The sequence below is a fragment of the Ambystoma mexicanum genome, chromosome 2q, assembly GCF_040938575.1.
Source record: "Ambystoma mexicanum isolate Mex_15411 chromosome 2q, UKY_AmexF1_1, whole genome shotgun sequence".
NCBI classification, from domain to species: Eukaryota; Metazoa; Chordata; class Amphibia; order Caudata; family Ambystomatidae; genus Ambystoma; species Ambystoma mexicanum.
In genome coordinates, this window is record NC_090924.1 from 1,256,619,540 (window position 1) to 1,256,691,628 (window position 72,089).

Sequence of the window (72,089 nt, forward strand, 5' to 3'; positions counted from 1 at the left end):
TCCGCATCCCCAAAGGCGGTTTGGCAGAGGGGGAAGACAAGTGGGTACATATAAATCAGCTAAAGTGTTGCCATCCCAGGCACACTCTGCAACAACTGGAGGAATCCACTGGAATCCCAGAGGGGGCCGCTCCAGAGTAATTCAGTTCCAACCCTAAAATATTCCACATATAGCATATAAAATTCTGTGATCCTTGTGTGTATATATATGTTCTTGTCTCCTAATTTAAAAAAGAAAATGTATATGTTCATATCTTCTGATTCATAAAATGTATATGTTCGCCACACCATTAATAGTGGTGAAGAAATGTCTGCGAATAGGTATTGCCGCTTTGCTTTATCATCCTAGGAGAGATGAAACCATGGAGATTGACCAAGGAGGACGACTGGGGACCGGGAGCAGAGACCCGAGGGGCCCGGGGTACCGCCCAATCCTCCCATCAGGACCAGCAAGGAGAACTGATTGATAGACTGGAGGGAGGAAAAGATGCTGAACTGTGCCATCTAAGGAATTGGAAGAAGAGGAGGAGAACATCCCAGATCTTGCGAGTTCCATCAGTGATAGGACAGAATGGCCATCGCAAGAGGTGGTCATCTACTATTTCTCGAAAGTCTGCCCACCTCTACCCCCTCCTCAGGTCTCCAATTTGAGCTACACCTTTGGCCTCCCAGTGCACTCGGTACATCGCCAGCATGTTCGTGTTCCCCCCTAGGAGGCCCGCCAATGGGATCTGTGTCGAGCACGGGTCCTTCGTACCCTGGAGTTTCCATGCCCTTTTCCATAGCCCCAGTGCGATCTTAAGCATGTTCGGCAGGTTATATTCTTTTTCAAACTTGTGCAACTACAGGTCTCTGTCAGCCGCAGCCTTTCTCAATTCTTGCAGACCGCTCTCCTTTCAGCGGGCATCTCTTGAACTGGACTAGGGAAACTCAGAAGTCACAAAAGTCGAGTTTTCTTTCAAGGTTTTTTTTTTTGCCAAGGTGAAGACAAAAAGCACATGCCTTGCCCTACCTGGTAATTTGAAGTCTTGTTTCTCAGGAACTCAGCTAGTGCTTCACGATCAGGAGGGTCTTGCAACGTTGATGGTTCTGGCAGGGATTTCTCTCATTCAGGTATCAGGTCAGCATTTCCTTACGCTATCAAATGTTATAAGCGGTTAAGTCCCAAAAATTAAAGTGGGGGGGGGGGGCTCAACAAACTCAATGGGATGTGACATCGCCAGAAATTAGCATATCAAGCTGAAATATGCACATTTCAGTAAATTGGCTTTGCTTAACCACCCGAATTGCACAGGAAAATGGCATTTGCCTTTCATAAATGAACACGCACACAGAACCAAGAGAGGATATTGTTTTCTAATAGTGTTTTTGGAAACATTAAAAGGTGTGCATGTTTTAAACTCCAATAACCAATACAAATGTTTTCCCATGGAAATTGCAGTACCGAAATGGGACATTTTACCTTTAGTTGTTTGTTATTTTTCATTAAGTTATTTAGTGCAGTGGTGAAGTGTCCGGCCTGCAAAGCTGACAGCTGCAGTTCGTTGGCTTTAATTCATAAATTCATAGAGGACTTTCAATGTTTCTAATTTTAGTTAATGATAATGATGATAATGATGTGTTATTTATATAGCGCCTTAATCCAAAGCGCTTTACAGAGCACATATTTACATACACTATCACCCAACCGAAATTGGTACTCATTTATCGACGCTCGGAAGGAAGAAAGGCTGAGTTATCCTTGCCGGGCTTCAAACCTGCGATCACGCTCAGATCGCAGCAGCGAGCGCTCAACCCACTGAGCTATTTTACCGGCTATCTTATCTAGTTGGAGGGGGGCTGGCTCCACCCTCTGAAAAAAGTGGGTGGACTCTGTCCACCCACGTGTACTCTCGACTTGGGACCTGAATGTTATGCAAATAAAGCTAGGAGGCCCTGAACACGTTTGGAGAAATGGGTGAGGGCCCAAAACCGGAATCACATGGTTAAAATTTTTCAAACATTATGACTGCCAAACAATCAACGAGGGTCACCGCATTCATGCTTTGTAAAGTCCTTCCTGGGAAAATCTCAATATGGGTATTTAATAATAAATAAAATTAATACAATCTACTTACTGGGTGTGTACTTAATAACAGGGCAACTCGAGCGTGGCAGATAGGCCACGCCTTTGTTCTTTAATTACAAAGCCAAGCCCCTATTAAACGTTCCTTATTTATTTACACTTCTTATGTTGCACCAGTCACTTCTCAGGCATCCGCCCCAAACATTGTCTCGTGAGTTTATAAGGCAACCAAACTCGTTTTGAATGTGCTTACCCGGCCACACCACACTTATCGAGAAGTGTGGTACTCATGGCGCAGCATAGCTACTAAGAAGTGAGGGTACTGTGCATTAAAAGTCTAGCAGGGCGGCTGCAGAGGGCCAAGGTTGCATTTTGCTGAATGTTCTCTAGATTTAAGCAAGAGCATAGACTTTTTTCATTTTTTTATTATTGCATTGTACAGTTAGCATGGACTTGTTCAGCTACGCCTGGAACAGAAAGTAATTATTTATTATTTCGGAGTCTGACGTCAGTGAGAGTTTTACAGAGAAAAATATCTGGCAATATGTAGAAGGGCCATGCACACTGAATTCCAGGACATTAGGGGTAGGAAGGGTAGCTCAGGGGAAACGCGTTAGTCTTGGAAGCAAGATAACGCAGAAAAGGACCCCTTAGCACATTTGGACGTGGATGTCCAACGCGTAGATCTTCCAAAACGATCTGGGAAACCTGGCATCCCTTGAGGGGTGAGTGTACTGTCAATTAAAAATATAGTAGTTCTGTTAAGGAGCCAGACTTGCCCATCACAAGTAGGGAAGCCTTTCTAAAAAAGTGTCAGTACTATGGCATTAAAAACACAGCATCCCTGCTGAGAAGGGCCAATACTGTAAATTGATAGGATAGCAACAGAGCTATAAAGTGCAGCAAGTACTGCTGCATAGAAAGTGCAGTGGTCCTACAGTGAAGGGATAACTGTCCTATTAAAAGAAGAGACAAGTGCCAGCATTAATGCAGTGAGCATCATGATGCTTCCTAATGTAACTGGACGATTCCACATTACCACAACATCCTTTACATTCTAGGCCAGAGGTCTTCCAACTGTGGGGTGCGCATTCCAGGGGGGCGCAAGAGCCCAGCATGAAATGCAAATAAAACGTTTTTTATTTTTTTTATAAATTTTTTTCGATTGGAGGAAATGGGCAAGGGCCGCTCACATGGTCGGATTGGACCATCAAACTGTCTCAGGCACCAATGAAAAAGTGGGCCGCAGTTTCAAATGGATATTCATTCCTTTAGTCAAAAAGTTTGAAGAGTACCCAAGGGCGGGGGGAGGGGTTGTTGAAATGTAAGCAAATTGTGATATTTAAAGAATATTTATTCTGCAACAATGGTCAAAAATACTAGCTGCATAGAAAAGTGACGAAGTAACTCATCAAACTGGCCCACGCTGGCCAAAAAATGTGGGCCATTTTTACTGGCCTACACTAGCATTTTGCATTTTTGTTACGGGCATCGCCCCATTGCCCTATAGGCCAGTCCGAGCCTGGTGGTTCATCTATAATGGGTGTCCACCCAGTGGCCCCCTCACCCATCTTGGAGGAGCAGAGGAGCCAGCCCAGTGAAACACTGAGCACTCCCTCAGCTGCTTTTTACAGCTAAGGGAGTGCTCCTGGGCTGGCTGAACTGTCAAAAGGAAAACACTGCAGCTGCACATGCTCACTGAGCCATGCAACGCTGGGGGCGTTTTGCTTCGCCGGCCTTGCATAGCTCATTGGAAAAGCTGGCCGGGGCACTGCATGTCTGTATGTGTGAGGGGGAGCTCCTGCGTCTCCTCGCACATATGGACAGAGCAACCTGGAGCAGGGCGTTTCAGCACCCATGCGCATGCCCCTGCAGAAGGTACGTTTATGTTCATTTCTTTTTTATTTAAATATGTGTATGGATGCGTGTATGCTTGTGTTATGAGTGAGTGTATGTTGATGGGTGCTCGTATGAATGATAGTGATTGCTGTGTGAATGTGTTTGTTTGTTTTGGTCTGTTGAGCTGATTTTGGCGAGTGGGGGTAGAGGGGAGAAGGAGGGATGTTCAACAAAGGCATTTTTAAAATGCCTTTGTTGCACAATCCCCTTACCCACCTGCCAAAATCAGCTCTCCTTCTGAGGCGCTGTGGAGCCCAGGGGACAGGGATGGTATTTTTTTTACTAGATATCTATCATAGATGTCCAGGCAAAAATACCATGCTTTCCCATTTGCCCCCCAGCACCAATTGCAAACTGTTCAGCTTTTTACTTATTTTTTTAAAGTATGCTCTATAACGCAACATTTTAACCCATTATTTAAAACAATTTCACGGGTGGAAAACCCCCCACAACCCCCCATTGATTGGTTTGGACTCCCTCGCTGTACTCGGTATCTATGGTATTTCTGTGGTAAATATTTATGCCCCTCCATTTAAAGAATTCAGCAGCTCCCACTGGCCCTCGGACTGTGTTGGGAACGGGGTGGGGAGAGCCCAGGGACTGTGGTGGAAGCAGGATGGGCCGGAGCACTGGGATAATGGTGGGAGTACGGTGGGGAGAGCCCAGGGTCTGTGATGGGGTGGGGAGAGCCCAGGGACTGAGTAGGAGTGGGTAAGGGAGCCCAGCAACTGTGATGTGAGCAGGTGGGGGAGCCCAGACTATACTGGGAGTAGGGTGCGGTGACGGCACGCAATAGTTCATAGCCATTTGTACCTACTGTACATTTGGCAATTTTTGGGGGGGCCGTCATGCCCAAAATTTGCTCAGGGGGGGCCAGGCCAAAAGGTTTGAAGCCCACTGTTCTAGTCCTTTGTTTTTACAAATCATTGGTGTGTGGATTCTGGTGCATTGGGCCAATTGGGGTTAGCCGAGGCTATAACCCCCAAAGTGAAAGTGTTTGGGAAACTAAAGTATAGGACTGAAAAAAGTGTCCTGGACATATATTCATCAGGCCACCCTATGGGCTGCAAACATCTCAACCAGCTGACTCTCCAAGTAAGGTTTAGGCAGATGTATTTGGAAGGTGATCCTATTGAAGTCAATGGGCATGACCATTTTTTGAAACGGTCTTGTGGATTTACTTGTGGTATATGGGTGCCAACATGATCCATACCAAACTATAGGTGATTATCCAGTCCTGGTTTTTCCATTGTGTTAGGGAGAATTCTCAGAATTGTCGTAATTCCCTTCTACCTTACAGACCCCCAGCTCTTTTGCTGGACTTTTCATTTTTATCCTGGATATAGTGAGACCTTTTTCTCACTCTCTCATGTATTTTATTTTGATTTAAACACTGTGTTTCATTTGGTTTTGGAGTCTGACAAATTCCATATGTATCATCTTTTTACATTGTGACAAACAGCACCCTCAGTGCAGTGTCACAGAGAAGTCCTTTGGATTTATGCTAAGGTTTAAATACCTTCTCTTGGATAACTACTGTTTCCAAAATTAATAAAGTGAAATTGACTTTACTTACATTTTGCTCTTTATAGACCCAGCACACACTATCTTACAATAGGGTGCTGGAGGGGTTATTTAGTATCCCCTTTGTAAAAGTATATTTTGCATGAATACCGACTGATAGTAAACAATTGGCCTAAGCACATTCGCATCACACTAGAAATTGCATTGAATGAACCTGAAACAGGCTGACTACGCCGCCATTTTGAGTTATCCGCCATTTTGATAGCCTCTTGCTTTCACATGTTTAGAATGGTGTTTTTGGCTCCAGTAGAGCAAAATTAACTTTGCACTGTTTCCATGATGTCAACATAGATAAGAATGTTGAAGCTGCTAAAGTGAATTGTTTGTTCTACACTGAGAAACCTTGGAGTTAAACAAAAGCCGTACTAATCAGTAATTTAGATACCATCTCTTCCAATAGTGCCTTCTCCGTTCAAACAGCAAAGTAGAATGATGAATAGTTGAACATGCTCTTCTTGAAGAAATCTTTGTTTTCGCACCTTGAAACTAAGCTGACTAAACTCAAGAACAAATTATAGACAAATAGAAGCGAGCAAAATAAGTAATGTTACACTTGTGTCTTATATTTGGAAAACATGTGAAATGTTTAAAGGAAAACAACAAACTATTTAAAGATGTTTAAGCATGACTTAGTTATGCGGATAGGACATGAACCCTAGGTAAATGTATTACACGAAGAGGGGCTGGACAATATGTCCGGGATTGTGGAAACCTTGTATAAATACTTGTGTTTTTGAAATGTTCATGACTCTCTTCTCTCACAGTGTCTGCTTGCACACATTGCGGGGCGTTGAGAGCCAGCCAGCTTCCTGTTAATAAATGTACATTATACTTTGACCTCGTGACTGGCGTACTTCTATTATATGGTATTAAGCCTCAATATTCTTTAATCTTTCAGATGGCAACCGAATAGGGACCCTCAAGAGTGATGTCACATCGCTAGATGAAGACAAGGCTACCAGACCGGGATCAGAGAGTGATGGGTGCCCCTGCAAAGTGAGACGCGATTCCTCTGCAGTTGTCACAGTACTTGCCCCCAGACATCAGGAGCAGACCAGCAGGCAAGTACCGGCACCTATGAGGACCTTTAAGGCCCCAAAAGGTTGCCTAAAGACTTCCTGGACTCTGTCCTGGCGCCGTTGGCGCCAGGCTCATAATGCTCTTTCAGGTAAGGCAGGTTGCAGGGGAAGAGGAATCACATTCATCCCAGTTGAGGCATGCTGGAGGGACTACTTTATCTGGGACTACTTGTGTAGGGTGTGGTTGGAGGGACCACTTCACTTGGGACTACTTGTATGAGGCTATATAAACCACACCCTAAGAACAGAACACGCTTCGTCTTATTCTGCACTCCTGCAGCATAACGCTCACCGTGTCTGCTAGCTTCAGTCAACCCGGTCTTCAGCCACGCCCATCCTGGTCTTCACAAAACATTGCCTGTGGAGAAAGAAAGGAAGAGAGAGAGAGAACCACAAGAGCAAGACAGCAGTTAAGTTCTTACCTGACGCTCCATCTTCAGTTGCTCTGGAGCCGCCACATCTGCCGAACAATAAAGAAAACATCAGATTAGCCGCGCAGAGCAAAAGACCACGTTAAAGACATGTCAACACTACCCAGCGATAATACTCACCTGAAGGCTGCTCACTCTTGAGATCCATCGAGACACTGTCACGCGATCGCCGCTCCGGAGCTACCGCACCTGCCGAACAGAAAAGAAACATTAGGTTAGCTGCGCAGAGGAAAAAGGCCTCATTAAAGACATTTCAACATAACGCAGCGCTAATACTCACCCGAAGGCTACACACTCTTGCGGTCCCTCGAGACACCATCACGCGATCGCCGCTCCAGAGTCACTTCACCTGCAGAACAGAAAAGGAACAGCAGGTTAGTTGCACAGAGGGACAATACCGTATTTTAGACAATGTCACATTGCGCTAGAAACTCACCTCTGGAATTCTGCTCATCATTTGTGGAGAGGAGACACTCTTCATCGGGTCCATCGAAAAATGCATCTGCAAAGAAACAAGCACACTAGTGAGCATTTTGGCAACTTGAACTCTAAGCAAACCATACCAAGAATTATTGGCATAAAGACTTACCTACAGAGTCACAGTTGTTCACGACTCTACAGTAACCCGCAGGATCAGTGAAGTAACTAGATCCTTGAACAGCAACGCACCCCTGCATACAGTCGTAGGATGGAGAGTCTGCCATTCATAACTCTAAGGTGAGACATAGTAGAGGGGTCCACAAAGAGGTCACGGGAGGTGGGAGCCGGTCCTCCTCCTTATGGCTAGTTAATATTTCGTTTCAACATTTTAGGCAAGTCTTCATTGTGACGGAAGGGTAAAACAGAGAGGGCACGTCCAGCCATTCACCACTCCTCTTCTTGTGACGCTGGTGGAGACAGTCGCCGCCCAGCTTCGTTCAGCGCCCCTGTGGGTGGAGACCAGGTGAGCGTATCAGCAGTACTGCACGCCCGATCCCTGGACGGTGAGCAGCGTTTAGTAGGACATCACAACGAGGGCCCCCATATCGAGGCCTGTTTGTCGAAAACGCCAGCCACAACGATTTGATGTCCGATCAGACCCTTTGATTGATTGTAATCAGGTCGTACCCCGATTCCTAAAAATCCTGATATTTGTTACAAGTGTTGTCTCTGCAGAAACAAACTTAGCCAGGTAAGATCACGATTTAACTATGCCTGGGAAATTGTCATCCTGTTTCAGGGTATTATTCCACAGGGAAAGACAATCTTTGAAACAAGGCCAACCGGCGCCACCCGAAGGGTCGCCGGCATATTTAATGTATTGCAAGTATGGCCCGGGAGCGGGAGCTATCGTATTTAATGAAATTTGGCACAGACAGACCAGACATGTTTCCGAACTTCAGTGGCCAGTTTATGGTATTTTTGAAATTGCCCGCCTAGAGCATTTAGAATCTGTATTGTCGCGAAAAAAGGCTAGGCCTTCAGCATTTGATGCAGTTAAAGATTGGAGAAAGGAAGCTATGCAGCAACTCAAAAGTAGAGAAAAGCATGCACGTAGACACATGACGAATGCTGAGAAAGCATTATTGCATGATCAGCAGAAACAGTCAGAATCCATTAGAGGTATGGATCGGGCTTTCCAACTAGATGTGCCAAAGATATATCCCTCTCAGGATTTTCGTACATCAGACGAGTTAATAAATTACTGAATGAACGTAGAACTGTTTCAACTGCACCACCTTCTCATGTGCCTCCCCCCTTTGTTGTTCCTCCACCTCCCGTTGTTGTTCCTCTTCTTCCCGTTGTTGTACCTCCTCCTGCACCTCCCCCCGTGCCAACAGTTGCCATCCCCATAATTCCATCTGCGCCGCCAGCGGTATTGCTTCCGCTACCTATTGTACAAGATTTGTATGAACTCTCTTTGCCAGGTGGTTCTGATCCACCTGTAGTGGTTGAAGGGGTGGGAGCTGATCCAAGAATAGTGACTCGTGGCACAGTATCTAAAGACAGAAAGAGAGAATTATATATGTGGGCTAAAAAGTACATGTATCTGCTTTTTTAGTTGCAATTTCTGATCAAGTGTCATGGGTAACTGGCCGTGGCGCGTGCAGGCTAAGTATCGTTTCCCTAGACTGCAATCTGCATTCTAGTGGTTTTGTTTACACTCTGTGGCGTATTTAAGCCCTGTCCACTTTTGGGCCGGTGCATTGCAACTGTGCAGTTTCCTCGCTGCGGCTTTGGTTGCGTTTCGCTAAGTTTTCTCTTGGCTTTTGGCTAACGCCTTTCTATCTTTCTCTGGGTCTCGCTGCTGGTGGAAGACCGGCCTCTGTTCCCTCTTCCCCCCTTGCTTCTTGACTCTTGGCAGCAAGCGACTCTTCCGCTCTCCCATTTTTCCGGTCCCGCGGCCGGTTTAGTTTCCCTGGCTTACCTTGTTTCTGCCCTTCTTCTTTCCCTGCTACGCCTTCTCGGCATGCCCTATCTTGAAATAGACTCAGTTCCGCTCCATTGGAGCCTGCACTTCACTCTGGTACGCTTTCTGACGATCTTCACTCTGGAGACTCCATTCTCAAGTGGGGTTTTTTTCAGCCAATATCGGCTTTTTCCCCTTGTAGTCTCCCGCCGGAGAGGGTTCACAGGTAAGCCGAGTCTGAGGCTTCACTGTGGACCCCTTCCGGAAGAGACCTTCTCTTCGCAAGAAGTAGACAGACTACAGCTCCCGGCGACCCGGATTACAGACACCAGAAAATTCAGATGAGGAGAAGGGAGAACTGGAATCTGGGGAAAGTAAGGAAACAGAACTTAACAGATTGCAACGCCAAAACATGGCAACAAGAGCAGCTACAAGAGCTAGTAGCAGCTGTACAGAATATGACTGTAGAAATGCAGAAGATGTCAGTAGAAATGCAAATGTTGAAAACTGAAAACTATGTCTTACGGCAGATGATGACCACGAAAGAAGTTCGCCCTTCCGAGCTCCCGCCCATAGCATTGTCTACTGACAAGTTTGATGGCTCTCCCAAGTGCTTAAAGGAATTTCTGGATGCTTGTCATATCCATTTTGCACTCCGGACCAATACATATTCCACAGATCATACCAAGGTGGGATATCTCATTTCTAATTTCACGGGTAATGCTCTGGCATGGGCTACCCCATTAGTTACCAATTCAGATCCGGTTTTACAGGACTTTTCTGCTTTTACTTGTCAGTTAAAGCAAGCATTTGAGAGACCGGAAATTACCTATAAGGGATGTGAAGACCTGTTGGATGCGAGACAGGGTCAAATGGATGTTCTTTCATACATTACAAATTTCAAAAGACTAGCCACAGGATTACACCGCAAAGAACACAAGGAAGATCAAAAGGTGGAAGGAGTGAATGGCACGCCACTCAGCTCGGGACTCATACCTCAAACCACTGATGACCTACTTATCACCATATTTCAACATCAGGAGATTATCTGTTTTGACATCATCAGAGCAGCTCACTTTCCCATAATTTTGGGAATCACTTGGCTGCGTAAACATAATCCACAGATAAATTGGACCACAAATCAACTAGTGTTCGATTCTCAGTATTGCCAGGAACACTGTTTGCCAGAACCGACGCCTCAACGTACTCCCACTCAAGCTGCAATTACCTCTCCCACTGTGAGGGTTCATTCACTTCCAGGTGATCTCATGGAGTATACAGAAGTTTTCGCAAAAGAGGCAGCCCTCCAGCTGCCGCCCCACAGACCAGAGGACTGTGCCATTGATCTGACACCCAATGCATTGGTTCTGTTTGGACGCATGTTCTCCTTGTCTTTATTTGAAAGACAAACCCTTCAGTCATATTTGGATGACAATCTCAAGCATGGACTTATCAGGCCATCCAAGTCCCCCGCAGGGGCACCTTTGTTTTTCATACCAAAGAAAGACACACAGGAATTATGTCCTTTTACTGACTTCAGAGGCCTCAATAAGGTCACCACCAGAGACCGTTATCCCATGCCCCTCATTACCGACACTCTGGCAGCAGTCCAAGGGGCACAAATATTCTCAAAATTGGATCTTCGAAGCGCCTATCATCTCCTTCAGATAAAGGCCGGCGAGGAATGGAAAACAGCTTTCCGTACACCATTTGGGATATTTGAATACTGTGTGATGCCATTTGGGCTTGTGAACGCCCCTGCAGTTTTTCAAAGGTTCATGGATCAAATTGTCTCGGATCTGATGTTCATGTCAGTCATCGTCTACTTAGACGACATCCTTGTCTTCTCCAGGGATCCCCAGAAGCATGACGATCATCTCAAGGAAGTTTTGAACCGACTGCAAACTCACCATTTGTTCACCAAAAAAGAGAAGTGTCTGTTCGTGGTTAACTCAGTGCCTTACCTCGGTTTTATCCTATCTCAAGGAGGTATTCTCATGGAAGACAAGAAGGTAGAAGCAATTCTAAAATGGGAGTCCCCTACATCTGTCAAAGAAGTACAGAGATTTCTGGGACTGGCCAATTTCTATCGATGGTTCATTCCCAATTTTTCAGAAACAGTTCTGCCAATAACCCAACTACTGAAAAAATGTCTTTACCTTTTCATTGGAGTTCTGAGGCCGAAGAAGGCTTTAAGAAACTTAAGGAGCTATTCTGTACAGCTCCCATTCTGAGACATCGCAACCAACAGATACCTTTTGTAGTGGAGACTGATGCCTCAGCCTTTGCTATCGGAGCAGTGTTACTTCAAGAATTCAAGAACCAGGAACATCCCATAGCCTACCTTTCTCGCACCCTTACAGATAGGCAAAAGAACTACTCAGTGCTGGAAAAAGAACTCTTGGCTATGAAATTAGCGTGTGAAGAAGGAGACATTTATTGCAAGGTGGTTTGCATCCTTTCACCATCCGCACTGATCATAAAAATCTACAGGTATTACAGTCCATGAAATGCGTCAACTCCCGCCAGGCCAGGTGGGCTCATTTTTCCGCACAATACGATTTCAATATCACTTACATTCCAGGATCTCAAAATACAGTAGCAGATGCCCTGTCACGCAAGACATTGGAGAAGATGGACACAGCATTTCAGACAGAACGTTTCTTCCAGAAGGATCTCATTATAGCACAGTCCCGCAGAGTCCTTTGTGTCCTGGCCATGCTGCCCGTAGTGTTTCTTCTGTTGCTCTGAGCCCGTGAGTTGGGGGGGAAGAGTCACCCACTTCAAAGGGATCGCTGCAAGCGGAGCGAGTGGAGTTCTGCAGAGTCCTTTGTGCTCCGTGTGCTCAGCGTGTGGCAGGGACAATCTGCTACAATCCGTTTCAAGGCAGCACCATCAGGTGCCCACAATACGAAGCACCATCGTGGTGACAAGGGCATCGCTGTCTGCTGTTTCCCGCTGTGTTAATCAAGGCACCAGTTGTGAGCTGCAAACTGAAGAAATTGACTTTCCACCTACCTGAATACATCCCGCTCCGATTCGCATAAGCCTGTGTCTCCTGCACAGCGGTTTGAAGCGAGCGCGGTGTTTGCTGAATTTTTCTCTTTTTCGTCGCGAGGTCACGTGATCTGAGTCACGTGAGCGGACTGAAGCACGCCGCCAGGAAGCGGGCTTAAAAGAAACCCCCAGCCGCCCTTGCGGCGTTAAGCCCGTCGCGGTGACAAGGGCGTCGTTGTCTGCTGTTTCCCGCTGTTTACGCTGATACGCAGTAACTAAGTGAGAGCCAGCACCCTCTATGTCCCTACACATTCAAAAGGAAAAAAACAGATATGGAGAACACCAAACCCAGAACACACCTCCAAGAGAAATTAGAAGAAACTGTTCCTAACTTTTCAAAACATACTTCAACACTGAACTCACAACCCACTGCACCTAAAGGATCCAGCAACACCACAAGCAAAACAAAGCCTCTCACCCTTATTCCGCCTCAAATCCTCAACAACAACAAAGACAAACCAGTATCTCTCAGTCCTACGAACCAAGAACCGTCACTTACCCCTACCACTGAGCTACCAAACAATTCACCATGCTCTTCCAATGAAGAACTGAAACACCAAAAACCCTCAACTGCAGCCAAAACACTGAAGAACGACAAAAGTCAGAAAGCTATTAACAATCAAACACCAGAAACGACTTCCAAATCATCCCCACTAGTTTGTGGAAAAAGAGGCTTCCCACCTGCACTCCAATCTGATCTCCAGTTCCATACTCCTGTAACCAAAAAATCGAAAGATCCAACGCTGAACCTACACTGCGACAAAGAGCACTTATAGCAAAGCAACAGTGGCAGTCAACTTACCACTTTATAGACTCCCCCCAAGACAACTTCTCCAAACCTTCAAGCCGGGCGTCTCGACCTTCAATCGACAATACAGAAATAGATGCCATCATGGACTTCCAAGAACAGAAGAAAACAAAAGCCCTAACAGACAAACACAAGGGAAACACAAATGTGATATCTAGTACATCGACACCACTTCCCACCAGAGCTAACTTGTTCGTCCCTGAAACATTCCCAGAAGAGTACCAATTGAATGCAACGACGGCTGCACTAAACCAACAAGAGTCAAATTACCCTCCACAAAATGCTGAAAAAACACCCAATACTCCAGAATCCAGTAAAAGAATTCCAACGACCATGCTGGATCTCCAAAATACGCTAGTGGCTGTCCTATCAGTAGCAATGCTCCCCTTCTTAAAGATCCAAGAAGCAACAGTTGATGCCACCAAAGACCAAGCCACTCTACTTGCAATGATCCTAACAAAACAAACAAACATAGACTGCTTCATAACCTCAATACAAGACCGACTAAATCATGAAGCAGATTGTACAAGAACATGGCAGAATCGTCTAGCCGAAATAGCAAGAACTGATCAACTAGACAAGCAAACTCTCATAGAAACACTGACAACATTTACCACCAAAATAATGGACGGCAAAGCCAAAGGACACGTCCAACCGTTCAGGCCCCAAGATCAAGGTACAAGGCACCCTCATACAGAAGAACATTCCTCACCAAAAGGCGACTCTAAAAAAGACCAAACAACCCAATATGAATTTCAAATGCACAACCTACCAACTCATCTCCATATCGCCAGTACAGAACCTCCAGTATGCACCCAGTTTGACATTTTTGACCTAACCAAACGCAATCAGCTGGGTAAAGCAACAACTACAAAAGAAACAACCAAAGAAAAACGTCAAACAGGATCACAAGCCTTTCTGCGAAAACTGCAACTCAACCAAGAGCACAAGTCGAAACCCCACCCCTCAACAACAAAGAATCCTATCAACAACAAAAATGAAACGAGCACTAATCCATTGATCAAAGAAACGACAAAGACTAATACAAATAATTAAAAAAAAGGACACCCCAACCACAAGGAGAATTGATCTCAATCGAAGAACAAGAACCATTAGACGCATTACTGGATGCCATCGACAACGACACTGAGCCTAAAACACCAACAGCAGTAGACACACAAAACACAACGTTGATTACGTCTTCACTTCAAACTAGCAACAGAGAACATGACTTTCAAGAAGACTCAATGATCATAATAGATGAATACTGTGAGATCTCTTGAACCTCAATCTACACGAACAGCGACAAATCAACGACAAACATGTCACTTGTGTATTCATCAATATCTACTGAAGAATCCTGGTTTTCAACGGAACCTGACGTCCCTTCTGATACCACGGGAAATAAACTGATTGACATGAATACATCTCTAATTAGACCAACATTTAGAGATCCGCGTCAGGAACCAAGCATATTCAGACTTTCGCTAACTGCTGCAAATCTGAGAGCGGATGAAAAACTAATCTTGAACAGAGTAAACATCCTTCGCCTACTGAACGCTATCCCGACATTGTCGAAGGTCGCTACACAAGACAACAACGTCATACATTTTCGAATAAGAAAAAGATGGAAACAGTCCAGATTGATTTTTATCACAACCGAACAATCCAACTAGTTATGTCTGCCAAGAAACAACTTGCCAAATGGGACTTCATCATCGAACCAATCCAAGTAACAAGATTTATGGCTCTCAAAGAAATAAAATTGGATACCAACTTCAGGCCTCAAGTTGCCCCGATTCATCGCAAATAGGACCAACAACAATCTTTAAGTAGACCATGAACAACTGAAGAACCATACCTAACAAGAAATGACAACCAGTCCAGGCAAACAAATTCACACCAGATAACCAGCATCCCGGAAGTACAAGGGAGATGATCACCCATAAATATCCGACCAGAAATCCATCACCCAGAAACACTTTCCAAAGTATACAAAGGAAAACCTTTTTATAACAACCAACCTCAAACAGAAATTCAACAACAGAAACAACATTATCTTCATGGAATACGAGAGGGTTCAAACATCTCCTCTCAGAGGGTCCTATAAAACAAAAAGAAACAGCTATAATATGCCTCCAAGAGACTTGGATATCCACAGAAGTGGTCTGCGATGGGTTTTCCACTTTCATGAACCCGGCAATCAAATCACAACAAGGCAGACCATCATCTGGCATGGTAATCTTGACTAAGATAGACCCCAACTGGTCAATTGTCAAAAAGAAAAATATCCATCCACGGGCCCAATACATTGTCATCTGTATTTTGATCCCGCCATCCAAACCAGAGCAACCTCCGAATAAAACATACTTAACAATCTTCAACATCTATTGGAACGCAATGTCAATGACTGATAATAAATTCATAGATTCCATCTATGACGAGTACGATAAAATAGCAAACTCTTTCGCACAAACTGAGTTTGTAGTCGCCGGCGATTTAAACATCCACCTCTACAACTCTGAAGGAATTTGTCTAGACACCAGAAAATATCTCCAAGAGCAAGAAAATGGACCAAAGAGATCGAGATCCGCAATTTAACCCTAACAGAACAACCGTAAAACACACAAGGTCAAATGCCCCCAAAATGGTCCAGTGGTAACTCCAAATCGATTATTGACTATATTTACATCTCTGAAGAAATAAAGAACAACTTAATTACCACTGAAAACTCCACACAATCTAACAGCGATCACTGTCAAATCTCAATAACATGGCAAGCGGAACAAATCAAGAACTAGATCCTGGACCTCCCAGAACTTGAAATAAACAACAGATTAACGAAACTAAGAATAAAACAGCATCAAACGATCGACTTAGTATCCAAATTTGAAAGATCTTCAATGCCTGACCATGTAAAACTCAACTATGAATGGTTACTCAGAGACTACCAATCCTTCCAAAGTACCAATCCCATTGTTACACATAAACATGCATTCAATATGGAAATTAAAGAAAAGAAATAAATGCTTCGGAAAGAAATATGTCAACTGAAAAAACTGAATACAACAGCAGCAAATATCGCCATAAAAAAAAGAAAAACAGATTTATTCTAACTCGCTTAAATCAGTCAAGGATCATTGCAACAAGCTGACGCTGAAGCTATTCAGGCGTCAATCAAAGGGAAAAATACGAGGCAATTATGGTCACTTCTAAACAGAAACAACAGAACAACAAACATGATCCAAGAAGTTTATCCAGAAGCGTGGACTGCACATTTCAACACCTTATATAACAGTGCACATGCAGAGGCTATACAACAAGAATACACCTGCCCCAAATGGAATCTGAAATGGGAAACAGAGGACATCATTCAAACCATTAGAACTCTAAATCCATCAAGAGCGCCAGGTCCAGACGGATGATCAAACGCAATCCTGAAGGCGGCACCGGAAAATTGGGCAAGCCTCCTCTCCCACCTGCTCCTTATCATTGAAAAAAAACAACGAATCCCACATAGCTGGACACTAGCCATCTTGATTCCTATCTACAAAACTGGTGACCGAAAGAACCCACATAACTACAGACCCATAGCCTTACTCGACCCGTTAGGAACACTTTTTGCGAACTTCCTACTGAAAAAACTCACTGATTGGGCAAACAACGGGAAAGTTGAAAACAGGCAAACAGGATTCGTAGGAAAAATCGGAACCAACATCAACTTGATAATACTGTGCCTCCTCAAATACGAGGCGGCATTAAGAAATCAACAGGTTTATGCGGTTTTCATTGACCTAAAAACGGCATTCGATTCAGTAAACAGAACCAAACTATGGACCAAACTGACAACATGGGGCTGTCCACCAGCAATTCTTCACCCAATCAAGCAACTATGCACTAACACCTCAGTCCGAGTCAGGCTAACAAAACAGGGTAAAGTTGCACAACCGATCAATACCTCCAATGGTCTCAAGCAAGGATGTCCCTTGGCCGCCTGCCTCTACAATCTATACACCTACGACTTTGTCAACTCAATCAAAGATCCACTCTCAAATCCTCTGAAACTAAATAATGAATCAATTTTATCATTAATATATGCTGATGACATCACAGTCATGGACAAAACCCCATCGGGTCTACAAAAAACTCTGGACAAAGTAGCAACCTACATGACAGCCAATGAACTTCAGATCAACATAAACAAAACCAAAGTAATGAACTTAGCAACCCAAAAAACAAAGAAGAACCAAAAAATCCCAAAGTTCTATCTTGAAAGCAAAGGAAATTGAAACAACAAAATCCATCAAATATCTAGGGGTAATGGTTAATGCGTCATCCACGGAACAACAGTGGAAAATGCACATCGAAGACAAAGCCAGATCCCTAGCCAGACTAGGTTGATTCTATCACTGCAAATTCGGGACATATTCCTTTAAATCAACAATCATCTTCTACAAACAAAAAGTTGTTCCCATATTGACCTACGCTGGCGAAACCCTGGTAAACAACCAAGGACTGAAATGGCACCTCTACGAAGCAATATTCTGGAGGAAAACACTAGCACTACCAAAAAACTTCCCCATGACAAGGATCCGTTTCGAACTGGCGTTGGAATCATTACAATCCATAATATCATGGAAACAGATAGACCTCTAAAGGAAAATAATAAGCCATGAAAAAATCCCAGCCATAGAAATATTGAAAAGCAAAAAAAAAACGCTACAAACGCGACGATTTTCCAACAATGGACCAACAAGGTCAAGACTCAAATGCAAGCTGAAGGCATCACCGAAGAAACGTTAATGAACAGGCCACGACACGCAAAGCTAACACTACAAAGGAGCGACTGGATAAAAACTCTCGAAGATCAGACTAAATATAAACGCCATCAAGTGTGCGAAATAGACATAAGAGCCCTTCATGAACTTCCACCATACTTGACCTGTTTTCCAGATCAACATACCCGAGATCTCTTCTTAAGGTTCTGATTGAACATCTTACCAACCCAAGACTATCTGAGTATCACCCAACAGACAGAAATCAAATCCTCAGACTGTCGCTTCTGCCAGAGCAACGGAACCAAAGAGACATTGTTCCATAACATCATGATTTGTCCAGCCCTACAAGAAAAAAGAAATCTATTCAAGGATTTCTTTAGAATATCAGAAAAACAGATGACTACAAAAGAACGCTGGAACCATCTGCTAAAAGGCAATGACAAACATCTAATCCTAATGGCCATTAAATTTTGGATCGAGACAGAAAAGACCACGAAAAAAAAAATTATAAGTAAATCTTTCTTTATCAATTATCTTAACGATTCTTCGAAAGACAAATATAATGAAAAGTTTGGATTACCAAACATACCATTAAAAAAATAAAAAAAAATAAAAAAATTATAGCACATGCTTCGTCTTTCCTTCAAGAATGCAGGGAAGCGCTGATTTCTGATTCTTCCATCGAAAACAGTCCTAAACTTATCTACCGTGAGGGGTTGCTGTTCCTGGGCAGTAGATTATACCTTCCCACCTCCTCCCTTCGTCAACAAGCACTTGAATGGTGTCATGATTCCAAAATTGCAGGTCACTGTGGTAGGTCTGGTACTACGGAATTGCTTGGAAGGTCGTTCTTTTGGCATTCGCTGCCGTCAGATGTTGAGAAGTATGTTCAATCATGTACAACTTGTGCCCGAAACAAATATGATACCTGAAGGGCATGTGGTTTACTTCAACAGGATCAATTACCCTTGCGTCCTTGGGGTCATATCACCACTGACTTCATTGTGGACCTGCCTCTTTCACAGTCTTGTACTTGCATTATGGTCACAGTGGATACTTTAACCAAATTGGACTATTTCTCTCCTCTCCCTGGTCTACCAACGGCAGCTGGCATGGCCAAAGTCCTTCTCAAGGATATATTTCATCTTCACGGCATGCCCAAGAAGATTACATCTGACCGAGGGAGTCAGTACGCCTCAAGATTTTGGAAATCTTTGTGTGACAACATAGGGATTGAACGGGCTCCGTCATCGGGATTTCATCCCCAAACTAATGGGCAGACCGAGCGACTGAATGGTACTCTCAAACAATATCTATGATGTTAGGTCAACAGGGAACAAGACAATTGGATGTCTCTTCTGCCCACTGCAGAGTTTGCTTATAATAACACCCAACATTCAGCGACAGGTATAACTCCATTCTATTGCACTTTCGGCCAACATCCTCTTGCTGCACTACCAAATTTCTAAGTGCACACTCAACTACCAGCAGTGGAAGATGCTACACACAGCATTTCGGAGGCTCACAAGACAGCCTTACTCAGCCTGCAGGATAGTAGAATGAGAAGCAAGAACCAAGCGGATAAACATTATAGAGAGAATACGGAGTGGAAGGTGGGCTCTAAGGTTTGGCTATCCACTAAATACCTACCTAGATGGGTACGACCATCTTCTCTTTCCCCCAAGTATATCAGACCCTATCCCATTATAGAAAGGATCAAACCTGTTGCCTTTCGTCTCCAGTTACCTACCAACTTGAGACGTGTACATCCGGTGTTTCATCGGGTTCTAGGGTGTGTTTCGATCCAGTACAAACCAGCAATCCCCCTTCACAAGAGTATGAAGTAGAGCAAATGTGTGATTCCAGGTACAGACGAGGGCAGCTGGAATACCTGGTGCACTGGAAAGGATATCCGCATTCGGAAGACTCTTGGGAGCCCATGTCTCATATCTCTGCCCCAGTCCTCCTCTGCAAATTCCATTTCACCCATCCAGGGAAGCCGGGGGTAATTCGGATGAGGAGAGGGCATACTATCATGGGTAACTGGCCGTGGCGCTTGTGGGGTAAGTATCGCTTCCCTAGACTGCGATCCGCATTCTAGTGGTTTTGTTTACGCTCTGTGGCGTATTTAAGCCCCGCCCACTTTTGGGCCGGTGCGTGGCAACTGTGCAGTTTCCTCGCTGCGGCTTTGGTTGCGTTTCGCTAAGTTTTCTCTTGGCTTTTGGCTAACTCCTTTCTATCTTTCTCTGGGTCACCCTGCTTGGGGAAGACCGGCCTCTGTTCCCTCTTCCCTCCTTGCTTTTTGACTCTTGGCAATGAGCGACTCTTCCGCTCTCCTATTTTTCCAGTCCCGCGGCTGGTTTCGTTTCCCTGGCTTACCTTGTTTCTGCCCTTCTTCTTTCCCTGCTATGCCTTCTCAGCGTGCCCTGTCTTGAAATAGACTTGGTTCCGCTCCTTTGGAGCCTGCACTTCACTCTGGTATGCTATGCTTTCTGACAATCTTCACTCCAGAGACTCCATTCTCAAGTGGGGTTTTTTTCAGCCAGTATCGGCTTTTTCCCCTTGTAGTCTCCCGCCGGAGAGGGTTCACAGGTAAACCGAGTCTGAGGCTTCACTGTGGATCCCTTCCTGGAGAAACCTTCTCCTCGCAAGAAGAAGACAGACTACAGCGCTCGGCGACCCGGATTACAGACACCAGAAAATTCAGGTGAGGAGGAGGAGGGAGAACTGGAATCTGGGGAAAATAAGGAAACAGAATTTAACATCAAGGGGGTATTCTTGAACAGAATATTTTGATAGAACGGATGGGAACATATTTAGTTGATATATGGAGTGATTTGATGGACATGAATGTCCCACAGGGGTTGAGGGATTTGAATGTCCTTGCCCGCTCAAAGGACACTGCAGATAAAGTATATGAGCATGTAGAGAAAGCGTTTAAGTTTAAAAGGGGGCTAGATCGGTTACAGAAAGATGAGATGGATGGTAATGAACAGCAAGCTTCATATGTGCAGAAGCAATTTCATCCTCGATTGAAACCAATGAGTGAAGAAATGCGTATTTGCACAAGAGACGCTCTTAGATGGATTTCGGATGTTTAAATTTCTCCAGCTGAAGTTCGTGGCACTTTTAGTCAGTATGCTCCGGCAATGCAAAGGAAATTGTTACAGGCGATGGTTGAATATTTACAAGATGCATTTATGAAGAGAAAGGAATGTTGTCCCGCAGATTTGATGGTTATTTATAAAAGAGCATTTTCACCCGATACTGCATTCACTTCTTTGTCACTTGATTTAGCTTTGTTGCTAATTAGACGTTCAGATTTGCATACTTTACAATTGCCTATGAGGGAGGTTCCTCCGACATTTGTTCCGAAAGTAGAGATTCCAGCTAATGCTGCAGCAGGAACACCTGCCACTACTATTGAAGCACATTACGTTTCACAGTTTCTTCATGTTCCGTTTTCTAGACAGGAAGTGTATACCACTAGGCAATCAATTCTAGATATTAGGAAGAATCCAACAAGATTTTATAAAGAAATTGAATCTGTCTTGCATTCGTCAGTTTTCACGCTGGGTGATTTAGATCTGTTGTTTCCCGTGTTCCTTCCTGCTGATTTGTGGAAGCAGATTAGAACAGTAGATGATCAGGCAGGGAAGGGTGATACATGGGATGCCTTAGTACGAGCAGATGGGGAAAGGACTGCTGATGAAAAACCGCCAGAGGTGATATGCCAGACAGAATAGTGACTAAATTAAAAACTCTAGTTCCTGAAAAAAGAATTATATGGGATAAGCTTACGGCTTGCATGCAAGGGAAGTCAGAAGGTGCGACAGAGTATTTTAACGGATTTGAGCAAGTATTTTCAGATTTTTTTGGTCAGGATTTAAGAACAGAGCCAGGAAAGAGGCTATTTGTTGATAGGTTTGTGCGTGGATTGTTGCCTGAAATCCAATCACAGATCATGACTTCTGAGAGTGTGTGGCAAGTGAAATCACAATCTGAAGTGTTAAACATGGCTCAGTATTATGAAAATAGGGTTAATACAGAGAAGGAGAAGGTGGAAAAGATGAAAGGATACCTGAAGACTAGAGTGTTATTGCAGCAGATAGCTAGAGGAGCCAGAGGTGGGAAAACGCAGTTCACAGGCCAATTTACACCACAGGGTGGCGCACAACTGGGTCCCGTACACATAAACCAGTGTGCATATTGTAAACAGGAGGGTCATTGGCGATCACAATGCCCGATCCTACAGCAGAGATCAAATAGTATGTATGGTGCCATGGGTAGACAATCCAGATGCCGTCCTGGGATAGGGGATCCTGGTAGAAATCAGTTTGGACAGAACCAACAGACACCATCACAAGATAATCAGCAACAGAGTGTTAGTAGTGGGAATATTTTTGATAATCCTTCGAATGTCTATTTTTCTGAGGATCTTGCGTCTGACGATATACTGTTCCATTAAGACAGCCCAAAGTAGGGTCTGGAACCGATACCTGTTCTCGTCGATCAGAAAGGGCCCTACGTTGAAATGAAGGTGGGGAATAGGAAGCATCTCTTCTTGATAGATACAGGAGCACAGAAGTGTTCTATTGATCATTCACAGGTTCCAGATATTCCACTGTCAGGGCAGAAGAACATTTCTGTAGGGTTCTCTGGTATGCCAGTGGTTAGTCCAGTCTCTCAGCCGGTACCAATTTCACTGGGACCATTTACTGATTCTTGTCCATTTCTATTGATGACAAATAATGGCAAAAATGTGTTGGGATTGAATTTATTAAAGAAATTGAATGTTGTGATTTACTGTTCTCCAGATGGAGTGTACTTAACGATTTCACCCCAACAAACGTCCGTCCCACAATGTTTGTCTATGCCTTTACCAACTGAATTGAATAAGGTTCCCACATGTTTATGGGCGGTTAATGACAATGATGTTGGAATTTTACAGGTTGAGCCTGGTAAAATTGTGTTGAAACAGGTGTTAAATTGTTGCGTATCCCGCAATATAAAATTTCAGTTGAAGGTGAACAGGCTTTGAAGAGTATTATTTCTGATCTCGTACACCAAGGTGTAATTGAGGAAATTGCGGGGAGCATGTGCAATAGTCCGATTTTACCAGTTTACAAAAAAGAGAATAATGCGATTCCTTTTTGTTTTAATTTGCGTGCCATTAATAAGGTTGTTGTTCCACAATTTCTGATTTTATCCGATATCACCACTATGATTTCAGCCACGGCTACACATTTTAGTGTCGTGATTTTGAAAAACGCTTTCTTTAGTATCCCTGTGCATGTTTATAGCAGATATTTTTTCGCGTTCACCCTAGAGGGAAGCTCGTTCACATTCACATGTGTGCCACAAGGGTACACTGAGAGTCCAAGTATCTATAGTAGAGTGTTGAAGGAACAGTTTGATATGCTTGAGTTGCCTTCCACTTGCCCGTTGTTGCAATATGTTGATGATCTACTTATAGCTGCTGATTCTGAAGATGCTTGCAAAGGGGGCACTGTGTTGCTGCTCATTCATTTAGCAGAGCATGGGCATAAGGCTTCATTAAAGGAGGTCGCCTATTTGGGCTATCTCCTGTCAAAGGAGGGAAGAAGACTGACACCTCAACGGATACAAAGCATCTCTGATATGTCTGTTCCAAATACACAGAAAGAGGTGAGCTTTAACCCTTTAAGTGCCATGGGTATTTCCCCCCCAGTGCCAAGGCCTTTTTTGGTGATTTCGGTATGTGGTCATTCAATGCCCTGTAACATTTTTGTTACATGAGATATCCTGGCCATATTTGGCCCCTTTTTGTCCCACATGTAGGCGGGTTTAACACCACCCAGGAATCCTAGGTCGCTGTAGGGGGGTGGGAGAAAATAACCAAAAAGAGCAAAAATACTTTTTTTCAAAAAATACAAATAAAATGATGTACAAAGAAGCCTGTGGTGTTTTCCTTGTAAGAGCTAGGAACAAATGGTTTGCTGTGCTGAATTCCCCAATTGGCTAGCTCTCGAGAACAGGTTGAGTGGAAACGAAGAAACATTATTTTGATGTGGTTATCAACTGTTTTGTGAGAGGTAGGCGATTTTGGCCATTTTTGCCAATTGGACATTCATGGACGGAATGGAAGAAAAGGGTAGGAAAGCCGGATTGGAGGACGGAAAGGCATACATTTCTGAAAAGTAGACACAATTCCAAGTTTAGGAAGGGGTGATTTGCGCAAGTCGGGCAACAACTAGGTAGGGGAAAATGCCCTAGATTGGGGAAAAAGCAGGAGAATGACAGAAACAAAGGTATGTGGTGGACATGGTTGGCTTGGTACGGCAATGGCTTCTATGAATTTTGAGAAAAGCAATGCTCCACTACATTCCCCCGACTCTTGCAGTTAGGAAAGCACACATTTTTTGTAGTGTTGCACAAAACAAGCAATACCACAAGCCAAACACTGAGCCATGGTACAAAGAAGTGTTATGCTTACGGCCTGAACAGACGTACTTAGCATGTGTAAATCAGGAAAAACCAATGTGGTGAGGAACGGCAAGCATACATTTTTTGAAAGAGCACAGGTAGACCTTTTCAAGGGTAGGTTACTTGTGCAGGTTACAAAAGTGTATGGTGCCTAAACCACTAAATGTAGGGCACATTTGGGAAATGAAAGGGCTGTGTGACAAAAGGCACCAGCAAATGGGTCAAAACATTATGAAAACCACACAAACACAACAAATGTCATACCTTCCCGCGTTCCCACATGTGTCACAGTGAAAAGGGTACCTCACATGTGTGGGTTTACCTACCTGGGTGCCAAGGGGAAAGCCGAACACACCCCTAACCCAAAGTCTTTTCCAACATCTGAATTTCACGATTTATCCAGACAGGCACACCATACAGATATGGGCCTCGGATGTCCAAGCAAGCAAGGAAAACAGGGAACCCCATGCATTTCAGAAAAGAGCACACCCGTGGGAATCCGCAAAGGTCTGACTTGCGCAAATCGGCCCAGAGCATCAGTCATGGGTACAAGAAGGAGGACGTCAGGAGGTTCCTGCACTGCCCAGGGATGAGGCCAAAAGCTTAGCAAGACGTTGTTTAAGATGAGTACCTTAAAGTCCATGAGCTGGTTTCCTTCCCTCTGGCTATCTGGTTTTCAACAGCACTCTGATGAAAATTCGACCAGATGGGGACGGTATCCAGGTGGATTACAAGTTGGTTGTTCCCACCAAACTCAAGGGAAGAAGTTAACCTTGAAGGGCTTCTCTGTCGATTGGAGTTTCAGGCAATTCGGACCTGCAGCAGGGCTTCACCGGTCCTCCAGGAGTTGCAGCAGTCCTCTTCCTTCAGTTCGTCTTCGGTTCTTTCGTTCCAGTGGTCGACTCTGCTTTCCAAGTCCCAGAGACCTGCTTTTGAACAGTGTTCCCCCATTCATTCCAGCCTGACTGTCACTCAAACAGCAGGGTGGCTGTCCTTGCCAGACATCCAGCCGGCCAATCACACCAGAGTGCATTCGTGGTCTCCTAGGAGACTAAGCACAGGGAGTTTCGGGCACCTCCCTCACATCCTGTCCATCCCAGACACTCAGGTGCCGGAGCAGGGCTTCAGCACTGAAGCCCGGCAAAGGCCAACGAACAAAGGGACCAAACCTGGTTTGGCACACAGAGACAAACACAAGAAGGACCTTTGCTAAAAGAAATGGCGAAAAAAGATGACCGGAGTCTGTTTTTACAGATAGGTCTGGGGCACCATATTGAAAAACATGGCTGACCCGATTTTTAGCTACTGTTGTTAGCGGTCGGGAAAAATCACGGTAGTTGATCTAAACCACTGCCACCAGCGATTTAAAGTAGGAAAGGGTAACATTTTACTGTTCCATGAGTATTTTGACTCAGGGGAAGCTAGGCAACCCCTCCAGCACTCTACGGGAGGATAGTGTGTGCTGGGTCAGTAAATTTAAAAAGACTAGTAAAGCAAATTTAACTTTACAGGCTCTGGAAGACGATAGTCAGTCCCAGAGAAGGTATTTAAACCTTGGGGAGTCTGAAAGACAACCCTGTGCCACTGCACTGAAGGTGCTGTGTGACACAGAGAAAAAGATGATGCCTATGGAATTGTTTTAAAACTCCATAACCAAAGAACACAAAAGTAAAACACACACAAAATACATGGAAGAGTGGGAAAAAAGGCTCACACTCTTCCCAGGTAAAAAAATCAAATCCTAGAAATCCCGAAAAGTTGCTGGGGGCCTCAAAAGGTAAAGGAAATTAGCACATTTTAAGAATTCTCCCTAACAGTGAAGCCTGCCTCTGGCTGCAGCGTGTCAGACAGGAAGTGAGGGAGGTTCCCGAAACTCCCTGTGCTAAATCCTCTTGGTTACAGGAATGCACCCAAAAGTGATTGGAACAGTCACCCTGCTGTGTGAGTGACAGCTCAGCTGCAAATGAATGGGAGAAACTTGTATAAAAAAGGGCGAGGTCTTTTGCAAGGAAGGCAGAGTTAACCACTGGATGGAGGAATCTGAAGAAGAACTTGGAAGGATGGGTTACCCATTGCCAAGAGGACAAGGCTGGTGTAGTCTCCCACAGGGTTATTACATACAATCTTGCCTAACACATTGCATTCTGGGACCTGTAGTCTGAATTGTATAATGGGAAAGTAGAATTACATCATGTTGGCAACCAGGGGTGTTGCTAGGTCTGACAAAGATCTGGGGCTACACTAATGTTGGGGGCGTTGGGACTGAGGCTAGCTAGCCTTTTGATTGTAGCCCCTGAGATTCTATCTGGGGCTACAACTTAAAGACCCAGGGCTATAGCGCCATCAGCCCCCGCCCGCCCCCTCTGTTGGCAACTGTGGGGTAATCCCGCTGAACTCTAAGGGAATGGTGACAATTATTTCAAGACGAGTGACACTGTCCAAGTGAGGTGAGGTTGGGAGCTATGGTCAATGAAGCACTTTTCACTAAAGTAGCCTTGTAGCTACCCATAACAATACGCAGAGGCAATGCTAGGGGGGGCTTAGGGGGATAAAGTCCCGGATAGAAGTGCATGGGGTACAACCGAAAACATAGCTCTCAACCATTTGTGTTCCAAAGGCGGGTGAAATCACCCGATTTTGTTTTTGGCGGGTGAGACGCCCATTGGAATGAATGGGCGTGCAGGAGGCTTGGCGGGTGAGTCAGCCCTTTACAAGGCGGGTGACACCCGCCAAAAGCGTGTGAGTTGAGAGCTATGCAAAAAGGCTAGCTAGACCTCAGTCCCGACAGTCCCAAAATTAGCGTAGACCCAGATCTTTTCCAGACCTAGCAACACCCCTGACCAGACGCTCTGCAACTCCTTCCTTCCCCTGCCCCAAAGATGTGCGCCCAGTCGAATAGTTTCCATTTAGAACGTTGGCTGCAGTGTGTTATGCGTGCAAGTGAACTCTCCAAATGTTTAAGGGAGAGCACTGAAGTATTTCCTTAAAAATTTGTAAACGTGTTTTACTACGCCCAAAATATCCGTCTTTCCAAAGCCAGTCAACGGAAGAAATAAAAAGCAATTTTTTTCTTCTGTTAAAATTTCCGCTAGAATGTTTCCAAATGTTGTCTTGAGTCGTTACGCGCCTACGCCCACGCCCCCGCGCAGCCGAGGACGCACGCTTGCGCGCCTACGGTGTTTGGCTCTGAGAAGGAGCTTATGAAAGGCCGCCGCCCTGCTTGCTGGGAAGGCTGTTTAGCGTGTTACTGTTTCCAGGCATCGTCTCTTGGTGCGTTTGGATCAAAGATGTGGCGGCAGAGTAAAGGTGGTCGCCGAGATGACAAGCAGAACCAGGGTGGAGAAGAGGAGCAGCAGGAGGACGAAGGCGACGAAGAGAATCGCAGTGGGCGGGGTGGGGGGCGCAGGAGGTCCAAAGTGGCTAAGCCCTCGAGCAAGGTCAACGGCAAACAGATGGACGACTATGACGGGTAACTGCATAATATGGTCCCAACTCTCATAGGGTGCACAATAAAGTGCGTCACGCGATAGTAACCATCGTTGAAATGGTGGCGGGGGCGCACAAGTTCCAGATCTAGTAACGTTTGCCCATCTAAGGAGCAGGGAGCTAATTGGCAGGGCAGCTTGGTGGGAGCCGCGTTTGCACCCATTCTCGTACTGCATTTATTGTGACCGGGTGTTTGCAAACCCCTTGTATTGCTTTATGCTGTAACGTAGACGGGAAAAAATGAAGTATGCCGACTAGTATAGGACAAAAGCAAGAAGCCTGCATATTGCAATGTTTTTTCAATTGCTGTTAAGCGCACTATGTTTGCATTGTTTAGCCTGTACTTTGTGTATGCTATGCTAAACTCAAACCTATACATACCAGAGCTTAAAGCTACGGGAACACCTGGAATGGTTGTATTGCTCAGGTGGCATTGGAACAACTGTGAGGGCCGGCATGTACAGTTCATGGTGGTGTCTTTAGAAATGTTAGTGATACCCTCAGAAGACCCGATTTTGCCCTGTCATGTAACATAAGGATGCATGGTTCTCTGTGCTATTCACTAGTGACCTATGACTCTTAAGACGTTTGAAAACTTGAGTCTCCTGCATTTCCTCTTTGGGTGGAACAGCTCTGTTCATGTGGTGAATTATCCATTGTACACTTGATTCACAAATCGCCCCCAAATTTTGGCAGGCTTAAAGTTCAGCTGGCCAAGCACTGTTTTAGCAGGGACACCAGGTTTAGCAGTAGAATGTAACCTTTTAAACTATTGGCATGTTTCAATAATACACACATCTTGCACATGTAAATGATCTACCTGCAAAGAGAATTCATCCATTCCGTATCCTGGCAAGGATTCCTGCACCACCCGCCACCAATATGTTTTACTAAAACTGATGCAAGATTCTTAGTGGCAGTACAATTTAAAGTTGCCACATAATCCAGGTTTGGTTTCCAACTCTTTAGAAGTGAGTCAAATTAGATAGCGTATAGCTGCTCCATAGCCATAAACTGAGTGGATGCGAGACCCCTAACACGCAAACTTATGTTTGGACGTAACCATAATCATGACTAAGAGGCGTATTTGTGATGGTTGAAAAGGCTGTGGGTTTTATCGGGCAATACTAAAGAGTATTATGAACATTACCAAACATGTGTTCAATGTCTTATTTGTTCTGTACTTCTGGGCGTTTGGTCCAGAAAATGGAAGTTTCCCTTCCTTGCCAACAGGGTACCACCAGCATGACCTCCCAGGTCTGTGTCATTGGGACCTGTACATTGGCTGATGCTGCACTCCTGTTACTGATGCCAGTTTCCTTCCTGGCCCATGCCGCCACACCCGAGTGGGTTCCTATCCACTCGGGTTCCCCCAAAAAGACTCCTTTTTTATTTACACCCTTTTGCTGCCAAGGCATTGCGGATCCCCGTATGGAATAGCTCCTTCCCCTTAACTGATTGGGTTGCATCTTTGTGGAACAAGTCCGGGTCAGCTAAGGTTATGCTCTAGTGCCAACTGAAATTCAGGCCCCTGCTTGTGCAAACACTTCCTATTCCTTTGTTTAGCTTCTTCCTTGTTATATTGATGGATTTGTTTGAAGAGGCACCTCTCCATGTCAGAAATGTTGCCATGGAAACACTGAAGTTTCCTTCTAGCATTTTGATATCTCAGTACATGATGAACAAATGTCATGTGAACTGTTTTCTACCTAATTCTACTAAATCATTGCCCCTCCAGGTGTATTACTAGTTACTACAGGGGGATGGGGGGGGGGTCTTTAAAACCTAGTAAGTCTGCACATTTTTCATGCATTTAATACCCTGTGTGCCCCACCAGGAGGTGGCAGTGTTTCTAATGGACTTTCTCGTTTCCTCAATCCGTCTTCTGTCCTAAGCACAAAAGAGAGCCTCACGATCCAGGCTGACTTGTAGGGAGCTTCTTCATCTGTTGAAAAAATGTTTTGTTCAATTAACTCTGGCCTCTTATCTTTTGTAGCAACCCGATGGCCAGCCCCACTAGGTTTTCAACTCCCTGACGACCCATGCCCCCTCTCCATGCAGATGTTGATGCCTCTATCCTCTTGGTGATTGCTCTCTTGAGGACTTCCTGGAATGGAAGCTGCTGAGGGCCTTGCCATCCCTGTGTATTAGGACCTGTAGAGGCATGTGGTGAGGACACTTCTTGTCACGCATATAGGACAATTATCCCAATCTTCGATACCATGAAGGTAGATCATCCTACCTTTTCCCTTTTTTGACTTGTTTTCCTATGGTCCTGCTATCCAGCCCAATGCGAACATCTATCATGGCTTAAAAATCATTAGCCCTTGTGTTTGAAGCTTTCATTCACTGACACTGAGGTCCGAGCAAAAGCTGATCAGAATAAATGTTTCATATTTGTGTGAACATATTTCCCCCGTTTTGTCATTAATACTTTTCAAATTTAAAAGATTGTCTTTTGCTGGACCTCAGCGCTTCCCCCATCCTTTGAATGCATAGTCTACCAGCGCGCTGTGTTGGATCTTCCCCCCATCCCCCCCCAGGCAATTTTACAAAGTATGCATCAGCTGACGGGTGCATTCTTGCCCATGCTTTTCTCTTATTCTGGTCATAAACCCATTCTACAAATCTGTTAACTTCATTCTCATTTCTAACCCTTGTGTGTACATGTGTTACTTGTTTTACTGTAGCCAAGCACTTACTGTGTAGCTTTGCTGTTTTCGTTGCTATAGCCTTGCTGGCTATCTCCATCAAGACCCTTGAGAGGGCCTCTGGCTGTTTGAGGGTGACTTTGCTGGGACCCGTGGCTGAGGTGCAGTTTCCTGTTGAATTCTCCATTTGGCCCCGGCCGTCAGCTGCTGATAGCTTCCTGTCAGAATTTCCCAAGCCTCTTCTGGCACCTTTGTCATATACTGGTCTGAGGCACAACAAAGTGTCCCACTGTAGGCGAGACAAAGCATTTGTAACATTATTCTCTCTTCCCCGCAATGTGTTTTGCTTTTATTTCCATGTTCTTCAACATGATTACGGTCATTGCCCTTAGTACTCTCAGTACCCATTGGCATGAGTGTTCTTCTGTTGATGCTTACTACAGCCATATTGTCCGACCAGCCTCTAGCTCTTTGTTCATATCTATAATCCATATGGATAAGATTTCCGGAAGCGTAGGTTTCTGCTCCACCTGTATTTGTGCCATGCCTTCGGCCAAGGGCCAGCACACCAACCTTTCTCAAATAGCCCCGAAGCCCTTTCTACCGGCAGTATCGATGATTAGTACTCTTCATTTCCGTATTTAATGGCGTGTGCCATATGGATGACCCATTGAAATTCATCAGAAAGGTTTCCTAAATCCTTCCTGACCTCTTCCCCTAATCGTGTGTGTAAGTGGGGCTTTCTAAAACCCTTGGTCTTTAGCTCCAAGTTTCTGGAAAAAACCCTTCTTTGAGGTTTTGCCCTTGGTGAAAGAATTGAGCCTGCCAGCCAGAGACTATAACTGACTGTCCCCTTTTCCTTCTGTTTTAACAACTTCATTGCCTGAAGTAGGTCGTATATTTCTTGTCTTTAGGAGTCCTGCATTTCCCCAAATTGGTGTCTATTTCTATTCCTAAGAACGATATGACATTGCCGTAGCATGTAGTCTTATGCGTTGGGGGTGGAGGGGGATGCCCCATTCTGTGTTTCCTGCGCCTTCTTGCAGGCATTGAATCCTTTGGCACTATGAATAAGAAGTTATCCAAGTAATGGACCATGGAAACCTCAGCCATGCGTCTTTGGTAAGCCCACAGCAAAATTTTTCTAAAGCACGAGAAATTGCGTAACCCATGGGTTGTGATGTAGGATGTACTGGTAGTAGTCTGAATGCTCCTTCGATGTCCACCTTGGCTAGAAGTGCTTTTCTGCCTGCTTTCTTATTCTGATTGCTTCTTGGAAGCTGTTGTATGACACAGCTGAATCTAATTCGGATATCCTGCCATTCACTGCAGCGCCTGGAGGAAATTACAAGTGATGTATAAGCCTATATTTACCGTGTTGTTCGTTTTTTAGAAACCATCCCCAAAGGTGAACCGATCAAATTGCAGAAAGGTGGCTCTACCCAGAGCCCACTTCTTCCCAAACCCAGCTGCTTTTGTATTTTTGCTCACTATTTCTGGGTTCTCCATGGCCGACGTCAGGTTTTGTGGGATGTTAGATGAGCTGTGCCCTTTAAATGGGATGATGGAGCCCCTTGTGAAACCCTCAAATAGAAATGTGCTGAATTGCTTGTCTGAGTATGCTGGGCAATACTTCCATTGCCCGCACATTTATAGGAGAAATGCCAATGTCTACTTGTGTTCCAGGGGTCCTCTTGTTTGACCTTCTTAGGGGGGTTTCTAGTGCATTTGGTGATGCCATGCCCCTGCCCCCTAAACCTGATAACTGGTGTCTGTATCTACAGTCCTTCTATTACCACCTTTCTCAAATTTCCAGCACATTGTTGTATTCCCATTGGGTGTGTGCCCTTTTGTTAGCTTGTACAGCTGATATTTGACCTAGCCCCTGAGGGCTGCTTCTTCGGAAAGAGCTGTCCCCCTTTCTTATGGTGTTGATAATTCTTGTTTCTGCTTGTGTGCGGCTCTGGGGGGTTTCCCTGCCTGCTGGCGTGTGTGTTGGTTGGTAATTATCTTGACTTCTACTTCATCCCAATCAGGGTCTGGCCATCTATCCGTGGTCATCCTGAACTCCCTATCATAGTTCAGCCATGCTTCACCACCAAATGCATCATTGACCTCCAGTATCTTATCCTGTAATGCCATTAGTGCTACCCCTTCTTCTGGGAATTTTTCTAATATGATGGCTGCCAGTATGTGGAAAGCCCTCAACCAGCTCCTTAAGTTTTGTTCTGCTGTTGATTTCTTTGTTGTATTCTTGTCTTCCTCCTGATTGTTATGGGGATTGTCATGAAGCAAAGTGATGTTTTTAAATTAATTTGGCATTATTCTTAACCATACAAATGTTGTCATCTATGAAAAGTTGACAAGGTAATGTGCTTAGTTAAGTAGTGTCTCTTGCAAAAGACTTTCAGTTCCAGGAGTGTCTTCCACAGTACATTACCCAGTAGTATCACCTACCCAGTAGCATCACTAACACAATCTTCTGGAAAAGAAGGTTCCATATACTTTTTTGGCAAAAGGGGACCACCTGTTTCTACAACAGGCCATCCGGTGGATCCACGAGGCAGATCATTTGACCATTTTCGAACTTGAAGCCCTTACCTTTGGCCTTTGATTGTTCTTCACAAAGTGCTCTGCTCAGGCATCAACTAGCCCCCGATGCAAAGGCCTACACACCACCCATACTTGGATGGTTAGCTGAACATGGGGTCTCCGTTGAAGACTACACAGCACTGGTAAACTGAAAACTACCAGACATTTGAGCAGTTGAATAAAATCTGTCCTCCTGCATCTTGTGCCTGCACTGTTCTTGGACATGCTATATACCAGGAGATTTCTGATGTCCTCATGGTACTAAAGAATACATCCCTCCTTTGAAGTTGCACAGTTCCCATTCAGATGGACACATCATGTCCATGCACTATGCGAACAAGCAGAGAAGCCCATTTGCCCCCTTTATCCTCCAAGGATATGCAGATGTTCTGTTCTTTATTAACTAGATTTCAGGATGTTGGAAACTCTTAAACTTTAATTGTTTGCAGTAAATGTCAAAGGTTTCACTGGTATGGTAATGTTTGTTTATAAAGCGCCTATACACAAGCGAGTGTTTCAAAGCACTCAAGGAGATTGGGAACATTTTTGGGGGGCGGGGGGAACAGTCGCTCAGAGCCTTTGAAATTCTGAGACAATAATAGTTTGCAGGCAGTTAAGTGTAAATAATACATTAACAGTTCAGACACAGCAAATGGGCCGACACCGATTCTGCAGTTTTACCAAGTGCAATTAAGGGGTGAAGACAAGGGAGAACGAACACAGACTATCTTCAGGCACGGTGCATTTGGATCGTGCAAGTGCACAGACAGTCAAGGGAGCGGGAGGTCCAAGTTCACCTAATCGGTGGAGACTGGGGTAAGTGCAGAGAGCCACTCTCTTGGGCTATTTCTCAAGTGCAGTTAGGGTAGGTGGGAGGCAGGGCCCTGGGAGACTGACATACACCAGGTGACCAGTTGGCAAGCTGTAAGGGAAGGGGGTGGGGGGGAGAACAGAGAGCTAGGTTAGCCGGGTAGAGAGAAGGAAGAGGAAGGTCTTGAGGAGTTTCCGGAAATTAAGGTCAGGCTAAAGATGGAGGGTGGCACAGAAGCTGTTCCAGAGGGAGGCACCACCTAGGGATAAGGATCTCCCTCCAAATCTCTACTTGGAGAACTGGCTCACTTGTAGAAGGTTGGAGGTAGATGAGTGGAGGGCTCGTGAGGGACAGTATTTAGGTAGGCCCCAGAAAGCCTTATGGACAGTGCAGAGGGTCTTGTACCTGATCCTTGAAGCCACAGGGAGCCGATGAGTGATTTCAGCACCGCAGCGATGCAGTCCCTGGACTTCAGGCCAAGTATAAGTCTTGTGGTTCTGTTCTGGACGAGCTGTAAAGGACGCAGGGAGGTTGAGGAAGAGGCTGTTGCAGTAGTCCAGTCTAGAGCGAACCAGGGCTCTGGAGACAGTGAGCACCTCGGGAGAAAGTGAGAAAAGGTAGAGTACCTCTGAGTAAATGTAGCTGATAGACCTTTTTAGAGATGTCCGAAATGTGAGGAGAAGGAGACTATGGAATCGAAGATTACCCCAAGGTTTTTAGCCAGAGTGAAAGTGGGAAAGCGGGAGCAGGGGTCCCAATGCGAACAGTCTCTTACTGGAATTGAGGAAGAGGTCGTTTGCAGCACACCATGACTGAAAAGCAGACGGGGATATGACCGAGGAGGAAGAGGCAGCTGAGAGTAGCCTGAAAGATAGTTGTGCGTCATCCGCGTAACACTGGAAGTTAGAGGTGAGTGGCAATCACACATGCCAAGGCAGCCATATAGATATTGAAGAACCAAGGGAGAGGTTAGATCCCTGGGCAACACCAATGGTTGAGAAAGTAATTATCTAGAGAAAAGCTCTTCCGCCTGGGATGGGCGGTCAGAGAGAAAGGAGGTTAACCATGCCAGAGTCTGACCTGGGATTCCCAGGGTGTCATGGAGATGTGCAATCAGGATGTTGTGGTTAACTGTGCCAACGGCAGAGGAGAGCTCAAGTATAATGAGGACCAAGGGAGTGTTCGTGTCAAGACTTGAGAGCAGGTCTTCACAGGTGTTCAGAAGAGCAGTTTCCGTACCTCTGGATGGTTATGGAAGCAGCCAATACATTCAGTGTGGAGAGTCAGCTGAGAGATGGGCAACTTCTCCACTGTGCATGTCTGTCTGGCTTTGGGTGGCAGCAGTGTGCCAAACTAAAGTGGGGTTGTGGTGACATGCACCATTTTACAGGAAGTGCAGTAAAATGGGTATAGTGCATGTCTCTTCAGTAGAGTGGGTAAGCTACATTACTCAACTTGCAGGTCTAGTGGAATTTTAAAGAATTTGCAAGGCCTGACTTATCTCACTAATGTCTTACTTCAGTGGTACACAAAACCGCTGTATTGCTGCTCATTTTATATCTTGGGTACAAGTATCTTCTGGTGGCATTAAAGACATTGGTACAAAGTTCTAATCAAATGGGTTTGTTTGCTATTGAGAAAAATGTAATTCGCAAACTCTGCTAATCAATTTTTGAAAACTAATTTATGCCTTGGTGAGTTAGGAAACTGAAAGCGGTGTCAATCTGATCCGTAAACCTTCTTGAGATGCAAGGAAGAGGGCCCACACCACATTCATATTTTGCACATTGGTCCTCCAAGGGTAGAACAGTTGGTTGCATTTAATAGTTTTATTTCTTATCTCAACCCATCTAGTTTATCCCGTCATGACCTATTGGGACCTTGTAGTTTTTCTTTACCACCCTAACCTGAGAGAAGGCACTTTGGACTTGGTTGCTGGTGCCTCTACACCAATGCCTACGTTAATGGTGCCGTACCCTTTACTTTAATTATTTTTAATTTTGTTTTTATTTGAATTTTTTTGTTAATTCAGATTGGCAGAATACCATACCAGAGGACTCGGACACACTGGCCTGGTCGCCATAATTACAAGGGGAGACTGCATGCCATCATTGGCATTCTAACCAATTCTTACACCACCACTTTAGCTATGAAAATGCAACACCTTCCACACAAGTTTCTCATATCTGGCATTCTCTTGGAACAACCCCCACTCCTTCAGCCTTGTCTTATTTTGCTAACTGGCTTATCTTGTTGCACACATCACATGTTTGATGTGCCTTAAGTAACCCAACCTTTTGTGACACATTCCTGCCTCCGATTGCTCTCTATATACCTTGTATGATTTCCCTATATACCTTCTAAGATTAAAGAAGATGCATCCCAGCCCTACTATTATTGCCACTGGTGGATTTACCTCACCTGTGCCTTCTAATCCTACTGCCCCATTACCCCCCATTTGTTTGGGAACAAATATTCTCTGGAGTTCTCTTCAGAAGAGCTTACCATAATTACTATTAAGGATTGGTCTTTCAAAGTCGATATGATCCCAGAATGAGACTTTCCATACAATGAGTTCCCTTAAGCCAGCTTGGTCTCCTCCTTTTAGGACTAGCAGCAGCATCGTCCATAACTGTCAGTCTGAACTATCCAGTCAACAGACACAATTAAACGGGTCAATTGAGAGAAACGTACAATACCACCAACCTGATATTATTGAGAGAAACCACTTTTCAATTAATGGCCATACCCACTTTCTTGTTTAATGTATCATTGCAATTTAGAACAGTCACATATCAATGCCTGTCCTGGGACATAACACAGAGAAGACAATATTATGTTGACCATTGCAACCAATCTAGTACCAAAATAACGTTTTTGGCTAAAATGTACATTCTGTTTAATGAACAACCTACTGCCAAGATACATCCAGACAGGGGTCTTGACAAATGAACAAGTGAAACATAAAAGGTAAATCTAGCCGATCGCTAGAAGGAAATGTACATTGAATCCAGATGGGAGTTGGAGTCCAAAACATCTGGAGGGCCACATGAGTAACCATGCTCTAAATTCTCCTATTTCTATTGGTAATAGAAGTTTGTCACGACCAGCACATACTGTAATTGATCATTTTGCATTGGCCCATGTACTGAAGCCTGTTAAACCACTGAACTACTTGCACTTTCTTTAAAGTCGGTTTTTGGCACAATTACCATGTGGTTGTTGCTTCATTAGCCTTAACATATTGAAAATGTTTTTGAGGAATTTACAAATGGTGCTGCATTCTAGTAGCCCATTTATGAGTTGATGACATAAATATGCATTCCTCATTCTCTTCTCCATCTGAAGCCATCATGGTATGGCTCAGTGGGGGACATTCTTTGCCACCTTGTCACTCAGCGTTCATGCTGCTCACAGCCAATTCTTGATGACGCCACTGCCAGTGCTACCAGCCTCCTAGCTCTCCATGGATTGCAATACGAATATCTAGTTGCAAGCCCCCGCTACTCCTAAGCACATTTGAGTACATCTCGAAGTATCATGCGTCCACAACTTGACTTTGTGCAATAAAACTACCTCCATTAATGTTTTGCTGGCAAACCTCTCGTTCCATCTGTTGATATGTTCTCCTGATCAACAGGCCAAAAAACGTAATCTCCATGAGCACTATAATTTACTTATTTATAGTTTTCCCACATTCCTTTTCATCCCACACTGGTGGTCATCTTGGGCAGGGTCACATTTAGCATGCAATGCAGGCGAGACAACAGTGATGTGCCTCACAGTATAAAAGACCAATACCATAACATAATCTTGGCTCCCAGTGGTGGCTGCACTGGACACCGTTTGGGTAGTATTTTGGCAGAGCAAGACCTCACCTCCTCAGGTTAGCTTGTCTCTGATCTTTGCCCATCCCTTGAAGGTAAGGGCTCCCCAAGTATGTTGTCTCGTAATGTATTTTGTGCTTAAAACGTTGCCCAACTACCAGCTGGCAGATATTCTGTGGCCAGCTGCCGGCCCAATCCATGCATGCTAAACCTGCAACCGCAGCATGTCATTCAGGGGTGAATGTCCTACATGACATTTCTAAACCTGCAGCAAGGAACTACCTCCCCATACCACTCCTGATTAGATTCACAAAGCATTACTGCATTGAGGTTGAGTCAAGAACCGAAACACTGCAAGGGTATCTTCCACTAATAGGCGAACCCCGCCTCTCCTCCATACTTGTTCTTTATTGCTTTTATTTACTAATCTGTATTCTACTAAAACCACAGGTGCTAGGAAAAAAATATACTTACCTGTAACTGAGGTTCTCCCATATTGGGAACCTTTCCTAGATAGGTCCTAGATAGACCTGCAACTCGCTTGCCTGTAAGTGTTGTATGTGCTTGCATGCACCACAACTGCTTTGTTGCACATCTAAAGATGGATCCCTTGGTGGTGGCGGAGGGGGAGCAACGGGGGGGGGGGGTGTAGAATTATGTCATGCTCCCTCCAGTCAGGCCTATGGGAGCAGGGTGTACATGAGGCAGATAAGCTATTATCCGTGGTAAATGCAAACCGTATTTCTGCCGAGGATCTTCAGCCTGATAACTTGCAATACTTATTTATGGGCCCCTACACTGGTGACATAGTAGTAGGTGTTCAATTATAGAATTGGCTAGAACTATTTATACAAACCATAACACGTGTTGCTGGTAAGGAGAACCTGCGCTTTAGTAGAAGCCAGCTGAGACCTTGCACTAATTTATTAAAGGTTAACATCAAAGTAGATCGGATGCTCTTGTTCCAGAAGAAAGCCATTGGCCCTTCCTTCCTTTTGAGATCCCCTCTTGTTGGTATTAAACTGAGCTGGAGACCTACACATCGGTGTCTTCCCTCAATACATTTATGTCCATCCTGTCGCTACGTACAGGACATTCTTTGTACTCTCCTTTACAATCAAACATAGGCTACAAAACTGTCGCACTTCTTCACAGCATTGCAGACCTGCTTAACCGCCCATTAAAGTCTGCACCTGAGCCTGCTACACTTTTTATAAACCTTGGTATGGAGGCTAGTTCCAAAGTGACATGGCTTTGCCATGTTCCAGTGCCAATTGTTTTAGCTCTAGTCCAAACAAATGTAAAAAAAAAAACCTCCCATCTTCTATTTGCTTAAGTGTTTAGTACATTTGGCAGTACTATCCTATTCTGCAGGGTTCTGAACTGCTGGGAGCGAGGTTCAGGAGAGCCTAGTAGCAATAAGATCTGCCTGAAACGACTTTTGGCTATGTTCCAGTTAATACCATACAATCCTACCTAGGTGACATTTATTTGTGTAATTTGGAATGTGTATAAATGTGCATAAGACCTCTAGGAAGCATTAAAGCATGGTCACTCATATTGACAGTTTCCATCTCCTGTGACAGTTAGATTTGCTGCACACTAGGTACTAGCTCCTGTGTACCCGCAGGTAGCGCCTGCCTACTGGATGATGCCTCATACTCAGGAGCTGGTTTTAGCGCCTGCCCAGGAAACCTTAATTTCGACCCCTGAGCTCCATAACATGCTTTCGACACTCCTCTGTATTTTGCCTTTCCAGCTCTGCTTTGCCCCCAGTCCTGTCCTCCTGGCTATGCAAGATATTGGCAAATGTACATCAGGCTTGCTGGAAGTGCTGTGTGAGCGCGCATTGATCCCACTGTTCTGTCTTCTTGAAACTTTCTTTTGACCGATTTGAAGGACTTTCCTAAGATTAATTATTCCTAATAAGTTAGTTATGGGAGGGAGTGAAATTGGTCAATGTACCATACATGATAAAATGCCTTTTGCTAGTTTACAAACACGGGGCTGTTTTTAGATTAAATACCAAAAGTTATTTGAAAAATGAGGGGGGGATATAATTGTGACAAGTTTTACATAATTGTTTCATTTTTCCACAGGTATCTCAAACAGGCGAAAGAGGAAACTAAACTGGGTAATGTGGAAAAGTCAATCGAGCTCTTAAGTTTGGCAAATGAAATTAATTACAGTGAAAAGCTGGAAAACAAAATTGGCAAACTAGCAGCAGCACTTGGAAAAGTGACTCTTGAAGCTGGACACCAGGGCGAAGAGTTTGTGGAAGTTTTAAACAGTGGTCTAAAGATCCACAAAGACCTCTACAATGACCTTTTTGAACATCAGAAAGAAGGTGTTGCTTTCTTATACAGCCTTTACCGTGATGAACGAAAAGGAGGTGTTTTGGCTGATGATATGGGCTTGGGTAAAACCATACAGATCATTGCTTTCGTTTCCGGAATGTTTGATGCACAGTTAATCAGAACCATACTTCTGGTCATGCCATCCACACTGATCGGCAATTGGCTGAAAGAGTTTGCCAGGTGGACTCCTGGAATGAGAGTCAATCAGTTCCATGGAAAAAGTAAAGCTGAGCGAGAAAAGAACTTGAAGAAAACGCAAAGGAAAGGTGGAATCATTATCACAACCTACCAAATGCTTATCCATAACTGGGAACAGCTTTCTAGCTATGAAGGAGATGACTTTGTATGGGACTACTTTATTCTTGATGAAGCCCACAAGATTAAAACCCCCTCTGCAAAGACCACAAAATGTGCACGCAATATTCCTGCAAATAATTGTATTCTCCTTACTGGGACACCTGTCCAAAATAATCTGCAAGAGATGTGGGCGTTGTTTGACTTTGCATGTCAGGGAACCTTGCTTGGGACATTAAAAACATTTAAAATGGAATATGAAAACCCTATAACTAGAGCAAGGGAGAAGGATGCTACTGCAGGTGAAATGGCCCTCGGTTTTAAGATGGCTGAGAATCTAACTGAACTGATCACACCCTTTTTCCTTAGAAGAACTAAGGCAGAAATTGATAACAACCGAATGTCAACAAATGGAAAATCCGGAACTCATGAAATGCCATCTCTTTCACGAAAAAATGACTTCATTATTTGGGTATTTCTGTCAGCCACACAGGAGGAAATATACAGAAACTTTCTTGAGTTGGACGAGATAAAAGAATTGCTAATGACGACAAGGTCCCCCTTAGCTGCCCTGACTGTCATAAAGAAGCTCTGTGATCACCCCAGGTTACTGCCAGCACGTGCTTGTTACCAGCTTGGTCTCGAAGGTCATGAAGACGATGCAGCGTTAAATGAGATTCGGGCTCCTGGTGAACCAGAGCCAACAAGAATTGATCACATTTCTGATGAGACCCTCATTGAAGAATCTGGGAAGATGGTGTTTCTTGTAGAGCTCTTGCAAAGGTTACAAGAGGAGGGGCACCGAACTCTTGTATTCTCCCAGTCAAGGAAAATGTTGGACATAATTGATCGGGTCTTAACTAACACTGGTTTTCAAATCATGCGTATCGATGGAACAATAACCAGTCTTACAGAAAGAGAGCGAAGAATAACCATGTTTCAGAACAATGAGGATTACTCTGTCTTTTTACTAACTACACAAGTAGGTGGTGTTGGCATAACTTTAACTGCAGCAGACAGAGTTGTGATCTTTGATCCAAGTTGGAATCCTGCCACTGATGCGCAAGCTGTAGACAGAGCTTACAGAATTGGGCAGACAGAAAATGTGGTTATATACAGGTTGATCACATGTGCTACCATCGAAGAGAAGATCTATAGGAGACAGGTATTCAAGGACTCCTTAATAAGACAGACGACTGGCGACAATAAGAACCCATTCCGTTATTTCAGTAAACAAGAGTTAAAGGCACTTTTTATTTTGGATGATACCACAACGTCTGCAACACAAATTCAACTACAAGAGATGCATTCGTCCGAAAGGAATACTGATGGTGATCTGGATGACCATATTGCATTTCTTAACAGTTTAGAGATTTTTGGCATATCAGATCATGATCTCATGTATACCTATGCTGCTGAGGAGGGCGATGGCGAGGGTGCTGAGGATCAACAATATATTGTGCAGCGCGTTCAAAAAGCTCAAGAGCTTGTTGAATATGAATCTCAATTGAACGGACAGCTAAACCAACAAGGTAAAAATGGTGGGGAAGATGATGGGAGCAGAGGACGTCGAGGGAAAGACTATGGTGAGGAAGAAAATGGGAGCAGACGACGTAGAGGAAAAGACTATGGCGAGGAAGAAAATGGAGGTGAAGAAAATGACTATGAAGAACATGGTAACCAGTAATGCATAAAGAGATCAAATTCTGCAGTAGCAGTTTACAAAAACTGTCGAAAGCTGATCTGCAACACGCTATGCATTCAAATAACTGCTCTATTCAAGATGCTCAAAAGAATGTTAATGTGTGCACTCTTCCCTGTCGCATAAACTGTTTAAACACCACCCCTACATTGGCCAATGAAAAACAAGGATTTGGTTCCTTGACCATAAGTGTTTTTGCAGCAAGCTTGTGTGAAACCTTCAGGAGAATGCCCCAGTATATTGTAACTGTGACACTAATACAGGAAGTTAATGTGGTGGAGAAAATAAATGGTTGAACAGTACATGTCTCCTAAATGAGTAACATTAACTAGTAAACTGGTTAGTTCTGTGTAGAAACGGAGGACGTGTTCTTTGGCATCCAAGTAAATGATAAAGTGTTATTTGAACAGGACCCTGTGTAATGCTTTTCTAACTTTTGCAATGTATTCACCTTTAAAAAAAGGAAATGCAATGCAAGCACAGTCTTCTTTCCACAAGATTGTGGGGGTGAATGTTCGTTTCGCTTCTGAGCTAGAGGTTCGACACACTGGAGACACTGGTGTTGAATTGTGGCAAAAGACAGTTAAGATCTTCAAAGGTCCTTCCGAACAGAAGAGATTATGGAAAGTAATTGTGGATTCAGACTGATGGGTGGACTATGAAATAGAGGGGTACAAATCTAGACTATGTTTTAAAAAAGAAAAAAAAAGGGCAGGCAAACCGGAAATGCAGCCTCCTGGTCTATGCAAAAAAGTGGGGAAAGCTCTAAAGGAAGAAGCAACAAATCTCTTGTGTTTGTACTGTTTGTGAATGCGGGGGCATTTCTTGTAGCCAGTCAAAAAAATCTCGACATTTGCTGCCAAATATCTTGACTTGCTTAGCTTCAAGTAAACGCTGAAACTGCACTGGAGAATACTCAAATTTAGCCTACTTGATTAGAGAGCAGCTAAGTTATTTGCTGTTGCAAAACCTTTCAATGTTTGACTGTTAAAGTAAATATTTCGAGTGTAAGCACTTAACATAAAAGGCATCATGCAATGCAATGCTCACTATTTTTGAAAATCAGAAACTTATTTTAACTATTAATTGTAAATGATGTATTTGTAAATAAAGGTCTATTTGTTTAATTATGGACACATTTATGGTCCAGCTTGCTTCCAAGTTTTCAGTTGGCGTTGCATTTATTTGGCATTCTGGTTGTTTCCCATTTTCATGTACTAATGTGATAACCCATTTAATCAACCATTGGAATTTTCAGACTGAGTGTAATCTAGGTTTCAAATGTTCGCCTAGAAAGAAAAGCTGCACCACACTTGCAGTGATGTGGGGTGGGTGGAGATTGTGGTGCTTGTGCTTGTAGTGAAGATGGCACCAAGCATTTGGCAGACTCCTCCTATATGGAATGTATTTTCAGCTCTGGAATGAAAAAGCAACCAAGGTACCCTCTAGTGGAATGTCTTATGTCTAGCTTTGGTCTAAAGCTCCAGCTACAAGAGGCCGTCGCTATGCAGTTGAGAACCTTCTGTCAATTCTTCCTTCCTATTACCTTCTACAAATTGCGGCACCTCCTTATATATCTGGGTCTTCCCTTGATCTAATGTTGTCTCTTCTATTCCTGCTTCTACCTCCGTCACGGCTCTCCATATCTACTCTTCTGATAATTTTCTCCTTTTCTTTTCCGCCTCTTTAATCTTCAACTATTTTTCACCGTCATCTTACATCTTTTGATCTTTTCCTCTGTGGTTACCTCCACTCTTCCTGCTACACTTTCTACCGACTTTGCCTCTTCTAGTCTGGCTGACACTTGATTCATTGGATCTTCTTTAACCTTCGGTTCTATTTACTACATCCATCAGACCTTCCCATCTTTGGGTTGCCTGGTGTTCTCTATCAGCCTGAACAACGGGGGCACAGTAGCAGACGTGTCTTCCTTATCTATACTTCACAATACCGATGACTCTTTTCTCTGGACTGAACAGCAGTATTTCCAGTCTTTCCTTCACTTGTCTTGCATCCTTGTCGTCTCTTCTAAATCTTAAGCTTGTTCTATCTTCTCTCCTTTCTGCATCTGACTTTGATCACAGCTTTACTTCAAAAATGTCCTACTTCATTATGCTATTTCTTTTTCATCAACTGTTTCCTCTTTACCTCTGGCTAACTTGGATTCCTCCCTTCCTGACCTCTCATGGATGCTCATCCACCCTTGGTGTGCTTCCTTCCTCTTTAATGTACCCGGTCTACTCATTCTTACCTTACCTCATTTTACTGTTCTTTTTTAATATCTCCCTCTCTACTGCTATTGTTCCAGCTTGTTTCAAGCATGTATCCATACTCCTAGCTCTTCTCTCTTTATGCTTTACCCCCTTGGTTCTATGATTTCTTCTTTTGAGCTTTACCATCTGTATGCAGATGACTCTCAAATCTTGATAGTTTTTGTCTTTATTGATTCTATTCATTATTTGTTCTCTGCCGGTCTTCTTCAGTCTTGTTATGTCGCCTCACTATCTACATCTTAACCCTTCTAACGAGCTTTTTTTTTTCTTGCTTCAACTATGCCGTCACCTTCTCCCAACCCCCCCCCCCTCTTTCTTTTCCTCGGTCTCTTATTTATTTCTTTGCTCGCAACCTTGCCATTATTCTGGACTCTTCATTATCTTTTTATACCCATATCTCCATTATTTCTCCATGTTGGTTTCTCAAATGTTGTTCTAAACTGATTTCTTCCTTAGTATTTTCTCACTTGTTCGTCTCGCCCCTCTTCATTCTATGTATCACTCGGTTCTTTGTTCTCTTGCTCCTCGGGATTCTGTTAAATTCTGCTTTACTTTTGTTGAAATGTCTCGTTTAGGAAAATAGTTTTTTAATTTCCTTTGTATTGTTTTTAAGTGTCTCTATGGCTTTGCTACTACCTGTATTTCTTCTCTAATTTCTTTCTATTCCCCTACATACTTTTCTTAGTTCTGAAACTTTTTCTTCTTACAGTCCCTCATTGTCCTTGTGATTCTTCACTTTTCCGTTCTTTAGCTCTTCTGGCCCAAAAAAACTCATACTCTCTTCCACTCTTGTTTTCCATAATCTTCTTTTCCTCTTTTCATGACCGGTCTGATCTTCATATCCAGTATCAATCGATTGATTTTGTTCAGCACTTGGGCATCAAATCTAATAAAAATACAACCAGTTGCAGGCTTCTGCTTGATTGATACTATAACAATTTCTAAAGTATAATAATTGCATCTCATGAAGAAAGAGATGTACATTCTTGTTAAACAATCTTTTTGACCCTGGTCAAAAAGCAAACTCTATAAATATTTGTATACTTGTAAGAAAATACAGATGTTTATAGAATATGTTGAAGTAAAAACAGTTGCATTATTGTAGCCATTACCAGAAAAGTGGTCTTCAAACTGTGTTTTGTCCCTTTTGGGGTATATGGTGGGATGGGCAGCAGCATGTGTAATGTGTTCAAATCTGCTGCAGCAGCCACACGCACCATCTATTGCAGAAAGTACAGCCATTGTCTGTGGCTCTGTACATTCCCAATGTGATTGAAGTTTTGGGTTTGATTGTAGTAGGAGTATTATTTTAAGGAACTAGCACATACTGTAAATGCAAGTTGAATGGTTTATTAAATTATGGAGTCAGAACCCAGTGATGCAAGGTGGCCTTCGCCTCTCCAGATAAAAGATTCGCTGCAGCTACAAGCATATGTCTGGTACTCTTCCGTTGGGGAGAGGAGTGGCCGGCAGCTCCATGGAGCATGTTCTTGTCCCACTCCATATGTTTACACTGCATGCCACATCCACCCTCTTGCTGTGGGCGCACCTGGCCCCAGCATCAAGCTTTAGGCATTGCACAAAACCCTTCTCTGCTCATGTAGTAATGAGAAGGGAGCAAGTAGGAAGATAGTGAGTAGTGATAATAATGGGAAGTTGCGGTAAGAGCGGAGAACAAGAGAGACGATATGGAAACGAAGGGGTGATAGGTCCTGAATAGACAGTCTGAGGTGGGAGAAAGGGGAAAAATAATTGGCAGATAAAGAACAGACCGAACACAGGGTGGGATGGCGGGAGAGGACTGAAATGGAGTTAAAAGAGAAACAAAATGCCTGGGCATGAGAGCAAATTAGAAGCGTGAGAAAGGAAGACCATGTGAAGGGAAGAGCTGTACTGAATGGTAGAGTAAGGGAGGTCGAGAGGTGGCTGGCTGGAGAATGTGTCAATCCTGGTTCCTTGGTGCCCCAAGAGAGAAAGGGATCACTCGCACAGATTGTGTTACCTCTGCAGTTTTATTCTGAGGTTCTAAAGAGAAGGGTACAATGGAAGGATTTGCATTAGTAGTCCTAGGAAAAAGTAATTCGGACGCTATACAGACAACAAAGTGGTGGGCACTTTGCTTCCAAGTTATTCTTTAGCCGTAGTGCTCACCACAAAATCTAGCACCTTTCATTCCCCTTCTAACCAATAGGTGTCTGGCTTCAGTTTGACGCTTGCATGCTTCGGAGCATGCTTTTGGATGAATGCCTATAGATGAGGGTCCAAATAAAAGCGAACAAAGCGGGCTGGGAGGGTGAAGTGAATATGTTGCTTATGCGCCACCCTGTATCAATTTTAGGTGTGTGAAGTATTGTTGTATCCTTGCTGCAGTCACTGTATTCACTTTGGGTAAAAACGTTTTTGAAGTAGTTCGGACTATTCCTATGCTAGAAAATAAGACGGGAGGTTTGGGGTGTATATATGAACACAGTTTAGGAGGTTTGTTGTAGGTTCTAAGAGGAACGAGTAGTGCTGTGAGTCAGTCACTTTTGGGTCCCAACTATTTTCACAAGAAAGTATTTATACGAAGCAGTTGAGTGGAAATGAAGCATTCAGTGCCTGGGTGCAATTTCAAGGACCAATGTCCAAATTTCAAGCCTCATCTTCTTTTGCCTTGGTCTGTGGTTCTCAAGTCACTTTCTGTGGATTTTTAGTGTCCAACCACACTTCGTTGGCTTGTTCTTTGCTTGGATCTGATACTGTAGCATGAGGTGATTGACTCATCTACTAACGTTTCTCTTCAGCCGATCTGGTTGGTATTTTAACCATTCCAAGTACTTTTGGTAAACCTTTCCCCTCTACCCCTGGCACCTCGGTTCTCAACATTTTGAAATGGTTCAATTGGGTTGCAACTCCCACCATAATCTTGGGTAGAGCCCTCAGCTAGTTTCTCTGTATGCTTCCTCGGGGGATTTGCCAATCTTTGAACCCATGTTCTCGGCAGAGCCTGATCCTTTAACCTGGCATCTTTCAAGCTCTGGACTGACTCTCAGCCACCACCTTTTCCTCTACGTCCGTTACTGCTTGGCCAACACCAGTACTGCTGTGCTTGCTCTCCTTCCCATTCTACTCCCTAGCACACCACACTCTTGTTAGGCGAGTTATGCCTCGTTGGTGCAGAAGAACAAATCCAATTTGTCAGTTTCCTCGTGCCTTTTTTTTTAAAATTTAAATTATAATATAAAAACACTCCCTGATTTGCTCCTGTGTAAGGGTGCCACCTGCCTCTCACATGTGTGGACAGTGAATCGCTGTCTGCATATATCGAGCATCTTCTAGCAAAAGGCCTGGTCTGCGGTTCTAAAAGCCTGGTCTGCACTTTTGGCAGTGGGCAGGGCAACGGCGGAGGCTACCAGATCAGACTTTCTTGCCTCCGCTTTACACGCTAGTCTATTAGTCTGTGTTCAGTATGCCCTGCTGAGGAGTGCACATGTCCTGACTCTGCTGCCAGGTGATTTCTTTCTGGCTCATGCATCTGGCGTGCGCTACTCTGGCTCCCAGCATAGAACTTTGACTGCCACAGTCGGAATTGTAAACCTTGTCGCCCACTTGTTTTAGGACCGACCGGATTCTGAGGCCAACTTTCTCTCGATTTCACCATGTTGAAGAGGAGCTGGTTCTTGCGACAAAGTGGTGTTACTTATTCTTTCCTGTGAAGCAAATTTGCCCTAACTTTTTACTCCCTTTGAGGTGATTAGTACTTCAGGATCACCCTCCTTCCCAATACTGACACGGGTGCATCATTGAGCTGGTATGCCAACCTGACCCAGTGTCATTAAACAGGAACAGTTGCATGATGCAGATTTACCATGTTGAGAAGCCTTGATCTTACGCTGATGAAAAGAGATGTCACTCGTGGGTTTTCTCTCCACATAGTGTTGGGTAGAACTACAATTTGACAGATGTCGTATCAAGTAAGTGGTAATGCTTGCTACCCACCCCCTTTTCTTTTTTTACCTTGGGACCGCCTTGCTCCCTTCATTAAAGCGACTGTCAAAGCTAAGTCCTTAAGCATTAAAGCGAGATGACCATGTGGCACTGCTCCCCACGTGCACCCCCTCCCCGTCTATAATGCTGGAAAAAGAAACCCTCAGATGCTGCCAAACTAGAGTTCCTTGCAGCCTACAAACGGGTCATAATCTCTGCCAAATACATCACATTCAAAGTCAGAATAGCCAATGTGAAATGAGACTCAAAGGAAATCTTTGTCATCCTCACAGCTTGTACACCCTCTACCCTGACCCTCATCAAAGATGAAACCAGGTGCTTAAATATCCAAAATGTGATGATCAATAAACTGGTCACAATACAACAAAAAATCCATGCAAAAGTCAACCACCACCCCCTTGCACCTTACTCTACCCCCATCCCAACCGTCCCACAATTTCACTTCCAGCCAGTCACGGAGCCAGAAGTCCTGGCTATCCAGGAAAGCCTCAAACCACCCAAATGCAAAGGTGATGTATACCTGGCAACCACCATCATGACTGCACTGATGCCCTAGTGCCACTTATCACTGCCTCATCAACGCCTCCTTTGCTGCTGATATAGTGCCCACTAATCTCAAAGAAGCCTAGGTCCTCCCACTCCAAAAAAAAAAGAAATCCATCACTGGACCCCATAGCCCCCAATAACTACTGTCCTGTTACCGTCTCTTTCCTTCTCAAAATTATAGATGGAACAGCCGATCTTAAGATCCACAAATACCGGGAAACCATCACTTTCTAGGAATGCGCCAATCTGGCTTCTGCCCAGGCCATGGTACAGAATCCATGCTTCTCGACTTCAGATAGCTGAACTCAGACCTGGGGAAGCCAGCCCTCCTCCTCCTCCTCCTCGATTGGACAGCAGGATTTGACCAAGTAGATCACAAAATCCTATGCCACCACTTCAGCCAACCTTTCCAAAGAATCAACTGCCTGGATCACCACCTCCTTAGAAGGAAGGGTCATGAAGGACTCTCAGGATGACTGGTCCTCGGGAGGATAGCTCGGGGACAACGGGCTCACATTGGAAGCAAGGTGACGCAGAGCAACACAGGTTCAATTTCCCCAGGTCCGTGCTTGAAAGGGTATTAAAGCGCCTTACAAATTACCAATTACAATTATATAATAGTGTTTGACTTCAATGCCCCGGCCGCACCTATCCTTTGTGGGGTCCCCCAAGGATCATTCATATCACCTACGTTATACAACATCTTCACCAGGCCCCTCTTTGACATCCTTGACTCCGTCTGCATAGCGTACACTAACTATGCTGATGATACACACATCCTCCTACCCGCTCTCTTGCAACTACACAGATGACACAAACACCCTACATGGGGATAAAATGGAAATCTTGATTGGCCTTGCCACAGTGCTCAACAAGCTCGACCACCAATACACAGCCTTCAGAATCAATGGCACCATGGGTTCACCTAGACACAAACCTTCACCCAATCTCCTCCTGTGAACTACACACACTTTGATAAATTCCTCTTGACCCTTCTCCCCTTGCCTGCCCGACAGCTGCCTCACCACTGCACGTGCTGTTATTGGTACTAGGTTTGATTACTGCAATGTCCTATTTGCAGGATCCTCATCTCAAAACTTACTAAAGCTTCAAATCATCCTAAACGGGCGCATATCTCTGCAGCCAGGAAAGCAGCCCACTGGCTGCCTGTCCGTGAACGGATAGTCTTCAAGACCATATCCATCACTCACAATGCCTGTCAAACACAGTACCTGCCACCCACCTCGCTCAAATTCACTAAGGTGCTGTTGTCCAGACCCACTGGATCTATGTATGCAAATTGACTCCAACAGCCAAAAGTATAACGCACAAAGGCAGGAGGCTTAAGTTTCCCCATCTATTGCATCCAAACAATGGAACTCCCTTCCACCTTCCCTGAGAGCAAAGCCCTCCTACAGGGCCTTCAGGAAATCATTGAAAACCTGGTTATTTGCATAACCACCCCATCCCACACCACACTGCCCCCACACTACCCCACCATCTGATTGTTGTCTATGCTCTTTGAATGTATCACCTGCAAGTAACTGCTCAAGGGTTGCTGTGCCCTCTATAAATTAAATACATAAATAGTACTTATGCATAATGCACATTGCCTACGCTTTCTCAAGGTTTGGAGATATTGGAACGAGCAAATAGAATAGTATTCTCGGACCACTTCACAATCAATTTACAGTGTTACAATGCATATACCCTAAAATAAAGGGAAAAGGGTACTGGGCAATCCTGGAATAATGACACTAGAGAGCCAGTAGTCTTTCTAATAGAACGCCAGTAACAAATCTTGAGCCAGATAATGCACTAGAACAAATGTACTTATAATGAATTCTTTGAACTATTGCAATACTAGCCCCAGTTGCTGATTGGGAATCAACAGAAAACCTGATTCTCAGAGTATTTTATTCTAACAAGATTGGGGTAGACCAGATCCTGGGTTATAACGGGTTTTAAAGGACTCCACAGCTAGCAATTGCAGCTTATTAAACTTCTGTTTTCTATTGCTGCCACCAGCCAGTGGTCAACTTGTTACTCGGGGCTCTTCGCCAACCAACAATTATTTTTTGGCTTAGAAATGTTGGTTGCGATTTCATTGCTCTCCTCTATTGATTGTCTTGCTATCCTCTTCCTCATAAAGGGCCACGCTTGGGCCTTCTGAACTTTCTACCTCTTTCTATTGAATTTCCTTCCTCCACTTCCACCCCTAACATCTGCCTGTGCTCCTTCCAGCTTTGGCTTGCTCGATTCCCCTGCGTGTCCCCACACTCCCACTGCAGGCCCCTTCTCTCTTCCCTCCTGCCCGCACCCCAGCCCTGCTGTTACTCTGTGATCTTCAGTTTTCTTTTCTTCTAGGTCCCTTGTTTTGCTCCACTGCCCTGTTCTTGTGTCGACCTTTGACTGCTGTATATTTGTACTGCCTACTTCTGTATGTTTCTCCCTCTTCTCCCTAGGTTCCCTTCATCTTGTTTTATCCCTCAGCCTCACTTTGCCTGTGGTTCCCGGCTGTGTTCCTTACTCTCACGTTCCCTCGGTCTCATTCTGTTCCTGGGTTGTTCATTTCTAGTTGACTGCTCTTCATTCTCTCATCAAGCCCATTATGTACTTTATTAATTCTTGTCTGCTTGCACCCCTCCTCTTGTGCCTGCCCCTAATGTCCCCCCCTTATCTTTGTTGCCCACCTTACCGCCGCCTCTTTCTCCCATCTCTCCTCCAGCATCCTCCATGGCGAGCTCTGTTTCTTCTCTAACTGCTTCTCGACTATCCTGTCCTCCTTCTGGTAGGAAGAAGTTCAAAAAGGATATCATGGTCTCCAAACTGGACCTCCCCATCGCTGATACCTACACCTGCGCTTTCTCCAACAGACCCTCACTGACATCCTCTTTGCCGTTCCTTCGCCAGACCTATGAACGCCGCATATGGTTTCTGTGCTCTCTCCTTTTTCCTCCTCCCCCCCATTAAGGGTGGCACCCTGTGGGAGGCCCTCCTGGTCCCCTGCCACTCCTCTTTACACCATCATGGTCTATCTAAATTGCACTGTCTTGGTTCAAGGCCCTCAGGCCAACCTCCTCCTCTTTGATAGTTGCTTCCTGTCCCTCATCAACTTCCTTTCTTCTCCTGCTGTCCCTACTTTCCCCTCTCCAGCTTTTTTGCCTCCCTCTGCCACCTCTCTGGCACCTTCATCCTCTTTATTGGCTACCTTGCCCTCTCCTCTGCCCAACCTCGGGCTCCTTCTGCAGCGCATACATCTAACCTGTACCCATCCGCGGAAGTCTTTCAAGGATGGCAACCTCTTCCACATTGCCACTCTCAAATCTTGGTCAGCTGTCGCATTCCTCTGACATCTGCCATCTTCTGGAAGAACTCTACCTTGATGTTCTCGGTCTTACTGAGACAGATTCACAGCCAGATCTGTTGCAAGCTTTGACACTCTCCTCCCGGATGGCTACAAGAGCATCTCTGCATCCCAGTGGGGGTGTAGCCTTGATCTTCTGGGAGTGGATCCCTGCTTCTATCATTCCTATGCAGGTCTACTCCTCCTTTGAATGCCTGGTCTGCAGGCTCTCTCTCGCTCTCCTGGCCGCTCTCTCACTGTGGCTATCTACCGGCCACCTGGTCAGGTTACTGCCTTCCACTTTGAGTACAGACCTCTTCTCCCTTCTGGCCTCGACCACTCAAAGCCTCCTCCTGAGACCTCAACATCCACCTGGATGCTTCCCGCCCATCCTCTGTACTCTTTCACAACCTCTGTGATTCTGTTTCTCTCTCTCTTTCTTCCCTCTGGATTGACCCACTCTGCAGGGCACACCCTTGATGTTCTGATCTCCTCAGACTGCCCCCCCTCTCACCGCTCCTCTCTCCTGGAGTGACCACTTTCTCATCTCCTCATATCGCTCTCTATACCCCTCAGGCCGAGGCAGCCCCTGCACTGCCACCCACCTTCTCGGTTATCCGACCTATGAAGCGTGTGTCCGCTGAGGCTTTTGCCGCTGCTTTCACCCCCTCCTGGATGACTCGCATCCTGACACAGCCCTTTCAAACATCCATTATTCTATCGCTGACACTCTTGATGTACTTGCCCCTGTCATAGGGATCTGCTTGAATCCCAAAGCCAAGTGCAACTCTTGGTATGAATCAGACCTTGTCACCCTTAAACGCAAGTATAGGGTGACTGAGAGGAAATGGTGGGCATCTTGTGCACATTATGACAAACTGGCCTGCTGCCTTCTCCAAAGGCAGTACCGAGACTGTCCACACTAAGATGAGAGCTTGCATCCAAGCTTGCGTCTCTGTGGCATCTAACAACTCGGTTGATCTCTTTAAAATCTTCAAGGAGCTAGCCAATCCTGCTGCAGTCTCTACCTCTCCTATCCCCTCCCATACCCTCTGCATGGCCCCGCCTGGCTTCACATTTTATTTAGAAAACCCGGAACATCTTGTCCACCTTCGCTTCCTCTGCTCCTTCTTCCTGTACTTTTTCCTCTGGTCTTCCTGCAGCCATGTCTCCTCCTTTTCTTTGTTCACCCTGATGAGGTTTATAGACTAGTCTGATCTACGAAAGTCTTGTCAAAACCGGTTCTTCCCTGTTCATCCAAAACCATCAAGGACTGCATTGTCCACCAGGCCTTCTGGGACTGCAATACCGCCAACTCTCTCTACGGAAATATCTTCCTTCTTGAGCTCTTCACTCCTCCAACACCTTGAGGGTCAGTTGCTTCTCCAAGTAACGAGTTGGGGGCAGAGCTCTTTCTTTTGGCTGGCACCTCCCTCTGGAACAACCTCCCGACCTCTCTGAAACTTGAGCAGAACCATCTCTGGTTCTGAAAACACCTCAAGACCTTCCTCTTTGCTTCTGCCTTATCTCTACCTCTTCCCCTGTTAAATACTGCACTGGTCACCTGGCTACCCTCTGAATTCAGGCCCAGGTCCCTGCCCATCCAGCTGCACACCAGCACTGCCTGTTGGCGCCTCGTGCACTTGTGGTTAGTAACTGTAACCCTACAGTACCCTTCCTGCACTTATTAGATACTTGTTATATGTGCTTTTAACTCTTCGCACTTGCCACCTGCACTGTTGGTGTTGATTTCTTGTCCTGCACTTAGACATCCTCCCACCCCTCCCCTGCACTTGTGTGAATTTAATTTCACTAGGCCTAGTAAGATCGTTGTTTTTTTTGTCCTGCCTCGGTTTCCCCTCCCTTGCCTTGTTGCGCCTTGAAACACTTGTGTATAGGCACGATATGATTGCCATATCATATCTTCTCCTTGTTTCATCACCATCCCTTCTTCTGTTTCTTTCCCTCCTGTATCCATGTGCGACTGTTTCTAGCACACTTTGTTTCCCCTTCTTCTGCTCCACTGCATCTTGATCTCCCAACCTTCTGGTCTTTCCTCCAGTCTCCCTGGCTCGCCTTTGTTGCTGTGGCTCCTGCGATTAACAGAGACTGGTCCATTTGACATCTGATAATCCTGCAGTAAAGCCACATGCCAATATTTGTCTGTGTCTATGAGCCCAAAACTCTTAGCTTGCAGGTGTTCATGGCATCTGCTGATCGGCTTCTTCTGTCGAGCTAAAGCTGAATGGCGGTGCTTCTTTGTCTGCGAGAGCTCTAATCTGCCTCTCGAGTGTGTCTCGCAAAAGGCATTCTGGTTCAGGGTCCCTGGGAGGGTTGGAGTCCTGGTTAGATGAGTCACATGCCTGCCCTCACCAAGCTCGTTCGGGCAGGGAAAAGGAACAAGACCTATAATAACCCTGAGCCAGACAACCGCCAGGAATGTGTTCATGAGTGAATAAAAAAGGCTGTAGGGAGAGGAACCATCATACAACCCTAGGATTGGTGCACTTGTGGTGGGCCAACCAAACCAATGAAGCATGATCAGTGAGGAGTGCAAAGTGATATCCTAGCAAGTAGTAATCTAAAGAATCCAGCACCCATTTAACAGCAAGACACTCCTTCTCAATGGTGGCATATCTGGTCTCTGGAGGAATCAACCTATGATTAATGAGAACTCTGGTTGTTCCTCCTCGCCCTGGAGCAAAATAGCACCTAGTCTGGTACCTGAAGCATCAGTATGTAAAAAGAAAAATGGTTCAGACAAGTCCCTACAATGAAGGATAGCTTGAGTTGTCAGGCTGTTCTTTAACGGTTGAAAGGCGGTTCCTGCCTGGACCTCCCTTTCAGGGCCTGACAGAGGAAATGTCTTTATTTTAGGAGAGTAGTGGCTATGAATGGTTGTGCCTGACCTATGTAGTGGGATGCTAATGAACCTGCTATATGTACCGCAACACCTTTTTTGTTAAGGGTCCAATAAGTAATGATCTTGAGAGTTGATTTGTTATATTTTAAGGAATGTAGCAAGCAGACTGTGTTGCACTTAGTTATGGAAGCCAGCCCATTTATTACATGTTTGTCTTTAGGTCACGCCCATCAGGTTTTACACCAAATCTTCATGCAAGCCATGCCCCCAAATGAGGGCCCCCCTAAATTTCTTACCTGCTTAAGGCACTGGGAGTACCTGAAGCAGGGTATGGGATACATATTTCCTAAACATTCTTGTGGATGGCAGGTTGTGTATTCTCTGCACTCGTTCTCAAACACTGCCTGGGGACTGGATGGGACTGCAGCACATAAAGCGCTGCTAAGTATCGCACACCTGGTGAGAAGTGCTGCTTCTCTCCCATGCAAGTGTCACACCCTTGACAAGAAGTCCTGCCCTGCCTCCCCTCGCTAATTGCACTCGTGCTGAAACAAACAGCACACTACACATACCATCTCGCAAATATGCAGCAATCTGGTCAATTTTCAAGACACTCGCTGCCATCCTTGCATCCTTCAAGGCCACATTGTATGTGCCTGACTGCCTCTGTACTTGAGACCCTTTTCGACTGAAGCACTCCTCCCTTACCTGACAATAATTAACTGCTCCCAGCAGGACACAACTGTATTAGTTCCTGAGGCAAGTGGCCTTCATAGGATCATAGTTGGCTAGTGAAAACCTCTGATTGGGTTTCTAGCTCTTTGGTGACGTTTAGCCAATTAGGAGAACTGTCTGTTTGGGCTATGATTGGAATGGGGCCCAAGAGTGTTGGGTTGTTTGCATAGACATACACTAAAGTGTAAAAACAGATTCAAAACATATACTTTATAGCTTATGAATTTTATCTTTTTAAGCACTACTAAGGAGCTCTCCAGGCTGAGGTTGCAGAGCACAGCAAGATGGTTACTACTGAACAGTATGTGATGTTCCTTCCCATTCTGTTACTCCTGTCAGCAAGCATAGATGTACAAGCCCCCATTTGCTTTATTGGCCCACATTCTGTATAGTAGAAGGGAATTTATAGCCAGAGAGGTTTTTGATTTGATCAATGTTAACAGAAAGAAGCAAAGTAGTAGAGATGCAATCCATTTTACACTGGTTATTTTATTCTATACAATGAAAGATGTATTAACAGAAGATTAATTGCAAAAGTAGGCAAGAACATTGTTTTTGACAACTCTGAAACAATGGCACTCATAAGCAGGTTGGTGCGAAATTCAGGTCACCCACACAAGCCAACGCGGAATGCTCCACTGAGGAAAACTTCTCTCTAAGTGTTAAGAGATGAAAAACGGAAGGCTCAACAAAGAGTGGGATGCATACAATAGCTAGCACAATTTAAAGTATGACCGCATGAACATATTAATAATGTATTGGGACATTTTAATGCACCTATACAGCAAATGGTGTTTCAAGGTGCATATGTAATAATAATCATGTGAAATTCAAAAGTATAACGTACATGTGATCACAGTTGTTAGGCAGAATTATATGCAGTACCCTTTAGGAACACCACACGCAATTAGGACTACCTTTGGTACAAGCCTGTACTACACAGTAAAGTGGTAGCAATGGCTGAGCAGCCAGACTTCTCGCAAGAGTAAAGTGAGCAGTATCAATAGTTACACAAAAGACAGCAATTACTATGATTCAAACAAACACTGACTCAAGGTTTCTGAGTAAAAGAACATATAACACATCAGTTATTAAACATTTCACTATTATCAAGTTTAAGAAAATCACGTTACTAATTCACTACACCACACCCAATAGATTCTGGACAAGTTAAATGGCACTCCAGTAATTCAAAAGGGAGAGAAAGACAAAGTTAGACAGAAATTGAGCAGCACCAACAAGTAAGTAAGCAGGGCAATCTAGAAAAAGGATCTACAGTCTGAAAATCAAATGGGGCCTGGCCCAAAGTCTGCAGAGGGTCACACAGTTCAGATTAATTTGCGGTTAAGTCTTTGCTTAAGAGTTCAGAACGAAGTTTGTCAGACGAAAAGCTACTTTAAAGAATGTAGAAGGACAAGCACTCAGATTGGCAAAAGATTTCACACACTTTCACCGTGGCTGGACAAAATGAACAACTGGGTTAGCACAGTACCTTTTTAAAGTAGAAGAATGCTGTAGCTGAGGCAGACGTTACTGGCAGGTCCTGCAGGCTCACTGTTTCTGAAGCGACTGTCGGACTGACAAGAAGGAGGAAGACTGGAGGGTCCTGCACTGCCCAGGGAAGAAACCAGCAGCAGAGCAAAGCGACAAATAAAAGGTGCACTCCTTAAAACGCAAGCGGGGTCTGCTCCTGGCTACCCGGTTCACTGTAGCTCTGTGCAGCAAATTCGACCAGAGAAGGGAGGCCTGACGAGCAGTTTGGTAAACTGGTTGTTCCCACCAGCTCAAGGGGAGAAAATTCCTTGCAGATCTTCCCTGTCGTCGAAGTTGAAGATTCGGACCTGCAGCAGGGCTTCACCGGGAAGTTCAGTCGTGGTAGAGGTCCTCTTCTGTTAGCTTCTCTTTGGTTCTCTCGATCCAGTGTCGACTCTGCCTTTTCCAACCCCAGAGACCTGCTTTTAATGCAGTTTCCCCCCATTCACACAGCCTGGATGTCAATCACACAGCAGGGTGGCTGTCCTGCTAGCCATTCAGATCAGAGAGCGACTCCAAGGAGACCCTGTGCAGGGAGTTCTAAACCCCTCTCTCACATCCTCCCCCCCAGACATTCAGGCACATAAGGAGGGCTTCTGTGCAGAAGCCCGCGAAAGGACAGTGACCAAAGGAACCAAACCTGGTTTGGCGCGCAGAGTAAAACATGAGAAAGACCTTTACAAAAAGAAATGGCGAATAAACCCAGCCAGAACCGTATAAAAGTAAATCGGGTCCAGCTGGTTTAAGTTTGAGGCTACCAAGATAGCTTAAAACAATACCAAGGCTATATAATATAACTGCGGAAGGAAAAAATAGGGTAGTTACCACTGCCACCAGCCAAGTCTTAATGAAAAGGGAACAAAACAATGTTCCAAGAGAAACAGACAAAAAGGGATAAGTATTAACTTATGTCAGATAGTTTATACTGGGTCTGTGAGTTTAAAAACACTAATAAAGTCAATGGCAACTTTACATGGTCTGAGAGACAGTAGTCCGTCTCAGAAAATGGAGTCAGAGTTGGGAAGTCTGAAAAAGACAACCCTGTGTCACTGCACTGAAGGTGCTGTGTAACACAGTAAAAAGATGCCTATGGAATAGGTGAGGCTCCACAGTCTATGAACACAAAAATGTTAAACACACACAGCAAAATGCATGTAAGAGTGGGAAAAAAGGGCTCACACTCTTACCAGTTGAAAAAAATAAATCCTAGAAATCCAGCAAAGCTGCTGAGGGACTCAGTAGGCAAGGGAAATTAGCCATTCTGGAGAATTCTCCCTAACAGTAAGCACAATGGTCTCCAAGTTAAGGGCTAGGTGTCCCCTGGCAAAGGATACAATAAATGTGTGAGCCTGATCACACAGTTTTTGGTGTCTGTTCTGTTGAGGTGCTCCAGCAACCTGTTTCTCACAGTTCTGAGATTCTTTTCTCCTTTGTTCTCTGTCTCGGGTGCTAGCACAATATTTGGAGCCTGTGAGCAGATTCTATGTTAAGGGGATATGGTTATTCCTGTCTGTTAGTGGGATTTATTATTTTTGAGATTCATCCCCTCTCCTAGTGAGACCTCCAGCATGTTTTGCTGGACTTCTGGACCTTTTTCTTTCAATCCTGAATGAGTGGAGCCTTTTTCCCCTCATTCATTTTTGTGCGCTCTGTCTTTTGGAGCTCTATTCTTTGTATTCTACCTTTACTATGCTCCATAGCTCTTAAAGGCATCTGTGTTTTACTACTGCAGCACACGGCTTCTTATGGGTAGGGTTGATGGGGACCCTTCGGGTCCTCCATTAAGGTTATTTGTCAAATATCTTCAACTAACTACAGTTTTTAGTATCTCTCCCAAAACTATAGTCTGACAGATTGGCACACACCACCTTCAGTGGAGTGTAAAGGGATACTTACTAACCCCTTCTCTCTGCTCCGGTGACTTTTTTTGTCAAATAGACAATCGCCTAGTCATGGCTGGTGGCAGTGAGTGTGTTCTACCAACTATTGTATATTTTCTATATTGCAGGCTAGGTCCATAGCCACGATATTGCACAATAGGGGCACCCAAATACCATCTTGAGGGTCTCCCTTCTTTTTTTTTTTGCTATTACTAGCATGATTGTTCTTTGTTAGCCCTTCTTCCACCATTCTGGGAGGGGGAGGTCTGTGTGTGTTTTGCATTTGGCGGGAACCAGTAGGTATCCTCGCCTAGGCTCCAGAGTGTCTGGACAGGCAGGCAGGGTGTGGGGGAGGAGTCTTCCACCTCCATATGCCCTATGTCCGACAGGTCCAGCTCCAACGCCCCATTCTGTAAACCAGAGATTGCAGATGTGTGTTGGAACTGTACAAAAGGTGAGGCTTCTGGAGTCGAAAGCAAGTCGACCACAGGAATCGGAAGTAACCAAAGAAGATGACCAGAGACTCCTGCAGACCCTTTGCCAGATTGTGTGCGACCACTCCTGTCCTGACCATGTTTTTTATGCAACAGAGGAGCGCCAAAGAGGACTCCTTCCCTTTGGCTGGTGGGTACCAGTCACAAGACTAACTTTGCAACGAGCCATCTCCCGAGGTCCTAGGAGCTTCCAGAGCTGCGGAACCCCAATACCAGGAGACCTGCTGCCCATTTCGAGTGCATCATTGTGGAAAGGCTGAATCCGTCCAAATCTCTGTTGAAACCATAAGGACACTCCAGATATCTGATTCAACTTGCCCAGGCCCCTTCACCAGAGTGTGGGACTGCAGGAAGCAAAGAATATTTACCGGGCAATCGGTGTCCTTTGATGGTGCTGCAAAGGCACCAAACCCGCAGAGAGAACCAAGAAGTTACTGAAAGTCGTGCTACAGGTCCTCACTCGAGACTGCTGCTGAGAGACACCATCCATTGACCTGCCTGCCATCACCAGATCAAGGAATCTGGAGGTGGGGTCGGCGATGCCACGTTCCAGAGAAGCCAACACGAACACTTTGTTCAAACCAAATGTACTGTGGAGGGGAAAAGGTATCGCTTACCTGATTTCAAGAAGTCGCTCCAGAGCATTGGAGTTCACGTAGAGGTGTCCAGGGCAACCCCCTCTTACCTCTGACCCAAATCCCATTCTCGAGTCCATTTTTAGGTCTCCTTTGTTAGTTGCTAACTTGCTACTCCAACAACCTTTGACACTGGAAGAATTCCGCACGAACTCTTCATTATTCGCTATTTGTCAAGACTTCAAGGCCTCTCTGAATTGCTGCTAACTTAGGTTGTGTTTTTTGTACTTAAGACTTGCCAGGCGAAGGAACCGTCTTGAGAACCTTGAATTAAGCTCATGTTGCACTGACCACTTATTTCCCTCCCTTTAATTGACTTTTCTACATGTGTTTGCAGAGTAAATGCATTACTGTATGAACTGTTGAAAACCGCATGAGTGCAATTAGCGATAATATGATAACCTTCGCTTTCCAACGTTGCTACAAATGTAACTGCAAACAAACACAAAGATGCCCTTTGAAGTATATTAACTAGTATTCCTACGTGTACTACCATAATCATGTCCAGCCTGTTACTACTCCAAAGGAGTATAAAAGGAGTGGACACAGAATGCACATTGAATGTGTAGAAGGTCGAGTTGGAGTCGCAGTTGAACCAGAGCAGCCCAGAAGGTGGAGAAAGGGATGCCAAGATGCTTACCGACTGCAGAGCGAGGTGGCGAGAGCCATGTCTCCAGGTGTCTCAGGTCCTCTGTCTGTTACGCAGGGGTAGCACTAACTCCTGCATCCCCATAGGGTTTGGCCACTGCACTATAATACTACACAGGCCACCATAACCCGTCGGAGATAGAGGGTTAGGGTCTGTTGGATTGGATAGGCACAGGGAGATAGGGTAACCTGAAAGGGTGTTAGGTAGAGGGTGTGGAAAGCAGGGGGGTGGGGGGGAAGAAGTACCGTAATATTTAAGTAACTTGCCTGTAACCATTGGTCTCCTGCATGGATTTGGCATGGATTGAAATGCTCATGAATAATGAATGCACAGCAGTACACCATTACACAACCATAGGAGGTGGCAAGGCCCAACAGAAGCAATTAACACTCCCCCCCCTGGAACAGACTCAAACAGGTTGCGTAGCACTCCCTGGCCGACTCTGGACTCCTCCCTGTCGATGCAGTAGAATTTCGTGAAGGTATGCGTGGACCTCCACGTTGCAGCCCTGCAGATGTCAAGCAGGGGCACACCAGAAGGGAACGCCGTTGTCGCAGCGATCACGCCAGTGGAATGGGCTCTCGGATGGCCCGGCAGTGGCCGGTTCGCCAAGCCGATGACGGTGCACGATGCAGCCGGAGAGCCACCTTGAAAGGGAAGGCTTGGACAAAGCCATCCCATGCTTCACAAGTTCACAAACAATTGAGAAGTAAAACTTAAAGGCACAAGCACTGTACAGCTGTATTAACATACCGCCTGGCTTTTTCAATTTGTGGACAAAAAAAGTTTGATCTTTTCCACATTTGCCTTTAAGTTATCCGTGATCTATTCTTCGTAGCTGGAAACACTTCATTAGACTTCAAAGTTATAATTCATAGAAAACTGCAAGGATATTCCAATAGCATATACGAAACTATTGCCTCCACAATGTAATATAATTTTATCTGGATATTTCAAATGCACCATATTGTCACACAATATGGTGCATTGCACTACAGTTTATACCACAAACTCCATACCATAACACCCCCCATTCCTTCAAATCCAAGATTTTCAGAGATGCCAAATCTGAGAAACTTGATGGTGTCTCCCTGGCTAGTCCCCGGGGATCTGTCATCCAGGTGGCCAGGACACGGCCATCGCTATTGGATCCAGTTTCTGTGGGTGGACCAGTGAGGGAGGATAACCTGGATGGGCGATCCTTGGGGAGTGGGACACCGACGCGCGAGATGTGGTATCCCCCTTCTTTTGGCACCTTTTCCCCACCCTACCACGTACGATATTCCCAAACACTGCCCCTCCTTTTTCCACAGAAACCCGTTAGCACAACATGAAAGACAACAGACTAACACCAGAGCCATTTACCTGATGTGTCCCAATACCAGGGTCAGACAGTCGGGCAACTGACCAGACTCGCGCACACCATGACGGCCCTTTCCCTTCCCCACAGGGATAAAAGGTGGAGCACAAGAGCACAGGATGAGCAAGGCAGACAGCACAACATAAGAACTAACTTTGCGGTGCAGTTCAAGAGGAGGAGAAAGATGGCGCAGACCGAGAGGGTGACGAGGAGGGAATCGACCTTGTCCTTTCCGGCCAAGGCCGTAGAACATCTGCGACAGAATGATAAGTATGTGAACAATTGCCAGCGTGTATTGCACCAGATGTCAACGGTACACAAGACCCTCCTCCGCTGGTTGCCAAGCAGGGGAGAGACACTTTTCTTTGTGGTACCAGCCTTGACACCGAGGCAAAGAAAGCCAAGCAGTTCATCACAGCTGTTGAGTCGAGGGGAGTGTCGATACGAAACCAAACTGTGTTGAATGAAAAGTAGCCAAAGGTTAAGTTGAACTATGAAAATCAAAAGAATATTATTAACAAACAAGGGGGGTGGGAACCAGATACAGAGGAGATTGGCACCACATGGGTGCTCAAGCAGGAAACTCTGGGCAATTACCCAACGGTGTAACCAGAAGGCCTTCGGAAGAGAATGGTCAAAGTGGTCATACAAGGATCTCTTAAAATCCTCTGCACCCTCGAAAGTCTTTGACTGGCAGAGAACTGTGAAAGCTAAGGGAAGTGAATCCTGCATGTTGAAAAATAGTACATGAAGTGTGTTTCGTGGAAATTAGCAGGAGTGAACCCGGGCGAGGGATGCTAATGAAAAGGGGCAGAGTCTAAAAGTTCCATGAGGAATTGTTGATAAAGTCAATGAGAATTAACCTGCCAGAGGGAAGCCAACAAGCAAACGTTGGCGAGCGTGAACCTGGCAGAGGGAAGCAGACAACCAGGGGCAAAGGCAGAAAACCTGTTTGAAAAGTCATTAAGATTTATGAAAGCGTGAGCATTGCAAGACAAGGAGAAAGGAAGTGTCCCCCTTTTGTCTGGGGTCCGAGCCCGGCAGAGGGAGATCCAGGGGTGGAAAGGTACCACCCAGTTCGCAGAAACAATTGAACTGTCTTGTTAAATTATTGACTATGTCTGAGGCTTCAGCGCCCAGAAGAGGGGGACCCAGGGGTGAAGCTATTACCCAAAGTGTTTGTAGAACTTTGTGTTTGTTTGCTGAGAGTATCAGGCCTCAAAGGCAAGATACTTTTTTTATTATAAAGAGACTTAAAAACAAAGAACATGATAGCTAATAAGGAACTGTTAGCTCATGCTGAGAAGGCTCAAGCGTGTGCTGTGCTCCAAGTTCTACCTTGTCCGTGCTAAAGAAGGGAGACCTCAAGGCAATCCCATCCTGACGCATTATTTGTGAACACCTTTTTCTGTATTTAAATACACTATCCAACACTCTTTCTGTGATTAATTGCACAGAATTGGCAATAGTTATTTTTAGTACAGGCCTTTTATTTTGACAAGGCGCCACCAGGACTGCCTTATTTATTCTTTGATGGTCGGTGCTTGCTCCCATCTTAGATTTAGGTTTAGCTTAGGCATTTTTCCACCCTGAAATTACAGTTTAAATAACCACCCTTGAACTGTGATCACGTGTCTGTCTTTAATGTTGTCACCATGAGTTCTTTAAACAAGGTGCTCTGCATATACCTTCACCCAATGAATCCACAAATCTCCTAACATCCAAGCAGTCTTCTTGTTCATTGCCATGCTGCCAGCACTTTTCACAAGAAATGAAAATGTCCTATCCTGTGCTCCTGTATACCTCAACTCCTCCTCTGCAACCAAAAACACTAATGAGATAATCCCCTGTCGTCATCGGACAGCAGCTGATCTCCACGGTCTCTGCATTCCTCTTTCCATGCAGGGCATCATTAAAGGACCCTGATGGCACATGCGCATCCGTGAACTATTGCGACATCTGCGGACGTCATTGCAAAGAACACTGCTTTACCCGTTTTACTTTTATCTGTGTAACACTCTCTCATTGGGTACTTTCAAACAGTCACATATCCATCCACCAATCACATTCAAAAGCTCAACATATAAACCTGTCATCTCAGTTCAATTCTTCAAATGTACATTTAAAGTTGAGAGTGCAACTGTCCTGTCATTCACAGCCTACTTTATAAGAAACTACTGTGAAAACTATTCCAGATTTCTATTTTCAGATTCAACAATATCTACATCTAAGAAGACCTAGCACAGGTATGCTTGTATTTTCAAAAGTAATTCTTTTCACCATATTGGATCAGTGCCTCCATAAGGTATGCTGCTTTTTAACCACTGCTATCAGATCCCATATATTGACAACATTTTCCATCTACTCACATGAAGTAGCAGTTAAAACTACCATCCAAGTGTTCAAAAAGTGCATTTTTTATAACTTTACAGAATTAGAAAAATGGTATTGTGACTTATACACCTATGCATTGTCAGTTGTTTACTCATAGGTATTAAAAATACCCACCCCATAAATGCAGCATTTGCCTACTCTGAGACACCTGCAGGTGTCTTACCCGTTAGTCCCTGGGATCCGTTGTCCAGGTGGCCAGGACACGGCTATCGCTATTGGATCCAGTTCCTGGGGGTGGACAGTTCAGGAGGATCCCCTGGATGAGGGGTCCTCAGGAAGTGGAGGTGGGACATCGAAGGGTGAGATGCGGTGCGCCTTTCACTATACCACCTTTTCCCCATTTTACCGGGTAGGATATTTAGGAACTTGACCCGCCCCCTTCCTGACACGGAGACATTCTCACAGACAACTCACTGTGAGTGCCAACAAGTCTACCCCCCTTCCCCCCCGACAGTATTTTTCTGGATTTTCCTAAACTTACAATTTGAAAACTACAATCCCCATAATTCCTCCCCTCTATTCTTTTCTAAAATCACTGAGATGTGGAGAGATATTGGGAGGATGAAGATTATCAACAGGGAACATATACACAGAAAACAGACTTTCTACAGCAGACTGTCTCATTAGTGAGGCCAGGCTAAAACAGGCCTCCCTCTTTAATGACTCGCACCTGACTCCACTTGTCACTCCCAGACAGCATAAAAGGCGGAGCAGGAAAGCAAACTTTGAGTGAGTCGGGTATGCTGGAAGGTGCCGGAGAGAGCTCCAGTGAGCTACAGAGGCCCTGGAAGACCTGTAGGAGGAGAAAACCACCCAAACACGGGCCCTGCTATTTGGGAGGAGATTACAGTGTGGAGGATGAAGCTATACATTCAGAAGGCAAGTTCAGGGGCAGCTGGGGATTGCCTGGTGGTACCTACAGCAGGACTCCTCCCCTGGGGCCAAACGGGCAAACCCAGGTACATGAGGGGCAGGAGGTAAGACCCTGACCTCATTGAACCCCCCCCCACCCCCCGTGGCTCCTACAACTCCCAAAACATGGAATTCCATTTTGGGGAGCTGTGAAGTGGGAGCAAAATTATGACAAGTGCATTCTGGGACTGGTAGTCCAAAAACATACTTTTGAAGATTGTGTACTTTGTGGGAGGGGTCTGAGCCTGGCAGAGCGAGACCCTTGTGAACTTTGTGAGCGGGGTCCGAGCCCGGCAGAGTGGAATCCTTGTGAACTTTGTGAGCGTGGTCCAACCGGCAAGAGGGTGACCCTTGTGAACTTTGTGAGAAGGGTCCGAGGCAAGCAGAGGGAGAACCCTGTGAACTTTGTGGGAGATGTCCGATCCTGGTACAGGGAAACTGTGTGAACTTTTGTGAGAGCCTGGCACCAGAGATGGAGTGGTCCGGCGCCATGTGGGCGCTCATTTGAAGGTCTCGGCCTGGTGCCCCCTCTCCCGAACCGGGAGAAACAACAAGTACCAAGTGGCCTTAGGGGAGGCCGGCGTGAAGTGAGTGTCGATGTGGTCATATGTGGGTCAAACCAAACTACTTGTACAGTCGAAAGTCTTTGACACGTTGTGGAGGTAAACGGGAAACCGACTGAGGGGCCTGCGAATTTGCGAATTATTGTGAACCCTAATGCACCCTAGAACATTGTGATGAATGAACTGTGTGAAGCCTGACTTGGGGCTTTAGGGAAAGCCTGACTGGGGGCTGAGACCCCGACTTTGGTAAAGAGAAGAACCTAAGGCGTTCAGAATGACTTTTGTTGAAATCTGAACTGTGACAAATGTGAACCCGACGGAGAGATGCCAAGAGAAAGCTAGGGGAAGGGAACCCCCTCTAACGCTGAAAGAAGGATCAGAGCCCGGATGAGGGGGATCCTATGGTGAAGAGTAATCACCCGACTTGAAGGTTACCAGAAGGAACTCTGGCCCTCTGAAGCAAGAGACTTTGCATGAGAAGAGACTTGGACACAGAAAGTGTGCTGCCTTGTCCCGTGCTAAAAACGTGGGGAAGGGAGACCCCCGGCCATAACATCCTGACCTATTGTTTCTTGAACACTTCTTTCTTAGCTTGTGAACATTACCCCCACACTATTTTGTAGCATGGCGGTAAGGATTGGCTTTTCTTTTTTAGTACAGGTCCTGTTTATTTCACTAGACTCCACTAGCACTGTATTATTATTATTTGATGGTCATAGCTTGCTCCCATCTTAGATTTAGGTTTAAGTTAGGCGTTTATCTCTCCCATTTTTACAGTTTAATAAACACCCTTGAACTGTGATCACTTGTGTCGGTTTTACTTTGATACCATGCCTTCCTTACACTACATAGAATGATAGACTATTTTACATGCACTGCTACCAAATAAGTGCGCCTACATAGTCCACCTGCTCACGCCAAGTGTCACTTAGCAATATTTTACAAAACCTTTGCAAGTGAATTTTTTTTATTTGTACAAACATGTACAAAAGGTGTGCTTCCTACTGCACCTGTGCACTCTTAGACTTTGAATAAAACGCTGCTAAAAATATACATGTTATCAAACAAGAACATGTTCCCTTTCATATAAATGTGTAATGTTTTCCAATCATCGGACCTCTTACAGTGCCACCATTCACGACCTGCTCACATCAATTGAAAGTTAATACTACCATTTATTTATTTGTTTCAATTGTTGGCAGCACCCAGATCCGGGAGTATCATGGCGCTAGTACATACTTAGAGGCAAGCATTACAGTACAGTCATGGCATGATAGACCGGAACATATTTGTTGAACAACACAGTTTTCTGTTTTTTTCTAAAGACGGGATAGGAAGGTTTATTTTGGATGCCAGGAGGCAGGGCATATCAGAGTGTTGGGGCTATGACCGTGAAGCTAGTCCCTCCTGCTCTTTTTCTGGTGTTTCTTGGTGTGGTTAAAGTGAAGGTGGTGGATGAGCGCAGACAACGTGGTTTGGCACTTTTAGAGATGTGTTGGTTTAGGTATGTGGGCGCAATGTTGTGCAAGCATCGGCAAGTGATGGATAGGATTTTAAGCTTGATGCAATCTTTGATGGACAGCCACTGTGCTTCCCGTCTTGCTTGTGAGATATGGTGAGTAACTCCAGGCAGCCTGAAGGGCATTATTTTGGATAAATTGAAGCTTGGTTAGGTTTTTGGTAGAGGTGCCATAAAGAATTACGTTATGGTAATCTAGTTTGCTTCCAATGATGCCTCTAGTTAGTGTGAGGCAGCTCTCTGGAGATATAAACTTTCGACTGAGGTTAATGAGCTTGGTGGTTTATGCTGCTGATGAGGCAAGGTCCTTGATATGTTTATGCGTGGATAGATCAGAGTATAGGTGTACGCCAAGAGGTTTTAAATGACTGGAGACGTGGGTAATGTTTCCATCAATGGTAAAGGAGGCGAATGCTGGGTCTAGATATTTGAGCTGATGCGGGGTGCCTACAATTAGGAGTTCTGTTTTATCATCATTCAAGCATAGATGGAGTTCTGCCATCCAGGCTTGAATGATGCTATAGACTCTATTAATGTTGTTGGAGTCAGTAATATGGTTGCCAGTACGTTTTGAGAATGCTAAAAAGTCCATCGCGTATCCGCTTCAGACAGCCACACACAGATTCTACGGTAGCCTAATTTCCCAGGCTTCTCCAGCACCTACGTGCTGCCTTATAATAGACCCCAGCACACACAATACAGACAATAGATTGCTTGTTATAGTGTACCTGCCAACACCATAATGTCTTAACTGAAACCTGGATCTCTCCCTCTGATTCCGCTACACTTGCTGCACTCCACAAGCCCCCTCTATACCTTCTGCCACTCTCCCTGCATTAGGGGTGGTGGGGTGACTATTTTCATCTGCCAAACGCCCTATCTCTACTTCACCCCAATACCATATCAATTCTCCCTCATTTGAATACACCACCTCTACTATCACTGCATCTTACAATATTCACAGCATCTCTACCTACCGCCTCCTGTATGGAAGGCCAATACTTTGACCAAATCTCCAAATTAATCGACTCCCTCTCTCCCAATTACCATCTCATTGTCTTAGACGACTTTAACCTTTCCTTTCCTCTCACTCCACGGCCACAACCACTGCTAACTGGAATTCACTCAACCATCTACTGCCCCTTCTCTATCTGACCATTCAATAGTCTTTGCCTTTATCCTGCACCCTCTTCCTCCCCCCTCCTGCCATTCTCTGATCGTTTCTAACTGCACCTTTCCCACCTCTGAACATCCCATCTACCTATCCTGACCTACAACACTTGCTTTCCTCATTTGTTGAACTCGCCTTGCAAACCCCCGATGAAGCCTTCTTCAATTTCAACACTGTTCTTCGCCCCCCCCCTCTCCTGTGCTCATTTCCCTCTACCCGCTTTAAGTCCTAAACCCTCATCACCACGACCATGGTTCACACCTCTCACCAGCACTCTGAAAACAGCCATGCGAAAAAACTTTGCACCTGGCAAAAATCTATATTCACCCCTGATCTCCAAATCTACCTATGTGCTCTTTCAAACTACTGCTCGGCTCTTGACGCTGCCAAACATTAATTCTACTGCTCTCTTTCCTCTCAACCTCCCTAGGACTGATCCAGAGAGGAACTGCAAAGGAGACCGCTCCCTGAGCTATGAGGGACCATCGTGCAAAATGCTGCTCTTCATCAAAGTATTAGGGAAGTGAGTCCTGTTTACCTGCCATCCGGAGAAGGGGGCAGCACCATGATGGTGTGCCAGGGTCAACCAGACTTATTGGTTTTGCAGGGTAGGACCCTGTGAGGCTGTGGGGACACAGGCTGGGTGTGGGAGCACCTTCGATGCTGGCAGCATCCTGGATGGTGGGTGCCTGGGCTGGTCCCAGGGCACCAGGCTGGTCTGTGGGGGGCCCAGACCAGCAGGGACTGTCAGAACATTGATCACAGGGGCTCATTTTATTAGCTTGGGCCATGACACAGTAATGGCCCATCAAAGGATAGTACACTGGGGAGGGACACACATTGTAAAAAGGCAATACACATGGGAGGGTCACATATAATACTCTTCTTTTTCATAAAGAACAAAACAAAAATGTTACTGAAACATAAATGATTCCCCCCAGTTACAGAACAACAATATGTATACGATTTGGGAATTGTAGGGTAGACAAATAGTAGGATATGCCACTGATACATACATAGGGACTCGGGTAGTTGCAGACATAAAACAACTATCAACACACTCTAAACATAATCAGCGGGTGACAGTCATAGTTGGCGAACCACTGGTGGAATGTTGGCAGTTCTACCTCATTTCACAAGACTCTTTATTAACCTGGGGTAAGTGGAACTTCCACCACTAAATGATGCCATTGTTCGGTGCTGGCACCATTTAGAGCATGCCTACAAACTACGGGAGCACAGCTTCACATCCATGTAACTAGTACCACTTTAAGCACATAATCTACATGCAGGCTCACAGCATCTAAACTCATGTTTACTGCATCTTCTCAGAGCACTTGCAGGATTGCAGGAGACCTGTTCACTTTGTTTCAGTGTCCATTCAGGATAGTCCCTACCATCGGTCCAGGTCCATTGATGGTGCAGTTCAGAGGCCGGCAAAGCCGTACCTGGGGGCACCAGGGGCCACATCAGCTTAGTCCCTTGATGTTGGGTCAGGCAGCGAGACGCGGGTAGCTGGGCATCTAGGTTGCGTCACATTCAGGCTCAGTCAGTCCCTTGATGTTGGGGCAGGCAGCAAGGCCTAGCGGATGTCGCAGGGGGTTGCGGGCGCAATCTCTCCGTGGCCGCACAAGCACCCTCTTCTCAGGGGGCCGCAGCCAAGGAGGATCTTTTATTTTCAATTTTTATAAAGCGCCAAATGCCCGTGGGCCTCAGAATGCACAAAAGACGACAAATGGACAACAAACAAAAGGGAGCAGGGGGAGTCAGCAGGGGGAGAGCAAGTTAAGTTCAGCCCGGGTTCAGGTTGAAAATTAATGTTTTTATTTCTGTTAGGGAGAATTCTCTTCAGTGGCTAATTTCCCTTACCTATAGAGTCCTCCAGCAGCTTTACTGGATTTGAGGGGTTTATTTGTTTCTGCTGCTAAGAGTGAGACCCTTTTTCCCCCCACTCTTAGGCAGCTTGCTAGTGTGTGTTTTAGGCTATCTTGTGTGCTTATGGTCTGAGGTTTTTCTCACCCTCATAGGAATCATCTTTTTCATGTGTGGTACTCAGCACCCTCCGTGTCGTACCACAGGAGTGTTGTAGTGACCCCCAAACATAGACTCCATACCCTGGGACTGACTGCTGTCTCCCAGGGCATGTAAAGTCTCCATTTACTTTACTAGTCAAATCTCTTGAACAAAACCAGTACAACCCATTTTACTATGGAGGTACTGGGAAGGGTTAATAGTTTTTCCCTAGTGTTCGTTTTCGAGGGGGTACCGTACAGTCCCTCTCTCAAACGTGTATGGCTGGTGGCAGTGTTTCTACCATAAATATTCGACCGCGAATATTTTCCTATGGGATATTTCCATTGTTCGAGGCTACCACTTTTACTGACCGCCTCTAACATACCGCTGGTTTATTTTAATATTAACTTTACTCCGGTAGGTTGGGGGCGTGGCTTGGAAGCCATGTGAGAGGACGCGCTCCTGGAAGAGCTCCTGAAGATCCTGCATTTATCCTGTGTAAAAGTGCATTGAGACTAACTTTCGCGAGTCAGGAACGAAGGAACCCATCCATGAATGTATGCTGCATAAATATTGAGGAGCTGAATCCTTCGTAAGCCCGGCAACAACAGAAAATTGCGATCGAAGATCCGGGAGTCACGGCCCGGACGGAGGGAAAATGGCGGCCATGCCGGACAACGGAGGAGATACATGCGGGGCGAAGAAGAGGCATTCTCGTAGTGATCGGTGGCAAAGTAAGCTGTGAAGTGTGAGAATGGCCTCTGGGAGAGAACCGGCGAGTCTCGGTGGGCACCGATCACTTATCACGGGCTTTGGACAGTGACGGTCAGCGGTCGGCACTAGGACCCACCCGAGCTGACCAGGGAAACGGACCATCCACCTTAGGTGCCGGAGTATCGCGTGCTGGTCACGCGGCAGCCTTGGGACGGAGGGCCCACACTG

The 72,089-nt window shown here is 45.0% G+C and overlaps 1 protein-coding gene across 1 annotated transcript; it reads left to right on the top strand.

The window, feature by feature from the left end:
* The first annotated feature begins 27,747 nt into the window (after positions 1 to 27,747).
* Positions 27,748 to 43,433, top strand: LOC138570066 (DNA excision repair protein ERCC-6-like). The gene is made up of 2 exons (XM_069648636.1): positions 27,748 to 28,023; positions 40,021 to 43,433. Exons 1-2 carry the CDS (start codon positions 27,755 to 27,757, stop codon positions 42,257 to 42,259), a joined length of 2,508 nt encoding a protein of 835 aa, XP_069504737.1. The 5' UTR covers positions 27,748 to 27,754; the 3' UTR covers positions 42,260 to 43,433.
* The last annotated feature ends 28,656 nt before the right edge of the window (positions 43,434 to 72,089 follow it).

Bases quoted from the DNA above. Each gene is read 5' to 3' on its own strand.
- LOC138570066 (XM_069648636.1), top strand. From the start codon at position 27,755: ATGAAAGGCCGCCGCCCTGCTTGCTGGGAAGGCTGTTTAGCGTGTTAC. The intron at 28,024-40,020 runs GTAACTGCATAA...ATTTTTCCACAG, and splicing joins CAGATGGACGACTATGACGG to GTATCTCAAACAGGCGAAAG.